General features: G+C 39.2%; 1 protein-coding gene across 3 annotated transcripts; it reads left to right on the forward strand.

Moving 5' to 3' along the window:
• The first annotated feature begins 7,679 nt into the window (after positions 1-7,679).
• NAALAD2 (N-acetylated alpha-linked acidic dipeptidase 2) lies at positions 7,680-57,601 on the forward strand. 3 transcript variants are annotated; one of them, XM_043452416.1, is made up of 20 exons: positions 7,701-7,803; positions 8,773-8,884; positions 17,667-17,853; positions 19,339-19,440; positions 20,134-20,259; positions 23,929-24,115; positions 28,748-28,841; positions 29,967-30,065; positions 34,869-34,954; positions 35,388-35,507; positions 35,612-35,694; positions 38,865-38,928; positions 40,444-40,511; positions 41,118-41,209; positions 42,881-42,971; positions 44,781-45,045; positions 48,009-48,090; positions 49,254-49,346; positions 55,976-56,176; positions 56,283-57,601. In XM_043452416.1, exons 1-19 carry the CDS (start codon positions 7,722-7,724, stop codon positions 56,163-56,165), a joined length of 2,223 nt encoding a protein of 740 aa, XP_043308351.1. In that variant the 5' UTR covers positions 7,701-7,721; the 3' UTR covers positions 56,166-56,176; positions 56,283-57,601. The 3 variants fall into 3 exon arrangements, with proteins under 3 accessions (XP_043308352.1, XP_043308350.1, XP_043308351.1); XM_043452417.1 differs by having other exon boundaries at positions 7,680-7,799; positions 55,976-57,601; XM_043452415.1 differs by having other exon boundaries at positions 7,681-7,803; positions 55,976-57,601.
• Positions 57,602-72,089: the final 14,488 nt, after the last annotated feature.

Consider the following 72,089-nt stretch of genomic DNA (forward strand, 5'->3'; position numbering starts at 1 on the left):
GAAGAGTATGCCAGAGGTATGCCAAGATTTTGGGCCAGAGGTATCCCAAAAATCTACAAGACAGCCGTTAAAACAACTGCAGAAAGCTGGGACAGCATTGTGGTGCTCACTTGGAGACAAGAATGTGAATAAAAAGCAAAGAATACAATCACAGGGCAGCAACATCAAAAGAGAGCTTGTGCTGAATAATGATGTCAGAGCAAAAGCCCATCCTTCCTCTCTGACGAGTACCAACGAGACCATTCCTACTTCCCCATGAAGTGAATTTTTTTCTGGTTTTAGGACAAGGGGTGTCATCAAGTAAAAACAGATATCTGGTAAAATGGAATAGAGAAAGTGCTGTTAGAAGGAAGATCAAAAGTCTAGAGAGATTTGTTCATAATCTAAAGATACTGAAGGTACACAGGGACTGAGCATGTAAATGAGGACAGAGGATGAGAGTGTTGGAAGAAAAAGCATGAGGGGTCCTCCGATCCTAGCACTATTATGTGAAAGCTGTCATGGAAAATAGGCTAAGGTGCATGTTAATGATAAGGAATGAGAAAAGGAAAACATAGCTTAAAGGCCAAATAACATAACTTTACCACTGTGAGGATTCCACCTGGAATTTTAGCCTCGTGGTACACACATTCTCTGTTGACAGGATGACGCGGGTGGTGGTCCTCTCTGTTTTACACTTTAACTTGGGTCTTTTCTAGCTTCTGCATTTACTGTTGAGTAGAGTAATTGTGACATCAGGAGGAAATCATCCAATCATGGTATTCTGCTTTTCTTTTAAAATTTCTTCTCACTTATTTACATTAATCTTTTATACTTTTCACACTATATTCCTGTCTCACTTCTCACCCATTCTACAGGTTATGGTATACTGTAAAATATATTAGCATAGCATTTTCAAATTTTACTTTAAGTTTTAAGCTACTTTAGGGCAGTTTTTGGACACAGGATCTTAGAAATGCTCAATAGGAATACATTTATCATGAATCTCAGCCATCATGACATCAACTTTTCACTTTTTTGGAAAGGGAATGTTGCTATCTGGATGACCAGATTATCATATCACTCTGTGACATCATCATATGGGCTCAATAAAGGACAGAAATAGTATGGACCTAACAAAAGCGGAAGATATTAAGAAGAGGTGCTAAGAATATACAGAAGAACTGTACAAAAAAAAAATCTTCATGATCCAGATAATCACGATGGTGTGATCACTCATCTAGAGCAAGACATCCTGGAATGTGAAGTCAAGTAGGTCTTAGGAAGCATCATTATTAAGCTAGTGGAGGTAATGGAATTCCAGAGAGCTATTTCAAATCCTAAAAGATGATACTGTGAAAGTGCTGAACTCAATATGCAAGCAAACTTGGAAAACTCAGCAGTGGCCACAGGGCTGGAAAAGGTCAGTTTTCATTCCAATCCCAAAGAAAGGCAATGCCAAAGAATGCTCAAACTACCACACAATTGCATTCATCTCACACGCTAGCAAAGTAATGATCAAAATTCTCCAAGCCAGGCTCCAATAATACATGAACCATGAACTTCCAGATGTTCAAGCTGGTTTTAGAAAAGGCAGAAGAACCAGAGATCAGATTGTCAACATCTGCTGGAACATCAAAAAAGCAGGAGAGTTCCAAAAATACATCTAGTTCTGCTTTATTGACTATGCCAAAGGCTTTGACTATGTGGATCACAACAAACTGTGGAAAATTCTGAAAGAGGTGGGAATACCAGACCACCTGACCTGCCTCTTGAGAAACCTGTATGCAGGTCAGGAAGCAAGTTAGAACTGGACATGGAACAGACTGGTTCCAAATAGGAAAAGGAGTGTGTCAAGGCTGTATATTGTCACCCTGCTTATTTAACTTATATGCAGAGTACATCATGAGAAATGCTGGGCTGGATGAAACACAAGCTGGAATCAAGATTGCTGGGAGAAATATTAATAACCTCAGATATGCAGATGATACCATCCTTAAGGCAGAAAGTGAAGAAAAACTAAAGAGCCTCTTGATGAAAGTGAAAGAGGAGAGTGAAAATGTCCCATCACTTTATGGCTAATAGATGGGGAAACAGTTGAAAGAGGAGCAGACTTTATTTTTCTGGGCTCCAAAATCACTGCAGATGGTGACTGCAGCCATGAAATTAAAAGACGCTTGCTCCTTGGAAGAAAAGTTATGACCAACCTAGACAGCATATTAAAAAGCAGAGACATTTCTTGGCCAACAAAGGTCCATCTAGTCAAGGCTATGGTTTTTCCAGTAGTCATGTATGGATGTGAGAGTTGGACTATAAAGAAAGCTGAGTGCCGAAGAATTGATGCCTTTGAACTGTGGTGTTGGAGAGGACTCTTGAGAGTCCCTTGGACTGCAAGGAGATCCAACCAGTCCATCCTAAAGGAGATCAGTCCTGGGTGTTCATTGGAAGGACTGATGTTGAAGCTGAAACTCCAACAATTTGGCCACCTGACACGGAGAGCTGACTCATTTGAAAAGACCCTGATGCTGGGAAAGATTGAAGGCAGGAGGAGAAGGGGATGACAGAGGGTGAGATGGTTGGATGGCCTCACCGACTCAATGGACATGAGTTTGAGTAAACTCCACAAGTTGGTGATAGACAGGGAGGCCTGGCGTGCTGCAGTCCATGGGGTCACAAAGAGTGGGACACGATTGAGTGACTGAACAGAGCTGATATTTACACAGTGAGCATCAAGTGATCCCTCTTTTATGAAAGATAAAGCAACATCTTCAGATGAAACATATAATTAGATGCTAAACATTATTTCTTTTCTATAGAATCCTAATTATTGGCATGTTTCTTAAGAAATTAACATATAGTGCTTTATTAGTACACAGGTCACACTTTTTCAAACCTTGCTGTGACCCATTTGATGGGATTTGGACTTTGAAGTTACAAGATTACCTCTTCTAGGATAGTAGAAGAGGGGGAAAAAGATTATGTAGGAACAATTTCCAGGTGGCTCAAGTGATAAAGAATCTACCTGCCAAAGTAAGAGACACAGGCAGGAGACACAAGTTCAATCCCTGGGTTGAGAAGATACCCTTAAGAAGGAAATTGCAACCCACTCCGGTATTCTTGCCTGGGAAATCTCACGGACAGAGGAGTCCGGCTGGCCACAGTCCATGGCCACAGTCCAGTTACAAAGAGCTGGACATGACTGAGCACACAAGAGTAATTAAACTTTAGGAATGAAAAAGATACTGAGTTTTGCCTTGTTAGAGTCCCTGAATACTGAGCAGAACAAATGTGATAATAGTTTTACTGAGAGATTGATTTTTCAATACTTAAACTTTCCTATACATTTTTTCCCCATTTTTTAGCTGAAGGAAAGATCAACAGTGTTGCTCTGTTCAGTGTGCTTTGTAAGATGCAAATATCATCTAAGATGCTAATAATCAGAAACGGTGATAGCAGCATTCTGTTATATGCTTAATTAAGAAGATGGAATAATGAATCTCTATCTATATTTTAGAAAAGGCCAAAGCTCTGCTGAACTAGCTAACTGGACTTTATACAATGAATTGCCAAGATAAAGAATGCAGATGCCACCATTTAAGGCATAGACAACCTTCATATTTAAGGTAACACTGCTCCTTCTTAGAACTGTTTATGTTTAATTATGTATTCAATATTTGGCTTCTCATTGTTGTAGGCTTTCTAAAGGCAAGGACCATATATTCAGAATTTTTCACAATATCTGGAATGCTGTAGCCTCATCGAATGAGTGAATAATCTAATTTTAATTTGGGAAGATTAATTAAATTGGGAAACTCTGTTAATTAACACACTGATCTCTTCTATTAGCCAACATTTAATTATCTATAAAGATTGAGATATGAGTATGAAAAAACAATTTTCACAAATAACCTAGTAATTTTCTTCCTTAAACATGAGAAAATCAAACAAAATTTAATAACACATATATACATGGGAGAGGGCTTCCCAGGGGGCTCAGTGGTAAAGAATCTGCCTGCCAATGCGGGAGATGCAGGAGACACATGACATTTTCGATCCCTGGGTTGCAAAGATTCCCCCCCTGGAAGAGGAAATGGCAACTCACTCCAGTATTCTTGCCTGGAGAATCCCAAGGACAGAGGATCCTGGTGGTCTACAGTCCACGGGGTTGCAAAGGGTCAGACACACCTAAGCAACCTAGCTCACATGCATAGATAAGAGTGACCCAGAGGAATTGAGTAACTCCCCCAAATGGTCAAAACCCTCACCTTAAATACCATCCTTAGCTAAAGCCATTGGGGGCAGTGGTTTGGGGACCTCAAAGTTAGGGAGGGGGGAAGGCAACTCATACGGAGATAGAAAGCAAAAGATTAGTAAAAAAAAAAAAATGTAGGGCAGAGACAATGGGATACAGAGAGGAATTTTTACAGCCTCTCCCTCTCTGTCTACCATACCAATGAGTTCATCCTATGGTTATCTATGGTGATGGCTGCATTCCTGGGTCAGCTCCTCTGTTTACAATCTTTTAGACAGTTAGGGGGAAGATCAAAGCTAATTCCTGAGCCTCTGGGGCCTTGATTTTCAGCTAGAAATCGTGTACGGACCAAAGGTGGCAAATTTTGCTCTCCTACAGTCCTACCTTCGAAATTTTTTTAAAGACATTTCATAGTCCAGAAGTCGACAGATTGCTTTATCTCACCAAGTCAGTTTCTTAGTTCTGACAATAAAGTCATGTCAGTTACTCATTTCAGGACGCACTGATGGAAGCAGGCTCTTAAGGTTAGGTCTACAGGACACAGGCAATCAAGTATTTAATAAGATGTATTTCTATGGAGACAAAAGAAAAACAAGGTTCAGTGATTGGTGGGAGGTGGTTTACTCACTCAGTCATGTTCGGCTCTCAAACCCCATGGACTGCAGCCTGCCAGGCTCCTCGGTCCATGGGATTCTCCAGACAAAAATACTGGAGTGGGTTGCCATTTTCTTCTCCAGGTCAATTCCCGACCAAGGAATCGAATCTGGGTCTCCTGCATTGCAGGTAGATTCTTTAACGACTGCACTGTTAGGGAATGATTGGAGCAAATTATAAACTCAATATCAAGTCCTGAGAGTTTCTACTTGAGAAGATTTGGACAGGGAAGACTGGCATGCTGCAGTCCATACAGTCGCACATACACAATTAAGTGACTCAACAACAAAAGCAAGGAGAACAGGCAGCTCATGCTCAAAAGCACCAAATTCCCCATTTATCTGGGGAAGTTTGTATGGGTATGTATGGGGTGGGGGCTACAGGTGTGTGGCTTTGTGCTGATCAGTTGGTAGTGAGGTAACAGGGTGGGCCGCAGAAATCTGGCCCTTGGCCAGAAGTAGCCATCCTTCACCTGGGTGGGGGCCTTCGGTCTCAGAAGAATGTAAAGGTATTGTTATGTATAATCCTGGGAGGAACCAGGAACCTGCCCCAAGGCGGCACTGTTGTTTCTAGACTGTCCTCCCTTGTTTCTGTATTCCCTCCCTTCCTTAGATTGCTAGTGTTCAGTCCTTGAGTTTCAGACTCTGCAACCCCCTGGGCTGCAGCACGCCAGGCCTCCCTGTCCTCCAGCATCTCCCGGAGCTTGCTCAAACTCATGTCCATCAAGTCGGTGATGCCATCCAACCACCTCATCCTCTGTCGTCCCCTTCTGCTCCTGCCCTCAATCTTTCCCAGCATCAGGGTCTTTTCCAATGAGTCTGCTCTTCACATCAGATGGCCAAAGTATTGGAGCCAACTGTTTGAACCTGCCCTTTGGAACTCAGGGAAGGTCATGGAGGCTGAATGAACCCGACTTCCTACAAATAAGAAATGGGGGCCACAGAAAGGATTTGTACCCCGAAGCCTCACAGCATCCTGCTCTATTTGATAACAGGAGATATACCGTCCTTTTAATGTTCTACTCAGTGGGCACCTTTGCTCTGGCAGCAAAACTGCTTTGAATAGGAGGCATCCAATCATGAATTGCTAAAGATTGCCTCCACAATAAAAAAGGGTGGATTCAGGCATTCTGATTACAAGGAGGGCTGCTTTGCAAACCTTGATACCACTTTTAAAGACATATGCTAGGGAAAACAGGACTGGGGGGAGAGGTTAGGGAGGATGACAAGAAACTACCATCAGTCAGGGTACAAGGCACTTTCAGTGCTGAATCTTATTAATTTGAACCTATAACATTCATGGCAACCCACACTGGTATTCTTGCCTGGGAAATCCCTTGGAAGGAGGAGCCTGGCAGGCTACAGCCCATGGGGTCGGGAAAGAGCTGGACAGGATGTAGCAACTAAACAGCAACATTCTAGTGAGAGGGGGGGAAACCCCCAGTTGCAGAAGAAGAAACTGACAGTTACAAATATTTGGAGACTTGTTCTGGTAAAGGAAAAGAAGAGAAAATCCCACCAGTTTCCATGTTGTATGTGGTTAAGAAACTGATGTGTTAAAATTACCTGAAAATTGCTGGTTTGTGCAGAATGTGAATATCAACCAAGGCCTCAACATAGATGAAAGTCAAAGTGAAAGTCACTCAGTCATGTCGGACTCTTTCAGACCCCATGGACTGTAGTCCATGGAATTCTCCAGGCCAGAATACTGGAGTGGGTATAGCCTTTTCCTGCTCCAGGGGATCTTCCCAACCCAGGGATCAAACCTAGGCCTCCCACATTACAGGTGGATTCTTTACCAGTTGAACCACCAGGGAAGCCCAAAAAGGCGTTCTGCATGAAAGCTTATAGGAGTGAGTGTGCCTAGCTGTGTCCGATTCCTTGTGACTCTTTGGACGGTAGCCTGCCAGGTTCCTCCGTCCATGGGATTTTTCAGGCAAGTATACTGGAGTGGATTGCCATTCCCTTCTCCAGGGACTGAACTTATATATCCTGTGTTTCCAACATTGTAGGCAGATTCTTTACCCACTGAGCCATCAGTAAGATAACAGATGTTATCAAAATGGAAAATACGAATCCCAAACAAAGCACATCATAGTCAATTAGCCTATAAGGAAATTAATAGTAGGACTTTTATCTGTGTTTAAATTTATCTCATCCTTTAAATTAAAATTAAAAAAGGTTTATTTTTCTGAATGTGTCACCATATACATATTAGTACAGTGGTGCCTATATACAATATTTGAATGAATAAACATAAAATATAAGCATTAAAAAAAAAAAGAAATTGATGCGTTATCACGGAGCAGGCAGAACCAGAGATGCTTCCCAAGCGTGGGCAGTTAGAAATTAGATTTCGGCAGGGGGTAATCAACAGAGAAGTCAGAGCTGTAGTTAAATATATTTGACTGCCGAAATTCGGAAATCCTGCAGTTCCTGGAAAGAGGTTGGTCAGTAGAGTTTCTTTAGGGGGCATTTTTCAGCGGCCTCCCCGCGAACGCAGACTTTGCCCGGGGTGGACAGAGCGGACGGAGCCTGCCACCAAGAAGGATGTCTCCACCCCCCGCAGGGTCGCCTCAGCCCCGTCGAGGCCCCCGGGCGACCACAGGGACCGCGAGCTCGGGGCCGGCGTCCCTACGCCTTCGGAGCCGCGCGGAGGCCGGCGGGCCCCTGAGGACCCGCCGCGGGGACCGCGCTGGGCGGCCGCCTGGTGGGCCCGCGCGCGCCCGGTCGCGCGCCCCCGGCTCGCCCGCGCCCCCGCGGCGCGCTCCCGGCTCGCCCGCGCCCCCGCGGCGCGCCCCTGCGGCCGGCGCCTCCCGCTGCTGCCCGAGGAAGCCATGGCCCGAGACGCGCGCGGGCGGTACCTGTGGATATGCCTGGCCGCAGCGCTGGCGTCCTTCCTGGCTGGATTTACGGTGGGTAAGTGTGCCGACCCCTGTCCCGGGCGCCAGGCGCCCCTCCCCCTGCGGCCTGCGTGGAGAGAAGCCCGACAGCCGCCGGGGACGGCCGCGGCGCCGCGTCCCAGCCCGACTGCAAGCCGAATGCGGTGCATTCCGTCCTTTCTAGTAAAGGGTGGTAGCAATTCAAGTCTTTAACATGCCGAGCTCCGGGCTTTCCTGGTGGCTCAGCTGGTAAAGAATCCGCCTGCAGTGCAGGAGACCCCATTCGATTCCTGGGTCGGGAAGATCCGCTGGAGGAGGGATAAGCTACCCACTCCTGTATTCTTGGGCTTCTCTGTTGTCTCAGGCGGTAAGGAATCCACTTGCAATGTGGGAGACGTTAGTTCGATCCCTGGGTTGGGAAGATCCCTTGGAGAAGGGAACGGCTACCCACTCCAGGATTCTGGCCTGGAGAATGCCATGCCTATACAGTCTACGGGGTCGCAAAGAGTCGGACACGACTGAGCGCCTTTCACTCAGTCAGGGTACTGTTAAGAGCCGTTGTAAAGAAACTTTAGAGTTGCCATTATTCGCAGGGGTCAAGGAGTTTATTTCGTTTCCAAGAGTCGAAACTTACAACTGCCCTTCTGTGATCATTTATTGCAAAAATCTCTGGGAAATCCTCCCCGTGTGTCAGCCGCTGCGCTGTGAAGCAGACCTCGGTGGGCGAACAAGAAACAGAGGCCCGTGCTCTAATACGTAACACGGGGGAATGACAAGATTCTCTCATCTAAAACTCCTTTAACCAACTCAGAATTACAAAGCGGAATTTGAAGGTTTTCTGCATTTAAGTTTGAATTTTTTGTAATGCTCCCCGTGATCTGTTTCCCTGCTGAGGGCTCTTTGTGTTGGGTGGGGGGACCCTTAGTTTTTATAAAAGTCAAAAGCACTTATTGTGTATGTAATATGCATGTGTCTATGTATCTGCTCCCCCCTCCCCCCGCCACAGGTTGGCTTAGTAAGCCCCTCAAAGATCTGGGCACTTCAGCAGACAGTCACCAGAATCTAAGGTGGAAACTGATATCTGAGATGAAAGCTGATAATATAAAATCATTTCTTCGGTAAGTTTGTTTTAAATAATTGATCTTAAAAATAAGAATTTTGAAACAATGCAGAGTGAGAACTGTTTGAAAACTGATTATATTCATGTGGGTAACCTTCTTTGTGTGAAATGATATAATATCATATTAATTCCTGATAGTTTAAATGTCCGTTTATACAACTCTTAAGAGTAAAATCTACTTGAATGTTGCAAAGTCTTTCTTCCCTAACTTCATGTGCAGAAAAAGCCTTTGGTTTCTTTATTAAGAGATGTTCCAACTTCATGTACTTTGGACGGCAGCTGAAGGTTACTCTCTGTTCCCCAGGCCTGAGTTTAATCAGGGAATTTATTTAAATGTCACATTCTATCAGGAAGACTCAGATGGTGGTAAACTTTGATTTAGAGAGAAAGAGATTAAAGTTTCAGATTCTGTTCACCACAAATTAAACCTTTGTCCCATCTACAAACTTAAGGAACATAAAGAGGACAGAATGAAAGCAAAAGGATCAGTGCAAACCCCCCAGTGTCTTAGCAAGAGAAAGAATGACATTCAGGAGAGTGATTATGAAGTGCTTGAAGGCAGCTATTGTGACATTTATTTCACTAAAAACAAACAAACAAACAAACAAAAACAGTTTTATTGAGGTATAAGAAAATTAGAGATACCAAGGGAACATTTCATGCAAAGATGGGCTCAATAAAGGACAGAAATGGTATGAACCTAACAGAAGCAGAAGATATTAAGAAGAGATGGCAAGAATACACAGAAGAACTATACAGTAAAGATCTTCACGACCCAGATAATCACGATGGTGTGATCACTCACCTAGAGCCAGACATCCTGGAATGTGAAGTCAGGTGGGCCTTAGGAAGCATCACTATGAACAAAGCTAGTGGAGGTGATGGAATTCCAGTTGAGCTATTTCACCTACTAAAAGATGATGCTCTGAAAGTGCTGTACTATTTGGAAAACTCAGCAGTGGCCACAGGACTGGAAAAGGTCAGTTTTCAACCCAATCCCAAAGAAAAGCATTGCCAAAGAATGCTCAAACTACCAGACAATTGTACTCATCTCACACACTAGTAAAGGAATGCTCAAAATTCTCCAAGCCAAGCTTCAGCAATACATGAACCGTGAACTTCCAGATGTTCAAGCTAGCTTTAGAAAAGGCAGAGAAATCAGAGATCAAATTGCCAACATCTGCTGGATCATCGAAAAAGCAAGGGAGTTCCAGAAAAACATCTATTTCTGCTTTATTGACTATGCCAAAGCCTTTGACTGTGTGGATCACAATAAACTGTGGAAAATTCTTCAAGAGACTGGAATACCAGACCACCTGACCTGCCTCTTGAGAAACCTGTATTCAGGTTAGGAAGCAACAGTTAGAACTGGACATGAAACAACAAACTGGTTCCAAATAGGAAAAGGAGTACGTCAAGGCTGTATATTGTCACCCTGCTTTTTGTTTGTTTCACACATACATACAAATTTTTCTTTAAATTTCAGGGACTTCACAGAATCCCCCACCACAGATCCATAGTCCCCACATTCATTCAACTCCCTCAGGTTGCAGATGAGGAAGCTGAGACCCAGAGAGGGAAAGGTACTGGGCCAAGGTCACACAGTGTATATTGGCAGAACCAAGGGGCATATTTCTCCCCATGCCTCTTATAGCTGTATTCAGAGACTTGTCATCCTGGCCAAAAGGTGGGGTCACCTGCATACAGCCTCACCTTTGCCTCCTACACCTGGGGAAATACTAATAGCTGAGCATCTCTCCAACTGCTACAGCCATTTTCACCACTAGGTGGCGCCTGCACCATGTGTTAGGCTGACGTTAACAAACATCCTGGAAAATTAAAGGTGCTCCAAAGACCTACCCCTCTTGATCTGTATCTGAAGCTGGTGAGCCTAGAGACTGCGCTTTGCAACAAGAGAAAGCCCACGCGCAGCAACGAAGACCCAGAGCAATCAAAAATAAATAAATAATATATAAAAAAAGAATCTGTGCAGCATCAGACCTTTCATAGTTTCCAAACTGGCGAAAGCACACTAGTCCTTTGATAACCTGGAGAAATTCTGGGGAGGCCCCCAGCCAGCAGGGCCAGAACTGGAACTCAAACCAGACGGGTGTCCTGACCTCAGGCCAGTGCTGTCACCCTGCTTATTTAACTTACATGCAGAGCACATCATGAGAAATGCTGGGCTGGAGGAAGCACAAGCTGGAGTCAAGGTTGCCTGGAGAAATATCAATAACCTCAGATGTGCAGATAACATCACTCTTATGGCAGAAAGTGAAGAAGCCTCTTGATGAAAGAGGAGAGTGAAAAAGCTGGCTTAAAGCCCAACATTCAGAAAACTCAGATCTGGCATCCGGTCCCATCTCTTCAAGGCAAATCAATGGGGAAACAGTGGCTGACTTTATTTTGGGGGGGGCTCCAAAATCTCTGCAGGTGGTGATTGCAGCCATGAAATTAAAAGATGCTTACTCCTTAGAAGGAAAGTTATGACCAACCTAGACAGAGTATTAAAAAGCAGAGACATTACTTGGCCAACAAAGGTCCATCTAGTCAAGGCTATGGTTTTTCCAGTAGTCATGTATGGATGTGAGAGTTGGACTATAAAGAAAGCTGAGCGCCGAAGAATTGATGCCTTTGAACTGTGGTGTTGGAGAGGACTCTTTTTTTTTTTTTTTTTGTAATGAAAAAAAAAAAAGCTTTTATTCTGTAGCCTACTTTTTTTTATATGACAGTTCTATAAAGAGGCTTTGGCTTAATGTATTTGTCTTTCCAATGGTTTCCTTTTTGCTTTCGGGTTCTATTTATTTCTCCTTTCCACTTTTTTTTTTTTTTAGTTGGAGGCTAATTACTTCACAACATTTCAGTGGGTTTTGTCATACATTGATATGAATCAGCCATAGATTTACACGTATGGAGAGGACTCTTGAGAGTCCCTTGGACTGCAAGGAGATCCAACCAGTCCATCCTAAAGGAGATCAGTCCTGAGTGTTCATTGGAGGGACTGATGTTGACGCTGAAACTCCAATACTTTGGCCACCTGATGCAAAGAGCTGACTCACTTGAAAAGACCCTGATGTTGGAAAAGATTGAGGGCAGGAGGAGAAGGGGACGACAGGATGAGATGGTTGGATGGCATCACCCACTCAGTGGACATGAGGTTGGCTAAACTCTGGGAATTGGTGATGGACAGGGAGGCCTGGCGTGCTGTGGTCCATGGGGTCGTAAAGAGTCAGACATGACTGAGCGACTGAACTGAGCTGAACTGAATTTTCATAAAATATACTGCATCCATATAAAGTTTACAATTTGAGAGTAATGACATATGCATAATACACTCAGCCAACCTCCTCAATCAAGAGACAGAAAAAATATATCAAGGCTTTGCGGTTATTCCTCCTTCACTCTCTTACTATGGATTCCTTTTTATCTTCTAATATTTTATATAAATAGAATCATACAGTATGTGCTTTTTTGTGTCTTTCACTCAGCATCATGTATGATTTTGGAATTCAGCCAGGTTGTTGATTATATCTGTGGAGTACATTGCTTTTTATTGCTGAGTATTATTCTGTTGTATGGATCAGTTCAGTTCAGTCACTCAGTCTTGTCCGACTCTTTCCATCCCGTGGACTGCAGCACGCCAGGCCTCCCTGTCCATTTCCAATTCCCGGAGCTTGCTCAAACTCATGTCTGTCGAGTTGGAAATGCCATTCAACCATCTCATCCTCTGTCATCCCCTTCTCCTCCTGCCTTCAATCTTTCCCAGCATCAGGGTCTTTCCCAATGAGTTAATTCTTTGCATCAGGTGACCAAAATATTGGAGTGTCAGCATCAGCCCTTCCAATGAATAGATTTTATAGATAGACCCCAATATGTAGTTGATGGGTATTGGGTTGTTTCTGGTTTTTGATCATGGTGAACAAAGTTGGAATGAACATGTGTTTATGTATGTTTTCATTTCTCTTGGAATGGCTGTGTTGGGTGATAAGCATATGTTTAACTTTTTAAGAAAATGACAAATTTCAAAAGTGGTATACCATTTTATATTCCTACCTTAGTAATATTGGTTGTTTCATTTTAACCATTTTAGTAGGTGTGTATTAGTGTTGGGCTTCTCAGATGGCACTAGTAAAGGACTCGCCTGAATGTGTGTGAGACATGAGAGATATAGGTTCTATCCCTGGATCTGGAAGATCCTTGCAGGAGGGCATAGCAACCCACTCCAGAATTCTTGCCTGGAAAATCCCATGGACAAAGGAGCCTGGCAGGCTACAGTCCATGGGGTTGCAAAGAGTCAGACATGACTGAAGCGACTTGGCATGCATGCATGTAGCAGTATCTCATTGTGGTTTTAATTTATATTTCCTTGATGGTTGGTGATATTAAGCATCTCCTTGTGTGCTTATTGGACATTTGCATATCTTTTATATGGTCCCTGTTCAATTTTTTTTTTTTTTTCATTTAAAAATTATTTTGTTTTGTTATTGAGTGTAAAAGTTCTTTATACATTCTTTTGTCAGTCATGTGAGTATTTTCTGTTCTATGGTTGGCCTTTTTTATTTTCTCAGTGGAGTTTATATGGGGCAGGGATTTTAAATTTTGATAAAGTCCAGTTGAACAATTTTTGTCTTATAGTTCATACTTTTGTGTTCTATCTAATTTAGCCTATGAGAAGTTGTGAAGATTATTTTTGAAGTTTTATGATTGTAGCTTGCACATTTAGGTCAGTGGTCCACTTCAAGGTAATTTTTATGTGCAGTATGATATGAGTTGATGATTTTCTAAATACAAATATGTAATTATTTCTATAAGATTTGTTTAAAAAACTTCCCTTTCCCATTTGAATAGCTTTGATATCTTTGACTAAAATCACTTGACCTTAATGGCCTGTTTTTGGATATCATATTTTCTTCTGTCATTGTGTCGCTCAGTCATGTCCGACTCTTTGCAACCCCATGTACTGCAGCCCACCATGCTTCCCTGTCCTTCACTATCTCCTGGAGTTTGCTCAGACTTGTGTCCATTGAGTCAGTGATGCCATCCAACCATCTTATCCTCTGTCACTGACTTCTCCTCCTGCCTTCAATCTTTTCCAGCATCAGGGTCTTTTCCAATGAGTTGGCTCTTTGCATTAGGTGACCAGAATATTGGAGCTTCAGCTTCAGCATCAGTCCTTCCAGTGGATATTCAGGGTTGATTTCCTTTAGGATTTTGTTTTGGTCTTGCTGTCCAAGGGGCTCTCGAGAGTCTTCTCTAGCACCATGGTCCGAAAGCATCAATTCTTCACTGCTCAGCCTTCTTTATGGTCCAACTCTCACATGACTGCAAAAACCACAGCTTGGACTTATATGGACCTTTGTCAGCAAAATATTTTCTTCTGTTGATCTATTAATCTCAGTACCATGTTGTCTTGTTTGGTATAGCTTAATAGTAAGTTGAAAATGAGATAGGGTTGATCCTACATATTTTGCTTTTTAAAAATTGCTTTGACTATTTTATTTGCATTTCCAAATAAATTTTAAAATCAACTTCTTAATTCCTACCAAAGAAAAAAAATGCCTGCTGGAACTTTGATTAAAATTGCATTGAATTTGTGAGCAAATTAGAAAGAGTCTTTTAATCTCTTCATTCATTGTAGGGATATACTGTGTGTGTTAGTTGCTCAGTCGTGTCCAGCTCTTTGTGACCTCATGGACTGTGGTTCAGTCCCTGCCAGGCTCCTTTGTCCATTAAATTCGCCAAGCAAGAATACTGGAGTGGGTTGCCATTTCCTTCCCCTGGGGAACTTCCCAACCCAGGGATCGAACCCAGGTCTCCTGCGTTGTGGGTGGATTCTTTACTGTCTGAGCAAACAGGAAAGCCCTAGGGATGTACTACAGTTTCCTGAGGAGATCCACCTGCCAATGCAGGAGACACAAGAGAAGCGATTCAATCTCTGGGTCAGGAAGATCCTCTGGAGGAGGAAATGGCAACCCACTCCAGTATTCTTGCCTGGAAAACTCCACGGTCAGAGGAACCTGCTGGGCTGCAGCCCACTGGCTCATAAAGAGTAGGACACGACTGAGCGAGCACATACACGCATGCACATGACCGTATTATGTCTGATGAAACAGGAGAAAAATTTAGTTGAGATCCACTACAAAGTTTTCCTCTGTTGAAAGGAACACAAAAGAGGAAATAACTTCTCCTGAACATTGTAGCATGAATATATGATGTGTGGAGCTGCAGTGCCCGTCTTGGGACCATAAGGAGAAATTCAGTAAAGTTGTTCCCTGCTGCTTTTTTTTTTTTGCACTTCTTTCATTTCAGTGGGTTGCTGAAAAGGTGAGAGGCAAACCTTAATGATTAATCCTTCACCTTAAATGAAGGGAATATACTTACCTTACCCCCCTCCCCAGCTGTAAGAATATTATTTATTCACTAAAGGAAATAAAATAATAATGAATTATATGTAGTAGAATTTTAAATATCCCCAGCCCCAGTGGTTTTCTTATGCAAAAGCTTCTGTCTGCAAACACATTAATACTTTTTAAAAAAAATTAGTTTATTTTGCTTGATTGCATCGGGTCTCAGTTACAGCCCACAGGCTCTTTTCGCAGCACGGGGTCGTCTCTAGTTGTGGCGTGTAGGCTTAGTTGCCCTGTGAAACATGGGCTCTTAGTTCCCTGACCAGGGATCAAACCGGCATTCCCTGCATTGCAAGGCGGATTCTTTTTTTTTTTTCTTGGCTTTCCCTTCATGGGTCTCTGTATTCAAGACCTTTGTTTTGGATTGTCAGCAACTGGCTTGGCCCTTTGAGGCTTCCTGTCAGGAATGCTTTAAGTCAAAGTGCATGTGTGGGAAGGTGGATTCTTAATCACTGGACCATAAGGGAAGTCCTGATACTTTTTCTTCCCCCCACAAATATTGTATGGTATTAAATATCAGTAACTTGCAGCTTTAATTAAATGATAATAGACGTGGAAAGCTTCACAGAAAAGAAAATGATCGAAGTATCATAATGAATGGTTAATAGCTTACAGGCGGGGAAGGTAAATGACTAGGAGAGGTGTACAGCGATATTTACATAAGTAGGATGATACTTTTGTCTAAGAGAAGACCTTGTGCAAAGGCTAAAAAGGGTGATGATTTTAGGAGACCAATTAGCATATTAAAGGATAAGAGTAAAGAAGTTTATAAGGTGAGTGGTGAGAAGTGAAGCTGGAAAGTGGATCAATGAAAAAAAGGGTCCAAATGCTATGTCCAATGTGAACTTTATAATGCAGAATATAAGGAGCCATAGAAGGATTTTAAGCAGTTGATCAGTATGATCAGATGAATGATTTAATTCCTCAATTAAATCAAATCCAGGAATCAAACCCAGGTCTCCTGCATTGCAGGCAGATTCTTTACCGACTGAGCTACGAGGGAAGCCCTACTAAATTATAAGCAACTTATTTAACTGCTCTCCATTTCCTCATTTGCAAAATGGGGACAATGGAAGAAGGGTGATCAGGATTAAATCAGAAAGCCCATGTGAAATACCTCATCGGGTTACTGGCATATAGTAAGTTTTCAGTAAGTACTGATTTTGCTCTACTCTGTCTTTTTTGGTTGTTCTATGATTGACTAAAACACCAGTGTGTAGAAGTATAATTGCCCTACTTACAGAGGGAGGGGGTTTGGGAAACTTTTAAAATATTTACCTCAAGCAAAGCGAATTTCATTTGAAACTGTATGTGAAGTTACTTAACTGTTGCGAATCATTTAGACTCAGAACAAAGAGATCATTCCCCAAACTCAGTTCAGTAAATCTGTATTATGTGATTCCTGGATAACAGGCAAGTACTGAGCCTTTGGAAATACAAACATAAAGCTGCATGGACTTGAACTTCAATGGGATAAATAAACAACTGTATACAGTCGGGTGAAAACAGCGCCACAAGTGCATGCTAGCACGGCTGCCCGACTGTGTCTGGCAAACATGATCTTTGTTTGAGAACATCTTCACTTCCTGATAAGCAGCAAGAAGTTAGCACCGGTGGCGTAGGGATGTGCCGTCCTTGCATCGTGTTTTCTTGTCCCCGAGTCCCTGCTGACTGTTCACCACGGGATGTGTTCTTTTCTGAGGAGCACTGTCAGGACCAGCCCAACAGTGAACCGACTGAGGGAGCGGAGCCATAGAAGAATAAAGGAAAAAGAAGACTCAGAAATGAAGTGGGGGACCAGGGGACTGATGCCATTCACAGGCAAAAGCCCAGATCCTAATCCTTGCATGCCTTTTATTATTAACTTCTCCTTCCTTGTTTGGGCCCTAGAGATAATTCTTTACAATCTCAGATGTCAAACCTTCAGGCCTTTCATGCTTCTGTTTAGCCCTTCGGCTAGTGACGCCCTTTCTCAGAAACCCGCTCAAGGCTCTGGTCACTGCTGGTTCCCCATTAGTCACATCAGTACTTCAGCATCTTGTTTTCAAGATGTCTTTCCATGATGTACTTTTTACTGCTCCCAGCCCTTCACCTGGGGGTGATGAGAAAGTCATTCTTATTTTTCAAAGAAGCCCAGTAAATTATAGTACAGGCCTGTGCATAGCATGTTTCCTGCAAGCACAATGTAAAAACTGTAGTTACACACAAATATTTAAAAACTGGCATATCTAGAAATCCCTAGCTGTGTCTTTTATATCTTGATTATAGAAATGATACTTAAGTGTAAAATATGAGTTATGCATCTAGAAGAGTTCCTAGCACATTTTCTGAATATAGTCTTTGAATCCCACTTTAATTTTATTTTCATTTCAGTTCGTTTACAAAGTTACCTCATCTGGCAGGAACGGAACAAAATTTATTGCTTGCCAAGAAAATCCAGAGCCAGTGGAAGAAATTTGGACTGGATTCAGCCGAGTTGGTGCACTATGACGTTCTCCTGTCTTACCCTAATGAGACAGATGCCAGCTATATATCAGTCACGGATGAACATGGAATTGAGGTGACTGATTTATAATATTGTATTAGTTTAGGTGTACAGCAAAGTGATTCCATTTTATGTAAATTTTTTTCAGATTATTTCCCATTATAGATTATTATAAGTTATTGAATATTGTTCCCTGTGTTACACAGTAAACCTTCGTTGCTTCCCTACTTAATGTATCTGTTAATATCTGTTAGTGTATCTGTTAGTGTATCTGTAAATCCTATAGTGCGTGCTAAGTTGGTTCAGCTGTGTCTGACTCTTTTTGACCCCATGGGTCATACCCTGGCAGGATACTCTGGCCATGGGATTCTCCAGGCAAGAGTACTGGAGTGGGTTGCCATTTCCTCCTTCAGGGGATGTTCCTGACCCAGGGATCGAACCCGAGTCTCTTATGTCTCCTGCCTTGGCAGCAGGTTCTTCACCACTAGCACCACCTGGGAAGCCCCAGAATACGGGAGTAGGTCGCCATTTCATTCTAAGGGGATCTTCCCAACCCAGGGATCAAACCTGTGTCTCCTGCCCGTGTCTCTTGCATTGGCAAGTAGGTTCTTTACCCCTTGAGCCACCTGGGAATTGTGAATCCTTTACTCCTATTTTATTCCTTCCCCCAGGGCTTCCCTGGTGGCTCAGATGGTAAAGAATCTGCTTGCAACGTGGGAGACCTGGGTTTGATCCCCGGGTTGGGAAGATTCCCTGGAGCAGGGCATGGCAACCCACTTGAGTGTTCTTATCTGGAGAATCCCATGGACAGAGGAGCTTGGCGGGCTACAGTCCATGGGGTTACAAAGAGTTGGACACGACTGAGCAGAGCACATCCCTTTCTTCTTTAGTAATCATAAGTTGTTTTCTGTGTCTGTAAACCTTTCTCTTTGTGTATAGATGGATCTGTGTTATTTTTTATATTCCAAATAAAAGTGATGTATTTGTGTCTCTGACATACTTCATTTAGTATGATATTCTCTAGGTCTACCCCTCTTGCTTGCAAATGGCAGTATTCAATACTCTTTTATGGCTGAGTAATATTCCATTGTATATGTAAACCAAATCTTATTAAACCAGTTGTCTGTTAGTGGGCATGTGGCTTGTTTCCATGTCTCAGCTATTGTAAATAGTGCTGTTTCAAATCTTTGGGTGCATATACCTTTTCAAATTAAAGTTTTTGTCTTTTCTGTATATATGCCCACGAGTAGAATTGCTAGATCATACAGTAGCTCTGTTTTTAGTTTTTTAAGGCGCCGTCACACTGTTCTGTATGGTGGCTGTACCAATTTACACCCCCACTAATGGTGTAGGAGGGTTCCTTTTTCTCTGCACCTTTTCTAGCATTTGTCCTGCATTCCTCTGATGGTTAGCAATGTTGAGCATCTTTTCATGTGCCTGTTCACCATCTGTATGTCTTCTTTAAAGAAATATCTATTTAGGCCTTTTGCACACAAAATGTATTATTCTTTAATAGCAGTCTGAAATGTTTCTAACTTTATGTGTTTCAATTCTTGCTAGATTTTCAATACATCATACGTTGAGCCACCACCAGACGGATATGAGAATGTTAAGAATATTGTACCACCCTACAATGCCTTTTCACCCCCGGGTGTGCCAGAGGTAAAATAAAAGACACTCAGTTCTTTAAGCCTTTACGTAAAAATACCTATGTAAAGGACTAAAACCAAGGAAATTAGGTGGATCATACATGTTAATTCATACTTTGGGATTCCATCCTCTACATAACCTCCCTAAAAACAATTTTTAGAAAAGAAAAAAAAAAAAAATACTTGAAAACCAGACCCTGATAAGCACGTGCCACTCTTTGAAATAACTAAGAAACTGCTGAACATGTCTGATTCAGTAAGGGCAGTAGATAGTTTTCAAACGTTTTTCCTTTGTTCATTGTCTGACTTTGTTATAGATTTGTAGATCTGAATTGATAAATCATACCACAGAAGTTCTTAATACTATGGTTGGAAATAAATACCGTGGTTGGAAATAACGTGGCTACTTTTATTTATGCTATTTCCCATAGTTCAGTGTACAGTAGTAATTTCTTCAAACATTTAAGCACTGTTTAAATATCTTACATATTGTCTCTCTTTTTTTTTTTTGGTAACTTTCAGGATATTGAAATATTTTAAAAGACTTCTCCAGAATTAGCATGGGTCTGTTTATTAAGCCCAAGACAAGAAAGATAACTTTTTATTATGATGCAGTATTTTGGAGCACACTTCTACATTGGTTTTCTCTTTAGCAGTGTTTTGTATTTTTGTTGTTGTTGTTTGTTTTTATTTTTATTTCCAACAGGGGGAGCTTGTATATGTGAACTATGCTCGTACTGAAGACTTTTTCAAACTAGAAAGAGAGATGAACATTAACTGCACTGGAAAGATTGTTATTGCAAGATATGGGAAAATCTTCAGAGGAAACAAAGTACTTTGTTATTTGCTTTTCTAAGGGAAAAATAGTATATAACCAGTAAATATAAATTGTTTACATTATTTGCATTATGGTTTCCAAAAATTGCCATTGGTTGGTGGAGTCACTAAGTAGTGTCTGATTCTCATGACCCCATGGCCTGGAGCCTGCCAGGCTCCTCTGTCCATGGGATTCTCCAGGCAAGAATGCTGGAGTGGGTTGCCATTTCCTTCTCCAACATTGCCATGTATATATTTATAAATTTGTTATTTTCATGGTTGCACAGAAGAATCCTGGGCGTTTATTTCTTTGCTTGTCTTTTGTCATTGTTGTTGTTTTTGCTACCTCGCCTATCTGGAAAGGGAAATTATTCTTCTTAGTTTTATTACCAAAGCTATGTTTTTTTTTTTTATTAAAATGAAGAAATTTTATATAAACTAAAAAATGAAAATCCATATTTTACTCAATTCATTCATTGCCCAGACATAATCAATTCTTAATAGATCTTTTCAGGCCTAATTTTGTGAAATATGAATGTATGTCTTCATATACTCATTTTATGTAATTTCTTTTTTTTTTTTAACAAAGAGGGCATCAGATACTACATACTGTATACATTTATTTTTTCACTCAATAATAACTCAGAGGTCAGCACATTGAGAGTTATATAATAAAATGGTTAAGAGTATAGGCTGCTAGATCTGTGTAACCTGGCTTCTTGTTTGGTGTGGGTTCCGGTGCTCTAGATCTTTTACTGTGAGCCAGTTACTTAACCTCTCGGTGCCAGTGTTTCTTCTTACGTGAAATAGGAATGCTAATAATAACATTAATCTCTTAGAATCCACAGTAGGATTTATCAACCTTACATTTGAAAGCACTTAGGATAGTTACTGGTACTGAGTAGTTTCTTGTAACTGCTTATTAAGTAAATACCTCATTTTTAAAAAATCTTTATTTGTTTGGCTGTACCGAGTTTTCGTTGCAGCACACGGGATCTCTAGTCACGGCGCTTGAGCTCTTATGAGCAGCATGTGACATCTAGTTCCCTGACCAGGGATCACGCCTGGGCTCCCTGCATGGGAGCTCCAAGTCTTGGCTGCTGGACCATCAGGGAAGTTCCTCCCTCGTCATTTTAGATGGCTATGCAATATTTCACAGAATTATTAAGCAATTTATTTAACCATTCCGCTTGTCTTGTCTTAAATTTGTTACCATTACAAATATTTGTATTGTGAGCATCTTCGTCCATATGTACTTAAACATTTGTGTGAGGATTTTTGTAATATAGATTCACTCCTATAAGCTGAATGGCTAAATCATAGTGTACAGTTGGCTCAAATCTATGGCAACATAGATTTGAACTATGTGAGTCCACTTGTACATGGATATTTTCAATAGTTAATAATAGTATTATTACTATTACTACACGTCAGACCAATTACTACATGGCTTCCCAGGTGGCACAGCGGCCTGCTAATGCAGGAGACACACAGGAGGTATGGGTTCAGTCTCTGGGTCAAGATCTCCTGGAGTAGAAAAGGGCAACCAACTCCAGTATTCTTGCCTAAAAAGTCCCATGGACAAAGGAGCTTGGCAGGCTACAGTCCATAGGGTCACAAAGAGTTGAACAGGAATGGGCAACTATGCATGCATTCACACAGTTTCTACAAGGTCAGAGGTTGGTTGAAACCACAGATGCAGACAAATGGAGAATACAGAGGGCCAAGCCTAAGTTATTCTTGGATTAACCCTGCATTGTTCAAGGATCAATTGTACATTATTTCAAAAGTTTGATGGGCATCATCGATTTGTACTTCAAAAAAGTTGTATCAGATTTTGCTTTTTCTAATCTTTGTCTGAATACTGGGAAGTGTTTTAGCTGATTAATGGTTATCTATCTTTCATTATACTGCTTCTGGTAATCAAGAACTCAGTATCTTACAGGATACATTTTCCTATTTGTGGTCAGTTTGAATTGTTAGAAACATTTACAAAACACTGGGCGATGTTTCAGACACTAAGTTCTGGGTAGATTTTCTTCTCTTCTTTCTCTTCTCCTCTTCTGCCCCAGGCTCTCTGCAGTGAGATTATGGAGTGTTAACCATTGGACCACCAAGGACTTCACCTGTGTAGAATTTTAAATTAACTTTCTTAGTTCCACAGATGTTTGCATCATCTTAAGTCTATGGTCTGGAGGAAGCACAAGCTGGAGATTGCCGGGAGAAATAGCAATAACCTCAGATATGCAGATGACACAACCCTTATGGCAGAAAATGAAGAGGAATTAAAGAGCCTCTTGATGAAAGTGAAAGAGGAGAGTGAAAAAGTTGGCTTAAAGCTCAACATTCAAAAAACTCAGATCATGGCATCTGGTCCCATCACTTCAAGGCAAATCGATGGGGAAACAGTGGAAACTGGCTGACTTTATTTTTCTGGGCTCCAAAATCACTGCAGATGGTGACTGCAGCCATGAAATTAAAAGACGCTTACTCCTTGGGAGGAAAGTTATGACCAACCTAGACAGCATATTCAAAAGCAGAGGCATTACTTTGTCAACAAAGGTCTGTCTAGTCAAGGCTATGGTTTTTCCAGTGGTCATGTATGGATGTGAGATTTGAACTATAAAGAAAGCTGAGTGCTTGAAGAATTGATGCTTTTGAACTGTGGTGTTGGAGAAGACTCTTGAGAGTCCCTTGGACAGCAAGGAGATCCAACCAGTCCATCCTGAGGGAGATCAGTCCTGGGTGTTCATTGGAAGGACTGATGCTGAAGCTGAAACTCCAATACTTTGGCCACCTGATGTGAAGAGCTGACTCATTTGAAAAGACCCTGATGTTGGGAAAGATTGAGGGCAGGAGGAGAAGGGGACGACAGGATGAGATGGTTGGATGGCATCACTGACTCAATAGACATGGGTTTGGGTGGACTCTGGGAGTTGGTGATGGACAGGGAGGCCTGGCGTGCTGTGGTTCATGAGGTCACAGAGTTGAACACAACTGAGTGACTGAACTGAACTGAAGTCTGTGGTGTTCTGAACATTGGAGAGTGTGCATGCTCAGTCACCTCGGTCATGTCCAACTCTTTGGGATCCAATGGACTGTAGCCCAGCAAGCTTCTCTGTCCATGGGAGTGTCCAGGCAAGAATAGTGGAGTGGGTTGCCGTGCTCTCCTCCAGGGGATCTTCCTGACCCAGGAATAGAACCCATATCTCCTGCGTTGCCTCCATTGCAGGCAGATTCTTTATCACTGAGCCACCTGGGAAACCCCAAACACTAAGGGGTAGATAGTTAAAGTGAGTTAGACAAGGTCCTTGTTCTCAAAAATAGTAGTAGAGAAAAAAGATGTTTAAAAGTTATTTTACAATGCTTTGCTCCATCTTGTAATATAATCATACACAAAATACAGAAGATGTATAGAAAAGAAAGACATTAATTTTGCAGTTTTAGGAATAATAGGAATGCTTCACAGAAAAGGTAATAACGTGTTTGGAGTTATGTTGAATAAATGCGAGTTGTTAAGACTACCTAGGCAGAAATCGAATTCAGGCCAAAAAGAACTGATTGTTACCAGTGTGATAATAAAACAGTGTGTAAGTTTCCATATGTTATTAAATTGGCTTTATCTTACATGGGTAAGTCAGCCTTTCGCCATTTCTACATTATGGATTGCTTATTGCCCCTGAAGGTTAAAAATGCCATGTCGGCAGGAGCCAAGGGAATCATCTTGTACTCAGATCCAGCTGACTACTCTGCTCCTGGGGTACAGCCATATCCCAAAGGGTGGAACCTTCCTGGAACTGCAGCCCAGAGAGGGAATGTGTTAAATCTGAATGGTGCTGGTGACCCCCTCACTCCAGGCTATCCAGCTAAAGGTAACAGATGAGCCTGTTATGGCCCACTCCTTTTTGCAAAAATATTACTTGTCCTTACAGAAGGCATGAAAGTAAGCATCTATAGAATAACATTAAAATTGTGCACAATTGTATTTTGGATTGCCACTGCTAGGAATTTAAAAAGAATTTCGCTTTTATTATTTCAGCTTTAAGTTTCCATGAGGTGTGGACGTGAAGAGGGGGAGTAGACAGTTCAGTTCTCTTCTGCCTTTAGTAGAGGTTGAAGAACACATGTCCAGAGTAATACTATTCTTAGCAAACTAGAACTTAGGGTTTCTGAACTGTGTAATGATTTTATTTTTCTATAGATCGCATATTTCTATTTTTGAAAATACCAATGAGATTTTTGTGTGATTTAATATGTGAAGTGGAAAAGATTTTCACATTTGTGTAACCATATCCACAATCAAGATAATGAATGTGTCCATTACCCCAAAAAGTTTTATCTCATCTTTTTGTGATGCCTTCCTCTCAACCCCTCTCCCTCCCTGCCAATCCCTAGGAATCTTTGTTTTGCCTTCTGTCTAGTATAATTATTTTGAGCTTCAGCTGTGTTGATGTCTGTGTCAATATTTCAGTTCTTTTTGTCCTGGTTGTTGAATGGTATTCCATTGAATATTCTACAGTTTGTTTATTTGTTCACTTATTCTTGGGAATTTAGATTGCTTTGAGTTTTGGAGATATTACACATAAAACTGCTATGAACAGTTGTATGCAAGTCTTTATATGTATATATACTTTTGTCTCTCTTGAGTAAATGAATAGAAATGGCATGGCTGCATAACATGATATATGATTTTCAAATTGTTTTCCAAAGTGGTTGTACCATTTTGCATTCTAGCAGCAGTATGTGAGTGTTCCATTTGTTGCATCCTTGTCAGTGCTTAGTATGGTTGATCTTTTTAACTTTACATTCTAATTGATATGAAAGTCAAGTTACAATTCTTTTTCAAAGTTTTGGTAGCTATTCTGGTTCCTTCCCATGTGAATTTTAGAACTGGCTTATCAGTTTCTACCAAAAGTCTCCTGGGAGGTTGATTGAGGTTGAATTAAACCTATAGCTCAGTTTTGGGAAAATTGATACTTTAAAATACGGGATCTTCTGACCCATAAACATGGAACAGCTCTCGATTTACTCAGGTATCCGTAACTCTCTCAGCGCGTTTGTTGTTTCACTGTACAGACCATGTGTCTTTTTCACATTTATCCATAATAATTTCATAGTGTTATTCTTTTTTAAATTACATTTTAAATTTCGGTTTCCAGTTGGCCATTGTTAATAAATGGAAATGTTGTTTCTAGAGGAAACATACTGATCTTGTGTATTGATCTTGTATTCTGTAAACTCATCAGTAATTAGTTCTGCTAGGTTTTTGTGGATTCCATCAGCTTTTGCATAGGTGATCATGTCATATGCACATAAAGAGTTTTATTTCTTTGTTTCTATTCTGGATGCCTTTTCTTTTTCTTTTCTTATTGTAGTATCTGGTACTTCTAGGACATTGCTGTAAAACGTTGTTAGAGCAGATACCCTTGCCATGTTTCTGCCCGTGTCTTTCTCTGTTAAGTAGGATCTTAGCTATAGGTTTTTTTTTTTTTTTTCAGATTTTTATAGATTCTTTTTTTATCAGATTGAGGAAGTTCACTTCTATCTTAAAGTGCTATAAATTTTTATCTTAGCATATTTATCTCATTTGACTCGCAATGTGTACTGAATTTTGTCAGATTCTTTTACTGTACCTAATGAAATGATCTTAAATTGTTCTTATCTATGTTTTTTTTTCAATTATATATATTGATTGGAGTGGGGGGATGCACCCCATGCAGCTTATTGGATGTTCTCGAATAAGGTATTGAAGGCAGGCCATGGTTATAAAGACAGAATCCTAATCACTAGGCTACCAGGAAATTCCCCAGATTGATTTTTGAGTGTCAAACCGAAACAGTGTTCTAATGGAACATTCTTTTTTTTTTCTTTTAATTATTTATGACTACGCTGAGTCTTCATGGCTGTGTGCAGGCTTTCTCTAGTTGCAGTGAGCAGGGGCTACTCTCAGGTTGCAGTGCACATGCTTCACGTTGCCGTGCCTTCTCGTCGCGGAGCGCAGACTCTGGGTACACGAGCTTTAGCAGCCTCGGCATCCAGGCTCAGTAGCTGTGGCTCAGGGGTGTAGCTGCAGCGTGTGCGACCTTCCTGGACCAGGGACCGAACCCATGTGCTGCACGGGCAGGCGGATTCTTAACCCCTGGACCACCAGGGAGTCCTCATTGTAGTATTCCTCTATGCAGTATTGGTGTATTACTGAATTTGTGCTAAAAATTTTGCTAAGAATCTGTCTTTAATGCTAACGGATATTGTCCTATCAATTTACTTTCTTGCAGTATCTCTGTCTCATTTTAGTAGCAGTAACATTGACTTCATGGAATGAATTAAAAATCACTTCATCTTCTTCATTTTTCTGCAAGTGTTTGTGTAGAATGGGTTTGATTTTTTTCTGTAAATGTGGCTCAGTGGTAAAGAGTCCACCTACCAATGCGGGAGACTCCAGAGATGCAGGTTTGATTCCTGGGTCAGGAAGATCCCCTGGAGGAGGAGATGGCAACCCACTCCAGTATTCTTGCCTGGAGAGTCCCATGGAGAGAGAAGCCTGGTGGGCTACAGTCCATGAGGTCGCAAAGAGTCAGATGTGACTGAGTGACTGAGCATGACATGGCATGATGTAGAATCCTTCAGTGAATTGATACGGGCCTGGTATTTTGTTGGTAGGAATGTTTTTAACTGCAAATTAAATTTCTTCAGTAGATATATAGCTGTTTAGGTTATGTATTTAATCTTGAGTGAGATTTGCTAGTTTAAAATTTTGTCCATTTCATCTAAGTTGTTAAATTCATGGGCACATAGTTGTTTGTAATGTTCTTCCTTTCTTCTCTCTCTTTCTTTTCTGCAGGTACTGGAGTGCTATTCTCTTCTTTATTTCTGATATTGATGGCTTATATCTCTCTTTCTTGATTTGTCTTGCAAGGGATTTATCAGTTTTGTTAATCCACTCAGGGAACCAGCTTTGGATTTCATTGATAATTTCTATCATTTGTCTGTTTTCTATTTCTAATATTTCTGTTCTGGTCTCTAGTAGGATATATCCTTTCTCCTGCTGATTTTTGCTTCATTTGCTCTTATTTTTTCAGTTTCTTAAAGTGGAATTTGATGTAACTTGTTTGAAACCTCTCTTTTTTATAAGATAGTTGTTTTAATGCTCTAGAAAACTCTGTTTTGGGTGAAACCACAAGTCCCAATTAGAATTTAAGCCTGACAATACTTTTCATCTTCCTTTAAGGAGTATATTGTTATTATTTGAGTAAGAAATTTTCACTTATTCCCAACACCACTTAGTTCAGTCACTCAGTCATGTCTAACTCTTTGTGGCCCCGTAGACTGTAGCACACCAGGTTTCCCTGTTCATCATCAATCCCGGAGTTTACTCAAACTCATATCCGTCAAGTTGGTGATGCCATCCAACCATCTCATCCTCTGTCGTCCCCTTCTTCTGCCTTCAGTCTTTCCCAGCATTAGGGTCTTTTTCAGTGAGTCAGTTCTTCTCATCAGGTGGTAAAAGTAATTGGAGATCCAGCTTCAGCATCAGTCCTTCCAATGAATATTCAGGACTGATTTCCTTTAGGATGGACTGGTTGCTCCAAGGGACTCTCAAGACTCTTCTCCAACACCACAGTTCAAAAGCATCAGTTCTTCAGTGCTCAGCTTTCTTTATAATCCAACTCTCACATCCATACATGACTACCAGAAAAACCATAGCTTTAACTAGATGGACCTTTGTTGACAAAGTAATGTCTCTGCTTTTTAATATGCTGTCTAGGTTGGTCATAGTTTTTCTTCCAAGGAGCAAGCGTCTTTTAATTTCATAGCTGCAGTCATCATCTGCAGTGATTTTGGAGCCCCCTAAAATAAAGTCTGTCACTGTTTCCACTGTTTCCCCATCTGTTTGCCATGAAGTGATGGGACCAAATGCCATGATCTTAGTTTTCTGAATGTTGAGCTTTAAGCCAATTTTTTCACTCTCCTCTTTCACTTTCATCAAGAGGCTCTTTAGTTCCCCTTCATTTCTGCCATAAGGGTGGTATCATCTGCATATCTGAGGTTATTGATATTTCTCCTGGCAATCTTGATTCCAATCTTTATCCAGCCCAGCATTTTGCATTCCCTTCAGTTCTTTTTTTACAGTTCTTTCTAGTTTCAGAATCTGGGACACATTTTCCAGGTATTTAGTTAACTGAAGCTTCTCTAAAAAGGATTCAGGATATCTAAGGAAATAAAGTATTCTTGGAAAATTCAAGAGAATTACATGAAATGTCAAAGCAAATATGAGAATCTGTAATTCCTGTAATTTATTTTACATTAAAATGTAAATGATTTAATTTTTTACTGTCAAATTAAATAGACCCCATATTGGATAAAACAGTCACTTTGGGGGAACTTTAAATTTTGGGTATAATATCAAACATATAGCAAATGTGCATTAGTAATAGCAAGAATTCCTTTATACTCTTTGCTCAGATTCCTCAGCTGTTTTCCTCTTATGCAATTGGTTTCTGCAGAGTATGCCTTCAGACTTGATGTTGAAGATGGAGTGGGAATTCCCCAAATCCCCGTACATCCCATTGGATATAATGATGCAGAAATACTATTACGGTATAGTTTTCTAGTTGTATTTGAGAATAAGATATATTAAACTAAACATCTATTTTCTCTTCTAAAACCTATGTTAAAAGTGAAGTCTTGTATCAGAATTGACTCCTGAAGTAGGAAATACAGAACACATCTTTTTTTCCATAAGGAAAGAGCAGTTTAATAACTAAGAAATAATAAGAAAACATTCCTGTATTTGCTACAAGTGAAAGTCTCAAAAGGAAAAACTATGTCCAAAGATAAAAATATTGACTTGAGATTTTTCAAGCAGTGAGGTTATCTTAGGTATTTGTATTTGACCTTCATTTCAAAAATGTGGTGATGCCCACAACTCACTAGATGTGTAAAGTTACACCAGTTATTCAGTCTTTCTCTGATTCAGGTTCTTTCTCTGAAATGAAGACAGAACTAGTTTCTGCCTGATAGAGTTTTTATGAGTAGATGAAATCATTATATAAATATCATATGAAAAACAGTCAGTGTTTGCTATTACTGTATTTTATAACTTGTTGGTTCCTTTTCAGATTTCCTAATGTCTGTTTTTTGTTTAATGTATGTACAAATGCAATTCAGTAATTGCTTTTTGAGTGGCTACTGTGTAACCAGCAGCTTTTCTAGAAATTAATTTCTTCTTCTCCTTAATTTCATATGTTTAGGATTTCTTGAACCTAATGCTTCCCTATGTAAATAATTAAAGTCAGAAGCAGAAAGGCTGATGCACTGATGTTTCCCATTTCCCCTCACTATTTTGGTTGTTTTCTCCTTAGCTCTTTTTTTTGGTGAGAGGATGTGCTATGAAGCACATGAGATCTTAGTTCCTCGACCAGGGCTTGAACTCAGGCCCAGGCAGTGAAAGGCCGACTCCTAACCTCTGGACAGCTACAGAATTCCGCTCCTTAGCTCTTAACCACTAGCGTATGAACATTTTACTTACGTATCTCTGTTATGATTCTCTCGCTAGGATGTAAGCTCTGCAAAGGAAGGAAATTTTAGTTCCCAGCACTTAGTAAATCCTCAATATATATTTGTTAAATGTCTGAATAAAACCTCATCAGCTTACTTTGTGATTTCTTTTAGAAATTGTGCTGCTCAGCCTTTTTTTCTGTCATTTTCATTTTCTCTTGACAGCTATTTGGGAGGAATTGCTTCACCAGATGAGAGCTGGAAGGGAGGTCTTAACGTGAGTTACAACATTGGTCCTGGCTTTATAGGACATGATTCTTTCAGGTAATTTTATGTTACTTTAGTATCCCAGAAAAAGTTTACATATTTAATGGAAAAATGTCAAGATAAGTGTTCTGCCAGTTTTGTTTTGCTTATCTTATTTTTCTCATTTTTCATAGTGAGTATTTATCATTTAGAAGTACTTAGAGCTTCCCTTGTGGCTCAGATGGCAATGCAGGAGACCTGGTTTCAATCCCTGGGTCGGGAAGATCCCCTGGAGAAGGAAATGGCAACCCACTCCAGTATTCTTGCCTGGGAAACCCCATGGACACAGGAGGCTGGCAGCCTCCAATCCAAGAGACCTGCAAAGAGTTGGACACGACTGGGTGACTAAGCAGAACTACTTATGGAATGATGTATTAAATTCTTCCAACAGGGCTATCACAACATTTGTTTATTACATCTCAAAAATTGCTACATATGAGTTACAGGTTTAACATTTTAACTCTCCTCTTTTTTTTTCTAAAGTATTTGTTTGGCTCTGCCAGGTCTTGGCTGGGGCAGGTGGTACCGTCCCTGATGGGGGGCTGAGCTGGGGCTGCCTGCACTGGGAGATGGAGTCTCAGCCACTCGACCACCAGGGGAGTCCCTTCACTTCCCTCTTTACCTAATGTTTCTAAATAGCTCTTCAGATAGTTGTCAAAATGCTATGCATATGAAGCACTAGCTTAACTTAAGGGAAGGAGTAAAAGAGAAAGGTTCCAGCCTTTTACTGATCACTTCCTGTGTGTGGGGGTTAAATAAGTTAAAATGGGTATGCACGTGACTGTTATAAGGCTCTATATACTTTTTTTAGTTATTACTGTTATCAACCGTTGTAGCACTTTTGAGGAGGTGTGATCGCAGAATATGTTTCATTGAGCTTAATTTTACAGAAAGAATAAATTTTCCAGTAGGTCAAATTAGGCAGGAAATGCCGGTAGCAGAGAACAGCTCGTCCAGAGTTGTAGAACATCATGGCATGATCAGAACTTTATAAGTACTCTGATTTGCTTGAAAGGTAGAGAGGAAGGGAAACTTAAAAACTGATGAATTGGAGAAAATATAGCTGTTTTAAGACAAAATTATTAAGTCAGTCTTGTTTGCTAGAAATTTACTTAACAATATGAAATTGTATTCTGAGAATGTATTTTAATTTCTGTTAAGAGTTTTATTTCAGAACTTTTAAATTACTGCTGCTGACAAGTGTTCAGCCATGTCCGACTCTTTGCAACCCTGTGGACTGTACCCCGCCAGGCTCCTCTGTCCATGGGATTTTTCCAGGCAAGAATACTGGAGTGAGTTGCCATTTCCTTCTCCAGGGGATCTTCCCAACACAAGGATCGAACCTGGGTCTCTTGCATCTGCTACATTGGCAGACAGATTCTTTACCACTAGCACCACATGGGAAGCCCTTTAAAGTTCAGTTTTATTTTATAAACTATTTTATTTTATTTTATTTTTATTTTATTTATTTTATTTTATTTTATAAACTATTTTTATTTTATTTATTTATAAACTATTTTTATTTTATTTATTTTATTTTATAAACTAAAGAGTTCAGTTTTATTTTATAGAAATGTTAGAAATATTTTTATGTACGTGCTTATTTATCTCTGTCTCTCAATTAGAATGGACATCTTTTAATATAAGAGACTTTATTATCTAATTATTAATATGCTCTCGAGGTACACAATGAAAGATATAAGCCTTTCTGATTTATAAACAGAAACATACAAACACAGATAAATCAATAAACACATAGCTACAGTCACAGTTCAAGAGTAAGCTCAGAAACAGAACATCTCCCTGGTGAAGATATCAAAAAGCTTTGCACCATGAGCAAAAAACTCTATTTGATTTGAACTCAAAATGGGCAAATACACAATTTTTTAAAAAATAATTGCTAAAAACAAGACTCTGTGTCATTTCTCATCTAAGAGATCTTAATAATAATGTATTGATCAACTTAAGATTGCCAATGATAAGACCTGAAACCAAATTCTTTACCATTGCCACCACAAATGGGGTGTAACTTACCTGCTGTAAGCAAACTAGAAACATAAACAGAACACAGAATCAGTAGAAAAAAATAAGTTGGAGATACAGAGATTCAGCCAAGTTAAAATTTTATTGCTGCTTGGAATTTACATCTGGGAATCAAGGAAAATATGTCTGGGTTTAAGCTGCCCATTCTTGGCTCTCCAAGAAGAATCCATTGTACATCTCAGTGGGACTTCCAGAAATGATAAAGGATGATTTTTTTTTAAGTAAAACCATAATTCTCATACAAATATAAAATGAATTTGTGTAAAAATTTTATTTAATGCAATAAGGGAACCCGAAAGGAGTTAAAAGCTGGTTCAAAGGATAATTCAAAGGTGATACAAAAAATGAGCTCCTTAGGAATGCTGAAGTGAGTATGCTTAATAGCTGAAAAACTGATTTCTTCCACATTAGGAAAGGAAAGTTTATGAGAGAAATTGTGCATTTCAGTGGACATGAATTATTTGTATTATCAGATTTCCACAAGTTAAATTCTGTTTCTGTAGAGTTTTAAAATAGTCTTAAACAAAGACTTTGATAGGCAGAAGTAACTCTGACATGTGAGCTGAATTTTTTTCTCAGATTTCTCCTGTATTTCCCTATATAGGAGGATATTCATTCCTTTCACAATTATTTCTTGAGCATTTACTGTACCCTGGCACCACCTGGGCACTGGGGATTCAGCAGTGTACAAAACAGGCAAAAACCCCTGCCCTCTGGAGTCTATTCTTGAGTTCAGTTTATTTGGAACGTAATGAGTTTGAAGTGATAGCAGGACATTCATTATGGGTCATTGCGTATCATTTAATCTTATAGGCAACATCCCTTTAGTGATTAACTTGTAATAAAATAGGACATATTCTTCCCTGTTACAAGTCAGGGAAGGAAAAGGCCCATCTGAGTCAAATTGCCCCCAGGGCAGGTCTTGTGGCAGTCCCAGATTGGGGGCTCAGGTTTTGGAAAGTTCAGATGCAGCACAGGGGTTCCTTGTGTCTGTATGGCTGCACCCCTGGCTGATGTCACTTTTACTCAGATTCCTGGCCAGCCAAATTCCCTCAGCATAGAGTCCCAAATTGAAGATCAAATTCCTCTGGAAATCATTTCTGTCGATGGTGAAGTAGGAGATGCTCCAAAGTCAATCTCCCAAGTTGTCCAGAATTTCAGGAACTTCATTTGCAGAGCCCACAACGTTCTCACTGACCCCCTGGAAACCATAGCAATACCTCTCTAGGTAATTCAGGTACTTCTGGAGTCAGTGATACTAAAAACTAGGAAAATATAGAGATGAAAAATGTAGATGAGCTTCTTTGAGAATCTGAGCAGATAGCTAGTTTATTTTCGTTTAGATTAAAATAGCTTGTCTTCTCTCATTCCTCATTGTTACAGTATTCTTTTATTTTCTTCATTTAATTACATATGTCAGTGAAGTTGGGTTTCTTACTAATATATCTTAGGCTTATATATTTACAAACATGCTAAAGAATACTTTTGCTTTTTGCTTTTAATTTTTATCATTCAGAAGCAAAAATAAAATCTTTTACCAAATGTCTTAAAATGCAGACCAACACCCATTGATTAGTTTTCCCCTAAAGGCACTTTTTAGTTGAATACTATTCATGAATTATATACACATTCAGAATCACAATGTACTTTTAGGGGGAGAATAACCAGAATCTACACTTTACAATATATGGGATTTGACTTGATAGTTCTTGCATTCAAAAATGAACTAAAAAGTAGAAAGTTCTGGGGTTCCCTATGCACTTCCTATGAGCCTACCATAGATTAAAAATTTGTGTTCCCCTCTGATAAAGAGGGTCAGCATTTTCCCACGTCAGTTTGGCTTTATAAAATGTGAGTGGCTTTTTTTTATGATTTTTTTATCTTGATTATACTTTCCTGTGAATTCTGATTTGGTTAGTTACAATTGATGAATGAATATTTAAAAGGCAGGCCCAGATCAGAATCAACAGTGATGGCCTGGAAGAGTTTCCTCATATAGCTGTCTTGTACATTTTAGCAGGTGTTTCTCAAACTGCCATTTAACAGCGGAGTTTATCATGTTCCTTGTAGGCAGCACTCAGACAGCTCTTTAACAGTATCCTGATGGACCATTTTGATAATCTTGGAAAATGTTAACTGAATATCAGGAATTGATATTACTATAAAACAAATTAAAAATAAGCTTCTCTGGAGACTTCCCTGGTGGTCAGTGGCTAAGACTCTGAGCTCATAATGCAGGGGGCCCGGGTCCAGCCCCTGATCAGATCTCACATGCCACCACTAAGATCCGGTGCCTCCAAATTAATAAATATATATAAAAAAAATTAGGCTTCTTTGACCTTTAATAGATAATAGGCTCTCTCCCTTATTTTTGTAATTGTGTAGCATGTATTTAAAAATTTTAGAATTAACGCACAAGCTAATATTAGAATATTTTGAATAATAATAGAATAGAATAATAGAATATTTTGAACTTTAAATATTGACAATAGAGCTATGAGGGAGGAAAAATATAAAATATTGATGTTTGGTTTTTAAAATTTGAATTTAATGTGGATGCTTCAGTACACAGGAGTAAGATGTCATGATATCTGCAACTTACTTGCAAATGGCTCAACAATATTACAATTATTTGAGTTTATGTGGTGGGTATTTGGGAAGTTATTGCCCTGTCATACAATTTTCTGTACTTTTGAGATTTCTTATAATAAAACAGTGGAAGAAAGCTGTTAGACATAATGCTCCATGTGAAGTAATTTGTCCCCTTTGAAATTCTAGGAAGGTTAGAATGCATGTTTATAATATCAATAAAATCACAAGGATTTACAATGTAATCGGAACTATCAGAGGATCTGTGGAACCTGGTAAGTTGATGGATTATTGTAGATGTTTGGCTTTACAAGATTGCAAGAAGAATTTAGTCCACAGCTAATTTTTTCTGGCTGATGTGAAATGACTAACTTTGGAAGAAAAAAGTATAATTCTAAAAGAAGACTCTACCTTATGGTGTTCATTTCTGTGGGGAAACTCGAGGGAGTTTTTTTTTTTCCCCCCCTCGGATTAGAACATAACATTTTTAATATGCTTTATTTTTAGTGCAGTTTTAGGTTCAGAATGAAATTGAGTACTAGGTACAGAGAGCTCACATATAACCCCTGCTCCCCTCAAACCCCACATGTAACATCTTGTACCGTGGTGGTACATTTATTAGAGGAAGAAGTTTAATTTAAAAACATAAATTGTACTCTTTATAAATGTATTCAAAGTTGAAGTTCTTTTGAACACATTTTTTCCCAGACAGGTATGTTATTCTGGGAGGTCATCGGGACTCCTGGGTATTTGGAGGCATTGACCCAACCAGTGGGGCTGCTACTTTGCAAGAAGTTGCCCAGAGTTTTGGGAAACTGCTGAGTAGTGGTAAGTAGTGTTTCTGTGGTAGGTGGTGACAAAAAGTGACCAACTGAAATTTCCTTTGCTTTTAGGCAGATAAACCTAGTTATGTGTGTTAACAATGATTACAGGCTGGAGACCAAGAAGAACAATCATTTTTGCCAGCTGGGATGCAGAAGAATTTGGACTTCTGGGTTCTACAGAATGGGCTGAGGTAAATAAGACAGAAAAGTTCTTGTTTTCTTGGTCAACAGGCAACAAATATTTATATCTCACGACAAGCAACTTAGCATGCATGCATGCATCGGAGAAGGAAATGGCAACCCACTCCAGTATTCTTGCCTGGAGAATCCCAGGGACGGGGGAGCCTGGTGGGCTGACGTCTGTGGGGTCACACAGAGTCGGACACAACTGAAGCGACTTAGCAGCAGCAGCAGGATAATCACAAATAGGTTCCATTACCTAATATGGTTTTAATTTTGATAAATACTCAAGAGAATTTAGGAATTAGAGTTTGTTCTTACTTTCATAGCAGATTGGCAAAACAGAATATCCTCTTAATTACTGGACTGAACAAATTTATTATTGTCAAAATATTTTAGTTTGTTTTGTGAAAAATCTATATGTTCAGAAAGCAGTTAAAACTAGCAGGCTGTTTCTGACAAATGAATTAACTTATCTAAAAACTGATATAGATTCTTGGAGTTAATTTTCAAGTTTCTGATGTTTCTTTGGGTTTCTTCTATCTAAGAAAACATAAGATGTTCTATTATGGTGACTATACTCTATTATAATTTCACGTTTATAGATTTGATACATAATTGTAAACATGGGTTTATTTTACCATTCATGAAAGTGCCTGATTGTGGAGTATAAGATGATAATTTTGTGAATTGACTTATTTTTTGCTTCAGCTATGATTAACTCTGTCACTGACTCTTGATGCTTTAAGCGTCTCTCCTAGGCTCCCCTCTGTCGTCCTCTTCCCTTAGCTTCCCTCTCCAGTTTCTCTAAGTTCTTAAATGTGCAAGGTAAGCTCAGAAGGCAAGTGTGCCAAAAAGTTTCCCTCACCCGTCCTTTATTTTATAAGTCCAGATTTTATAGAACTGCTTTAAAGCATGTCATGTATTTCTTGCCATCTGTTGTTTCCTTCTGACTCCTTTCCTCTTACTTTACTTTAAAATAATATGAATTAAATAAATACGGAAGTAAAATCACACACACACAGTTACTTGGATCACTTATGCTTTGTTCCATTTATATTGTGAAGTTTTATTATTACGCTGGTATTGTGAATATGTATTTTGGAATAGGCTTAACTTTAGATGAATAATTTCTTAGGAATACATGCATGTATAAATATATATATAATATGCCTTGCATTAATTTAAATACATGTTTGTTAAAAGACAGTTTCAATACTGTTTCTAGTTTTCTGCCAAATTCTTGATCACATTCAACAGCATCCTTGCCTTCTTAAATATAGTTTAGGAATCTTCTTTATTTCTACTGTGAATCTGTTATAATGGGGACTCTGACTCTATTTATCTATAGCAGCTGTCACCTGACCTATGTGGGCAGCTACAGAGACAAGAATCCTCATTTGTGTAATAACCACTCACAGCTTTAAATGTTTTTATTGTGACGTGTTCTTATATGGTAGCAAGCTAGAGAGAGAAGTAGAGAGGTCTCTCAGCATACTCTCATATGTGTGTGACACCAGTCTTTCTCTGCTTTATCTTGCAGGGTGAGTGTGTGAAAGAGAGAGAGAAAGAATATCTTGTTAGTCCTGTTGTCCATCCTCTCTCCCTCTAGTTTTTTCTCTATTCTCTGCTTTTTTTGTTCTTTTTCTTCATCATACCTTAAAAAAAGTTTTAGATAAACGGAAATTTTCAACTACTCACTTTAAATGATAAATTTACATGGATATATCCAGTTTCAGTGGATCTCACACTTCTATGTATGTAATGATTGCTAGAGATTCAGGTCAGGCTGGATGAGTCAGCTCTTCGCATCAGGTGACCAAAGTATTGGAGTTTCAGCTTCAGCATCAGTCCTTCCAATGAACACCCAGGACTGATCTCCTTTAGGATGGACTGGTTGGATCTCCTTGCAGTCCAAGGGACTCTCCAGAGTCTTCTCCAACACCACAGTTCAAAAGCATCAATTCTTCGGCGCTCAACTTTATTTATAGTCCAACTCTCACATCCATACATGACCACTGGAAAAACCATAGGTTTTGACTAGACGGACCTTTGTTGGCAAAGTAATGTCTCTGCTTTTTAATATGCTGTCTAAGTTGGTCATAACTTTCCTTCCAAGAAGTAAGCGTCTTTTAATTTCATGGCTGCAGTCACCATCTGCAGTGATTTTGGAACCCAAAAAAAATAAAGTCAGCCACTGTTTCCACTGTTTCCCCATCTATTTGCCATGAAGTGATGGGACCAAATGCCATGATCTTAGTTTTCTGAATGTTGAGCTTTAAGCCAACTTTTTCACTCTCCTCTTTCACTTTCATCAAGAGGCTCTTTAGTTCTTCACTTTCTGCCATAAGGATGGTGTCATCTGCGTATCTGAGGTTATTGATATTTCTCCCAGCAATCTTGATTCCAGCTTGTGCTTCCTCCAGCCCAGCATTTCTCGTGATGTACTCTGCATATAAGTTAAATAAGCAGGGTGACAATATACAGCCTTGACGTACTCCTTTTCCTATTTGGAACCAGTCTGTTGTTCCATGTCCAGTTCTAACTGTTTCTTCCTGACCTGCATATAGGTTTCTCGAGAGGTGGGTCAGGTGGTCTGGTATTCCCATCTCTTTCAGAATTTTCCACAGTTTATTGTGATCCACACAGTCAAAGGCTTTGGCATAGTCAATAAAGCAGAACTAATGTTTTTCTGGATCTCTCTTGCTTTTTTGATGATCCAGCATATGTTGGCAATCTGATCTCTGGTTCCTCTGCCTTTTCTAAAACCAGCTCGAACGTCTGGAAGTTCACGGTTCACATATTGTTGAAGCCTGGCTTGGAGAATTTTAAGGATTACTAGCGTGTGAGAAGAGTGCAGTTGTGCATTAGTTTGAGCATTCTTTGGCATTGCCTTTCTTTTATTCACTCACAGGGCATCAAGGAACTGTACTCTGAAAATGCTTTTGCCTCAGGGCTCGCTGCTATTGCTATAAACAGTAACTAAGCATCATAATGTTTTTCTTGTTTTAAATGCATTAGTGTTGTCAACCAACCAGTTAACAACATTTTCTCAGAAATTATTGTCAAATTCATGGGTTTTATAAAGGTGTTTTAGACTACTCTTATACTCAATTAATCTATTTTGTTTATATTCCCACAAAATACTGTGAGTTAAGTAACAACTTTGCTTCAACTATAGGAGAATGTAAAAACACTCCAGGAGCGAAGCGTTGCTTATATCAACTCAGATTCATCTATAGAAGGTAAATTTTATTTTTGATTGTTATTAAATAGTATACTATCATTTAAGTCTGTACATTCCGTTTGTAAAACAAGTTTATTCTCTTCCTATGAGATACCTCAATACCTTCATTTTCCATTTTACTAGAGAGAAAATCATTATAATTCAAATGAATCAATGTGATTCATAACTAAACTATTAATCCTAATTTCTTTATATTTACTGTTTGCCTATTTTGAATTACTAGTATTTAGCAGACTTGATGGGAGGTGGAGAATGGATACATGTATATGTATGGTTGACAATCTTTGCTGTCCACCTGAAACTATCACGACATTGTTACTTGGCTTTAATATGTTTTTTTTTTAAAGAATATTTTTATTAAAATCACTATGTGTTATGAATATGTCAAACCTAAGCCTTCATGTTTGTACTTTTAAGAAAATAATGAAGAACTTCTTTGGAGAGGAGTTAAAATATTGACAATAAATTATTTTTGCTTTCAAAAAAAAAATCACCATGTGTTATGAAGATATGAGATAGTTTAGAGGGTGGTTAACCTTTGTATTGAATAACATTGAATTACTGAGGCGCCAAAAAATGGAAAAGAAAATCTCTAGTATGTCATTACATTCTTCATGTGGAGATAGTAAAAGGACTGGACTAAAATATTTGTGAAGAAATATGTAACAGAATATTTTATACAGAAATACTTCCTGAATGTAATGAAACAGATTGGAAGGGAACAAAATCTGCACACTTCCTTTTGACCCTAATATGTGACATTTGTATCTCTAGGCTTTTGTTGTTATTTCTAGATAGATGTCAGGGCACACTTCCCAGCTGCTGACACGCTCTGGTCTACCGTCTGCCGTATACTTTTGTGTTAATGAATGAAGGAATTCCCAGGTGGTCCAGTGGTTCGGATGCCATGCTTACACTGCTGTGGGCCTGGGTTTGATCCCTCGCTGGGGAACTGTAAATGAAGAGAATGAATACTGCGCCTTACCCCTTCCTTGGCCAAAGCCCCCCTAAGTGATGCTGCCTTAGTGAAGAACGGCTCTGACTGTTACTGTCGGAGCTGCCGCCTTAGCAAACTCCAGTATCCTGAGTGTGTCCTGCAGCCTCTCTGGCCACTGAAGAATTATTTCCATCCTATTTTTGTTGTTGTCTTAAATAATAGTCTTTATTTTTACACAAAGCACTGCAAAACGAGGCAGTTCCCCAGGGGTGACTTGGAGCTGGAAATACCTTCCCGAGTGTGAAAGGGTTAGTCGTTCAGTCATTTCTGACTCTTTGCAACCCTGTGACTGTAGCCCACCAGTCACCTCTCCATGGAGTTCTCCAGGCGAGAACACTGGAGTGGGTGGCCATTTCCTTCTCCGTTTCCACCCTATTTTTAATTCTCTGGGAATGATGTGTTCAATTTGAAGTTTATAGTGCCTTGTTTGCATCTGGAAAATAAAGTTAGAATTAAATATAGATTGGAGTTTCATTTGGAAGTATTAAAATACATTGTGTCTTGTGTATTTTTCAGGCAATTATACTCTCAGAGTTGACTGTACACCCCTTCTTCATCAATTGGTGTATAAACTGACAAAAGAGGTATGTAGTAGATCTGTCTTAATTTTTTCTGAGGAACAGTAAATAGCTCTTCTTTTCTAAATTGGTGATGCTTAGAGTGGAGAAAGGAACGAGAGTATACGTTTGTACGTGTGTGTGTAGTAAGGATAATAAAAAACGTTTATGTGTGTATCCCTCCGTAAGTTCTTACAGTCCCCAGCTAGAAACCTGAGGTCATATAGCTTATTAAAACCCATTGAGTTCCAACATTGTTTAAACATAGACTTTCTGAAATTAACTGCTCCTTTTCACCCCACCTGCCCTGCAAAACCAGGACTCGTTGACAGCTTCAAGCTCAGCTGTTTAATGTCTGTCTGCCGTTCTAAGGCCTCACTGTACATTGTCTTGGACAGTCTCCTAAGTGCATGGCCAGATTATTAACAAGTACAAATTATAAATGAATAGGAATTTGGGCTGGGATATTTTTTCCCTGCCATTTGCAAAAGCGTATTTTTCTATAAAGAGTATATAACACACAAATGTTCATGTAAATAAAGGTAGAAGTTGATGTGAAATAACATGTGGTTTAATATTGGCAAAAATTTAATTGTTCTGCCTCTTTTCTTAATATTTGACTTATCTTTTCAGATCTCCAGCCCTGATGATGGTTTTGAGAGTAAATCTCTTTATGAAAGCTGGTTAGCAAAGGACCCTTCGTCAAAAAGTAAAACTTTGCCTAGGTAAATCACTTGTATGCACGTTTTCTACCACAGGGTCAGTTGAGTTCCCCTTTGCTCCTTGTTCCTCCAGACATGCAATTCTCAGATGTCCCAGGTTGCCAAATTTGAGAATATTTTTGCAAATATTAAAATTATAAATAAAATTTAAAAAATAGTAAAAGATTATTAGGTATTACTTTGCGTTCTTGTATAAAATTACATTCAGATATGTATTAAATAAGGCCTTCCCAGGTAGTGCACCCTGCCAATGCAGGAGACGCAAGAGATGCAAGTTTGATCTCTGAGTTGGGAAGATCCCCTAGAGGAGGAAACAGCAACCCACTCCAGTATTCTTGATTGGAAAATTCTGTGGACAGAGGAGTCTGGCGAGCTACAGTTCATGGGGTCACAAAGAGTCAGATATGGCTGAGCACATGAGTTATATGTATTAAATATATTAATAAATATAACTTCAAATGGTAATGATGAAGTAAAAAAAAATGATGGATCATTTCTCTCTAAATTTATTAGGGTGTATTATCAGCAACCACCAAGTTATGTCTTTACCTGTAGTTAGTTTAGAATTTATGTAAGGATTAATTTTTATTTCTCATTTATACAACAGCTGTCTTGCACTTATTTTGTATTTATATTTGTTTTCAACTGCTATGCTATTTCTAAAACTAGCTGTTGGTAACAATTTATAGCAAGTAAGGCTTGTGAGAGTGTAAATGTATCTTCATTATGTTTTATTTGCTTATTCAAAAAAAAAAAACACTAGAGTAAAAGATTAAAAAACATCCCAAAGTCTCAGTCTCAAAAGCCCGTCTAATAGTTTGGAAGTATATAGTTAGTTTCTTGATGTATACATAATTTTATATTCTGTTTTACTGACATCATTTTGAGTGAAAATCTTCTATGTCATTACATTATATATAAATATATATGCATGTATGTAGTGGCTTCTTAATTGTATGCAAAGAGATATAATTAGATTTATTTCTGAAATATACTAGGGCACATTTAGAGTCTTCATGATCTTAAATGTAGACTTTCTCATGGCAGTTTTCATACTAGACCACAGTTCTCTAAGGGGAGAGATCATATCTTATTATTTGTTTTTCCCTCAAAAAATGCCTAAGTGCTGAAGCCATAGTTACCAGGTTGCCAAATTTGGTGTCACTGCCCAACTCTGCTTGTAATCAGTGCAGAGTTATAGGTTTATCATAGGTATAAATGTGTGTAATAGGAAAGTTCCTTTTTTTTCACATTTTAATCAACTTTATTTTCTAAAATTGAAAAATAAATTTTAAAATAAATTAAAGTTTATTATTATTTTAAATAATAAATAAAAAAAGTTCATTGTTTAAAATCAGCGTATCGTTGGGGTATTGTTGTTGTTTAGTTGCTCAGTCTTGTCCGACTCTTTGCAGCCCCATCGACTGTAGCCTGCCAGGATCCTCTGTCCATGAGATTTTCCAGGCAAGAGTACTGGTTGTGGGTTGCCATTTCCTTCTCCAGGGGATCTTCACAGGAAAGTTTTCTTGAGAGTGGTATACCTTTTGTAATTTTTATAAATGTGCCATACACTTCCTTGCAGTTGTTGGGACAGGATTCACTGTCCCATCTATTTATATTATCTATTTTTGCATTTACTTCTTTGTGTGTGTGTGTGTTATATTATACATTTAGAATCAGCAAGCTGGGATCTGGAAGTGATTTTGAAGCCTATTTTCAGAGACTTGGGATTGCTTCAGGAAGAGTCCGTTACACTAAGAATAGGGTGAGCCATTTTCTTTATTTTGGATACAGAGCACTTAATCCACATTATTTTGTTAGGAATTCTGTCATTTAATGGTTGGGCACCGGGCACTGAATGGACATGTGCCCTGGGAAGGATGCCAGGGATAGAGCTAGACTGCAGGTCCCACTGTAGATAGGCTGAGAAATAATTTGTGTTATTTTGTGAATGTTCACTGCCAGGGTTGTTCAGTGAAGTGGTAGTTGACAGAGTAATGCCAGGTGCTTAGCTGGCTGTCACTGCCAAGAGGTTTGCATCCTTCTTCTGATGCAGATGTTGTTGGAAAATTTAATTCTTTTCTGATCTGCCCCATTGCTTCTCCAGCACACTGATGGTATGCAAGTATATGGGTTATGCAAACCTATATGCAAACCTATACAAACCTATACCTATATTTTTGTCTATGTTATAAGTTATGTCATAAATCATACTGAAGATTATATCAGTACACTTAGCTTTGTCAAAGAGTTTACTAATTTTCTGATAAGTGCAATATACCAACATCATGCTTGTCTAGAATACATATCCCTTGCAAATTTGACTATCCAGAATACAGCTAAGAACAGGGAAGTAAGCAAAAACAGCTGTAGAATAACCCAAAATAAGTGTGTAAATCAGTATACTGATACTCATTATACTTCATTCATAAGAGATGTACTTTTGGGAATTCCCGTCAGTCAGACTCCATGCTTCCCCTACAGAGGGCACAGGTTAGATCCTTGGTTGGGGAATAAAGATCCCACATGCCATGTGGCCCAGCCAAGAATTTTCTTTTAAAAATTAAAAGACAAAAACAAAAACTCACCACAGTGTACACTTAATGCTGATGAATGTTATTAAATTATACTTCATTAAAGCTGCCTTTAAAAAAAGAAAAGAGATACACTTTACCCTCTTTCAAAGCCTGTTCACTTTTATACTCTGTCTCATTCTGAACAAAGTGATCTAGTTTCTAAGACAACACAGATTAAGAGCAGAATGTTAGATAAATGGAAGGAGATAGATACAGGGAGAATTAAAAACAATAAGAATGATAGGTTTATATCAAAGAAGCAGATAGGTAAACTAACATTAAGAAAAGCAGATTTAAGTACTCAAAAATATTTACATGGAGTACCACCCTGTAACAGTTTATGTTTATAATGATAATCCTTAATTTTGTAACAAAGATTAGGTGGCATGTGGATATACACTGCTAGGGAATGCAGGCAAAGGGCTTAAATGTACAGCTGACCTTTAAACAACTCAGGAGACAGGGGTGTTAACCCCTGGAGAAGTTGAAAATCATGTGTAACTTTACATTTGGGATCCGGTAGTACTGTAGTACGTATTTATTGAAAAAAAAAAATCTGTGTATAAGTGAACCCCTGCGGTTCAAACCCATGTTGTTAAAGCTTGACTGAATTACCCTCCGGTTATTATCAATACTGAGCTGCACAGAACCTTTCACTGTCAATCAGTTGATAGATAATTTCTAACTGTGCTGATATTCAATTTGAGTATCTACTCCTTAACTGTCATGAAAACAATGAGGAAAATTTTCAAGACGCAGCATTTTGAATGAAGATTATATGAATTATTAAGTGAATAATGGTAAAATTTTAAGTTGGTGAACATTTCATGGTGAAGTCTTAGTGAATTAGTCTTAACTTTTTCCTTCATTGTGATGAAACTCAGGGTACCATATGTTTTTTAATGGAAGCATTTTATAATTCCATAAAATATTATAATTTGAATATTTAATATTTTTCTATACTTGATCCCTCCCCACCCTTTTTTTTTTTTTTCCAGAAAACAGATACTTACAGCAGCTATCCAGTATACCATACAATTTATGAGACATTTGAATTGGTAGAGAAGTTTTATGACCCCACGTTTAAAAAACAGCTTGCTGTGGCTCAGCTACGAGGAGCATTGGTTTATGAGCTTGCAGACTCTAACGTCATTCCTTTCAATATTCAAGACTATGCAAAAACTTTGGAAAACTATGCAAGAAGTATCTATAACTTATCCAGGAAACATGAGCAAGCATGTAGACACCATGGAGTTTCATTTGGTAAGAAGTGGTTGGGCAGGTATTTTACAGTCATCAAGTTAGAGCTTTAAGATATCATCTCCTGTCATCATCAGTGCATAAAGCTTCATCCTAGAATTTATCCCCACTTCACTTCACCATCCTGACTTCTAGACAAAGAACTTTAAACACCTATTAAACAGTGCCATTTAGTTTGATATGTGTAGGATGAATCCATTGTGCTAAGTTTGTGCTGCAAACATTGGGCTGATAAATATTTTCCCTATATTGCTGCCTTTAAAAATGTTTTTATTTTCATAAGAACAATACTATTGTAGTGTAACAATATTACAGAAAGATTGGGAAGTAGAGAAAGCCACAAATTCCACCACATATATGTATTATAGTTATTATCATTATTATTACAGCATTTACCTGTTAGTGTTTTCCTACATGGAGGATTTTTTTACATAGTTTTCAGCATTCTTTCCTTTTCTATCTTGCCTTTTGGTGGTTGCTGTTTCACACCAAGTCTCTTCTGCAAAGCAGGGATGAAATTTATTATAGCATAGTGTAGTATAGGAGCATTAAGCATTGTATCTTGAAGCAGTTTTCTGGCTCAGATCCTGACTCTAATATTCAGTTACTGTCAGACCTTGCAAAAGTTACTTAACATCTCTACTGTCTTATTATGAATAAAATAGGAAAATATGTTTCCAAGATTGTTGTGGAGGTTCAGTTGGTTGGTACATAGAAACAATGGTGACTGACACTCAGTGCTCATAATGTTAGCTGTTATTACTGTTTTATTGTAACCATTCTCTTTTATTATTCTGGGAGTACTTATTCTTTGTACATATCAAAGTTAACAAATATGTACTGAGTGTCTACTATGTACCAAGTACTCTGTTATTTCCTGGATGATAGAAAGAAGTTTAAGAAATAGTCGTTGTCCTCACAGAGCTTACATTCTCGTGGAGAAGGAGAAGACCAAACGCAGAAGATAAGCTATTAGAGGGGTGCACGGAGGGTACTGTAAGGGCCCTGAAAATGCGTACTGGATGGTCAGTAATGGCTTCTGAATATAATCACACAGCAATTAGTAATCTTCAGAAAGAGGATTAGCAGCAATACTAAGATCTAGAAATTGAAGCCAAGAAAAATATAGAAAACCATGCTTATCATCATTATGATTGTACAGTCACTGCAGTGATGGGGAAAAGGAAGAGAGACGAAATGAAGAAATAAGCAGATCTTGCAGCAGGATGGGTGTTTGGAGTCCTGTGGCCGTCCAGCATCTATGTCTCTTCGTAAATGTCCCTATTTCTTTCTGGTGAATTAGCCTTTACTAATTTTTATTAGGTAGGGTCCAACTGAGAGACAGATTAAACAGTTGCAGCAGCAGGACTGTGCACACAGTTGATGGATCCATCCTTTCTCTGTCCGAGGGCCCTAGGCTGATCTATAAATGCTTTTCTCCCCCTTATTTTCAAGCTCTGTATCTCCACTGGTGCTTCTCCATCAACACTGAATATTCTCATATCTTTTCTATCTTAAAAACATTCTTCTGTGCGATTTGCCCTCCTTCCTTCACAGTTAAAATCCTTCATTTAAGGTCAGGCAATAGTCCCTCAGAAACGTTTTAATGAAGGAATGATGAATGTAACGATGGATAGATGGATATACAGTTCTCTGCTGCTGCTGCTGCTAAATCGCTTCAGTCGTGTCCGACTCTGTGTGACCCCAGACGGCAGCCCACCAGGCTCCGCCGTCCCTGGGATTCTCCAGGCAAGAACACTGGAGTGAGTTGCCATTTCCTTCTCCAATGCATGAAAGTGAAAAGTGAAAGTGAAGTCGCTCATTCGTGTCTGACTCTTCGCTACCCCATAGACAGCAGTCTACCAGGCTCCACTGTCCCTGGGATTCTCCAGGCAAGAGTACTGGAGTGGGTTGCCATTGCCTTCTCCAATACAGTTCTCTACATTCTGCTTATCAACTCATTGCATTCTTAATGTTCCTAAGACTCTACTAAAACTGCTCTTTCCAAAGGTTTCATTTACTTGTGCCACTAAATCCTAGGGACACATTTTTATTTTTCTCTATTAATATTTTGACTTTTGTGTTTCATTTGAAATTTAAAGTTTCTTCAACACTCTTTTCCCTTAGCTTTCATAATATCTTCTATTAGATTGTTTGATTTGTACATGATATTAAAAGCAGCAACAATAATTCAAGGCCAAAAAAAGACCTTATTTCTTCTACTGAATGTACTGATACTGAATACATTACTCACTAGCTTTGTAGTCTCACAGAGATCCCCTGTTTGGAGCTGTAATGCTTTATCTATAAAATGAATATTGAATCCCCTGCATTATAGGATTAATGGAAGAAGCAAATCAATAATGTATGGTAGTGTCCAGTTTAGAAAAGATGGAAAATGATGAACAGGTTGTTATTAAAAATATGATACACTTTCCTAATCCCTTTTCTTAGAAATTTTGTGAACTAAAGATTGACCAGACCAAACTGGATCCCAGTTCTCAGAGTTTAAATATATCAGCTTGTCTGTCACAGGTTGCCTTAAATAAGATCTTAAATGTACTACTTAAAAACTAAAAATGACATTGTTTTATTCTGTAATAATTATAGGAATGAAGCTCATTTATAGCATCTGGCATACAGTTGTCCCAATAAATAAGTATTGAAAGAATAGTTAAATGAATGCTGAGTTTCTGATAAATAAAGAGGAGTTTTTATGTCCTAGACTCTTGAAATTTGTTATTTCCTTAAGAACAAGTTTTGCCATTTTCAATTTTATACATTATTTCTTTGTTACAAGATTTCCTAATACATTCCAAGGATCTGCAAAAAGACTCAGTAGAAAAATAGTCTCAACTCCTATTTAGTCATAGCAAGCTAGCATGGGGACGGCAGGAAAGTGAAACTTTGAAATATGAAGCATTGTACTTAATAATTTCGCCTCTCTTCTTCTATTTTTTAAAAAGAGTCCTTATTTTCTGCTGTGAAAAACTTCTCAGAAGCTGCTTCAGATTTCCACAGAAGACTTTCACAAGTTGATCTGAATAAGTAAGTTTCAAATGTAAAGCTATCTACTGTTTTTAAAAGCAATGTGGTTAGTGGAATGAAGCATTCGGTTCAGAATCATTGCTACTTAAATTATGGTATTCCAACCAGCAGCATCAGCCTCACCCGGGAGCTTGTTAGAAAGGCAGAATATCAGAGCTCGTGCCAGACCCGCTGAGTTAGAATTCTGCAGTAGACTCTCCAGGTAGTTTGTATTCACATTAAAGTTTGAGGCGTGTTGCTATTGAAAGATAAAAAACCCATCCCATGGCAGGGGCTAAGGAGACATGTCTTTTGAAGTTTGCATGGTAAGAATTCTGACTGCTGCTGGTAATTCATAATTCTGTGGGTTTAAGTGCATTTGTAACCCATTTTACTACAGGCCCAAATGGTCCTGTGAACAGTGTAGAAATTCTCTCTTATACTTTTTTTTTTGCATGTCCTTTAACCTCTTGCCACTTGAACGTTGAAAAATAATTTAAGTTACACTCAAAGCATTATTTAACAAGCATAAACTGTACCACCTCACAGTTCATATCACTTTTCTTAATATTTTTTAAATTCATTCAAACAAGTTTTGCCACCTCCCATCCAGGCAGAAAGCTGTGTCAGTCATTGTGAGGGGCCTTTCGCTCTCCCTGGGGTTGTAGGATAACCTAGGGAACTTGTGCGGCACCCCAAAAGATTAAGTTGGCAGCTTCCAAGTGTGGAAAGGACTGCCTGCCCACGAGGTACGGCTGTCTCTCTCCCTGCTTGGAGACCCTTGCAGACTCGCTTCATTCTGTGTTTTTTGTTCTGCTACTTTCCTCCAGGGTGGAGCTGAATGACTTACCAAGAACAGCTTGGCAGTCCACCCTGTCTATCTTTGCAGGGGTCTGGCTCTCCTACAAAAAATTAATAATGTCTTTCACTTCTTTCTGGAAAGTCTGTGGTCTTGAAAAGGAAATCAAACCATTTCCCGATCAGTCTCCTTGCCTATTATAAATAATAGAAAGATGCACCTGCTGTTTTATGCAGCTTACCATATGAGCCTGGGTATTTAATATTCATTTTCTTAAAAGTCTGTGATTTAGAAGTTTATTTTCCCCATGCCTTATCCTTATTTAATAGTTTAAAATGCAGCTTCATGGTAAGGGTTTTAATTATCTATTTTTTTATTCTCAAAGCCCCATGGCAGTGAGAAGCCTGAATGACCAGCTGATGTTTCTTGAAAGAGCATTCATTGATCCTCTTGGTTTACCAGGGAGGCCGTTCTATAGGTAAGGAGGCGACAGGTGTTGTACTAAAGGACACCAAGCATGTCACTCTGACCCAAAGCAGCTTCCCCTAGGTCTGCTTTAAACTACTGTCGGATGGGTGGAAAGTGGATGTGTATACTGAAGGAAACACGGGCGAGATTATGCCGGTGGTGCTAGTGGTACGGAACCCGCCTGCCGATGCAGGTAGACGTAGGAGATGGGGATTCGATCCCCGGGTTGGGAAGATCCCCTGGAGGAGGGCATGGCAGCCCACTCCAGTGTTCTTGCCTGGAGAATCCCATGGACAGAGGAGCCTGGCGGGCTACAGTCTCTAGCATCGCAGAGAGTTGGACACATCTGAAGCGACTGAGTATGCATGCATGACAGTGTAATTTTCATTTATTCGGCTGTGCCGGGTCTCAGCCCCGTCCCGTGGGCCCTCTCTCTGTGGCACGCAGGCCCTCCAGTTGTGCCACGCAGGCTCAGGAGTGTGTGCGCGCTGTAGTTGGGGTGCGGAGGCCTCCTTGCTCCACAACACGTGGGATCTTCACTCCCCCACCAGGGATTGAACTCCTGTCCCCTTCATTGCAAGGCTAACTCTTAACCACTGCACCACCAGGGAAGTCCCATAACAGTGTAATCTGTAATATCAGAAAAATTAATTTCATATCTTGTATTGCTTTGCTACAGATATAAATGGCAGATGATAGTTGAAAAAGACTCTTTGTGGCAAAATCTAAAAGACAGAATCTTAAAGGGGATCTTAGAGCTCATGTGGTTCAACTTTCTACATGAATCGTTTCTGTAGGATTTCAGGAAAGTGGTTATCCAGCTGCTGTTTGAATCTTCCAATGATGGGAGACTTGCTACCACATGAGGAAGTTCATTCAATTATAAGAAAGATCTACTTAATAGGAAGTTTTCATCATAAAGATATATTTCCCCATAGTCTTCTCCCTCTGACCCTGTAGTGCTCTCCAAGTCAAGTAGAATAGTCTCAATCTATTTCCATATAGCGTTTAGGGTTTCAGAAGATGGTGCCATAGTTTCTTGTAAAGAATTGTACTTTTTTCTCAGTGTTGGCTGCTTGCGGATAGTCTCCAGTTTTTCAAAGTGCCTTTTAAGCTGTGGTTCCTTGGTAAAAATTAGAAAGGCCCTAGAGTCAGAAATCTATGTTCTAGTTCACTTGGCACATGTCTGATTTACAGCAAGTCATATCTAGGGCTTGCTTATCTGAATTAAGAGGGTGATAACAAGCTATTTTACAAGGCTGTTTATAGTCAAAGTGACACAAACAAAAGATAGCTCTACATATATTACATTTCTTATAAATATTAGTAATTAGTGTTAACATTTAACTGATTGTAATCCTAGGCATTTAGAACCCATCTCTGCCAAATACCAAGTGTCATCTGGGCAAATTACTTCTCCAAGACTCAGATTCCTCAGCGGTAGATGGAGATTACTGTGCTTATACCCCATAGGTTTATAGATTTAAGGCTTGCAGGAGATTTAGCTCAGAGAGGGATGCACTGAGTAAATAGTTGCTGTTTTTAGTATGTGTGTTGTCGAAGTGAGCGCAATAGTTGCTATTTTTATAAAATCTTAACATCTTGTGAAGATAAATGTTTGTTGGTACAAATAAAATAGCAGCCATCAGTTAAAGTTTTTATATAAACCAAAGATTGAAAGCCAGTTTATAGATTAATCTTTTTTTGCCTATTGAGTCCATCTTTATATATATATTCAATTTATATGATTTATAAGCAGAGTATCTCATTTTCAAATTCAGGCTCTATGGAGTTACATAAAATAAAAAAGGGCAGTGCTAATACCTAGATGTTTCTGTTATTTCCTTCAGAGAAAATCAGAGATGAGAGTTTGGTGTTAAATTTTGAATGCAGTTATGTACATGTTTGGTTGGTTATTTTATTTGTGTTTACATAAATGGGACCATATATCACCTTGCAACTGCCTTTTTGGGTAACAACTAATCTTAGAGGTTTTTCTGTGTCAGTATAATATCTTTTAGCTATTCTCATCTGTTTCATTGTTTTCCATTATATGCCTTGCATGTGTAAATTTTTAGTCCTTATTGAGTCTTTAATTAATTTGTTTTTCCCCCAATTACTTACTATTAGAAAAGTACTGCTATAAAATGTCCCCAAGACCTACTTGAACATTTAATATCTCTATATCAGTACCTGGATTTCAGTGTCAAAAGGTTAAATACATTTTAAATTTGATTAAGTAGATGACAAACTGTCCTCCAATTTAAAAAACGTATTGGGAACTGTTCATTGAACACAAAGGCTATATTCTAAAGTGAGGGAGAGGCAGTTCAAGACGGTGGGGTAAGGAGATGCAGACCTCACCGCTCCCAGACACAGAGTCGACGGCTACAGATGGAATGGTTTCCTCTGGGGAGAAAAACCAAAACCCCTGAAAACTAACTGAGCACCTCTTTCACCTCAGGCGAAGGAGAAGAAGGCTGTGTGGGTGTGAAAGGGGTAGAGGAGGCTACTGCCCAGTCTCCCCGCAAATCCCACTGCATGGTGTGGCTGCGGTAGCCGACCGTCAGGAGGGAGTTCACAGACCCGGAGCTTCTCTCTGGGGAGCAAAGGGTTCGTCCCCAAATGGGCCACCTCACCTCACCTGTGCCTGAGGGTACACCTCCCTGATATCTGGCTTTGAGAACCAATGAGGCTGCGTCCATGAAATCAAAGGGATGCACAGAAGCTAGAAATGCCTCAGGTCGAAAGGACTCCACTAGAGTTACCTGCCACCAGCCCCAGCACAGAAGCAGCCCTTGAGTATCCCCCAGATTTTATGTGAAGGAGGTTCATTTGTTGATCTTAAAGCACTGGCTTGAGGGGCAGGGACCGGTTAGGACCCTCTCTGGGGTGGAGGCTGGTGGGTACTCTGCTCTTCCTCTGCCTTGCTGAGGCTGGTGGGCACCATCTTTCCCCTCTTCTTCCCCGAAGGCGATGGTCTTCAGGCAGTCCCTCTGCTGAGCTCCAGAGCACCAGTATCTCCAGAGGGAAGCTCTTATCTGCATGTAGTTCGCTGGCTTCTGCATCTGGTGGCCTGGTTTTTCCAGCTGTCGCTGGCAGACACTCCTTGATTGCTTGGCTCAAGGTTGGGAGGGTGAGGGGGGCTTGCATCCCTGAATCCCTTGGGGCTGTAACAATTGGAGAGACAGTTCTTGCCAGACCACCACCCCCAAGGCACTGTGCAGACAGCAGACTGAAACACACCCCGGGTCTTTCTGAGGAAGAGCCTCCTTTGTCTGGCCAAGAGCTTCGGCCTGAATGGCAGGGTTTTGCTCCAGCATGCTTCTAGAAGTCTGCAGGGCTGCCCTCGGGTAGTGAAGGCTGATGGAAGCGCTCTCTGCTCCTCCTCTGCCTCTCTCCAGCTTGACCCTCTCTCAGAAGGAAGCTTATACCCTTTTCTGGCCCTCCGATTTTTGAAGCTGCTACTGGGGACGTCTCTACATTTTCTGACTCTGTGTGACCAGAGGGAAGTATGCTTGCAGCTCTTAAGGGGGTAGATAGGAAAAGAGAGGCAACAGACCCAGGGGCTGTCTTCTGGGGAGGGAGACCCATAATCCTGTAAGCACAGCTCCAGGCTGGGGGGCAGGATTCTGATTCCATCGAGGTAAGTGCCGGCTGTAAGGCAGAGACCCAGGAGGGTGGTGCTGTCTTTACGCTCTCTCTCTGCCATGGTCCAGGAAGCCAGCATCTCTCGGGGGAGCTCTTAGAGATGTCTGGTGCCTCAGCTTCTGTGGCTGCTGCCCACGGGGTGCCCTGATCCCCTGGCTCTGGTGGCCAGACAGGATTGCTTCCCTTGGTCCCACAGGGTTACGACGATGATCTGAGGGTCAGTTCGTGGGAGGCTACCACCGGCAGTCACTGCACAGATGAAACACAGCCCATCTTTCTGTAAAAGAGGCCTGTTGGCTTGTCCTAGAGCTTCATCCCAAGGCACGGGTTTTAGGCTTCCCAGGTGGCGCTAGTGGTAAAGAACCTGCCTGCCAGTGCAGGAGATGCAAGAGATGTGGGTTCAGTCTCTGGGTCAGGAAGATTCCATGGAGGAAGGCACGGTAACCCAGTCCAGGATTCTTGCCAGGAGAATTCCATGGACAGAGGGGCCTGGCAGGCTACAGTCCATGGCGTCGCGAAGAGTTGGACACAACTAAAGTGAGTTGGCACACATACACCAAAGAGAAGGCATGGAGTTGAAAGAAAGAGTACGTTAATGGAATTGAGAAATGCACTGGCGGGCTCACTAGCAGACTGGACAACGCAGAAGAGTCAGTGGCTTGGAACACAGGCAGTGGAACTCACGGAGCAACAAAAAGTAAGAAGGGTTTTCTAGAAGTGGTGACAGTTGAAGGGACCTGTGGGACAACATCAGGTGAAACAACGTGTGTCTTATAGAGGTTCCAGAAGGAAGGAGAGAAGGGGCTGAAAACGTCCCTAACCTGGGGAAGGAGACAGACATCCAGATCAGGAAACCCAGAGAGTGCGAATAAGATGAGCTCAGAAGATACCCATCCTAAGACAAACTGTAATTAAAATGTCAGAAAAGGTGTTAACAGGAACAGTGGAACTCCCCTGGTGGGCCAGTGGTTAAAACTTCATGCTCCCTCTACACGAGGCATGTGTTCTATCTCTCATAAGGGAACTTAGATTTCGCGTGCCACAGCAAAGCTGATTTAAAAAAAAAGTCTCAACAAACTGGATACAGAGGCAGTGTATGTCAATATAACATAGCCCGTATATGACAGAACCACAGCTGCATAAGCTCAATAGTGAGAACCCCAAAGCATTTCCTTTAAGATCAGGAACAAGGCAAGTATGCCCACTCTCACCATTTTTATTCAACGTGGTATTGGAAGTCCTGGCCGTAACAGTTTGGAAAAATAAACAAAGACATCCAAATCAGGAAGAAGTAACTGTCATTATTGCAGAAGAAAATCCTAATGATTCCACAAATAAACTGTTGGGTTGGCCAAAAAGTTCATTCAGGTTTTTCTGGAAGGTCTGTGGAAAAACTCAAATGTACCTTTTGGCCAAGCCAATATTAGAATAAATGAAATCTGTAAAGTTATAGGACACAAGATCCATGTACAGGAACCTTTGGTGTTTCTATACACTGATGATCAGAAGAAAAATTAAGGAAACACCTTGTTTACAATTTTATCAGGTTTTCTTGATTCCTGAATCAATAATATTGTACAATACTCTCCCTCTACAGTTCTCCAAAAGATGTCATATGTATTAAGGAATACCTGTGACCTGTATCTCTAGTATCTCAGCTTATATATAGGTCAGACTATTAATGTTTACAAACAGTTCAGCATGTATACTTGTTTCATTAAGGACGATCCACTCAAGGCCATACTGAAATTCAAAAGACAAAGCAATAAATCCTCATATACTCTGGGAAGTCTAAATGATGACATTATAAATGTCTTTGGTCATTAGTACTTACAGAGAGTTCTATATTTTGTCATACAGTAGCTTTACATTCTGAAGCAGCTCTAGGGTTTGACTGTTAGGCCTAATTCCTTGGTTTTTTTTTTTGAAGAAGGGATCTGAAGCACTGCCCCCAGCCGCCCGCAGCTGCCTTTAATTTACTTTGTCTGCATGGGCGGTCACTGCTGCGAGCAGTGTTTCTCTGGTTGTGGCGAGGGGGCCCCCTCTCTGGTCGCGGTGCCTGGCCTTCTCACTGCGGCGGCCTCTATCTCGTGGAGCATGGCCTCTGGGCTGTGCAAGCTCAGGGGTGAGTGTGGGCCCAGCAGTTGTGGCACACGGGCGTGGTTGTCCCGCAGCGTGTGGAGTCTTCCTGGACCAGGGCTTGAACCCACGTCCCCAGCGTTGACAGGTGGATTTCCTTAATTACCGGACCACCAGGGAAGTCCAGGCCTAATTCTTGATTAGAGTGATTAATCCAATATGTCCCTTTCTGCAAGGTAGAATTCCACACAGTGGGGAGAGAAGTGGCTTGATCTCCTGAGCTACTTATGAGATGAAGTAGGAAATCAGGTGCAGACTTTCCTTCTAGAACGGAATAAGTGTGTCTTTGTGGGCAATCCATATAGAGCTGCTTTACCTTTGTGGAATGGGCTTCGTTATCCTTACTAATTATGATATTTTTGAAATACAAGCTACTTTGCTTGTTGCTTTTTAATTCTGAAGAGTATTGGGAATAAATCATTCTTGTGGAATCTTAAAAAAGGCAACACAAATGTAATTATTTTTTAATCTCTTATTAAAAACTATCCATAAATTGTCCATGCTTTATGGATGTCTGTGGATGTCTAGGCAGTTAGATAACTAATGCCTGTAACTTACAGGAAAATATCTGCTTATTTCCAGCTGCTTGGGTTGATAACATGATATGATTCGCTAGACACATCTTATCAACTCCTTTCTTTGCTTGAAATTATACCATTGCCTAAGTGCCTCAAACCGACAACATAAGGTTTTACTTTGGAATAACAAAAGTGGATATCAGGAGGAGACACAGTATTTCATTATGAGTGTAATCTAACAAAGACACCACAGAAGAGAAAGGAAGAGCATGTGAAATGTAATGTTTGAGTACTCTTTAGCTCAGCCTGTTCTCTGTGTTTTTTCTGCTAGGCACATCATCTTTGCTCCAAGCAGCCACAACAAATATGCTGGTGAATCATTTCCTGGCATCTTTGATGCTATGTTTGATATTGAAAATAAAGCAGATCCTCGTTCAGCCTGGAAAGAAGTGAAGAAACACATTTCTATTGCAGCCTTTACAATTCAAGCAGCGGCAGGGACTCTGAAAGAATCCTTATAGTAAAGTCTCAGGTAACTGGCTGTCATTAAAGGTCTGAGGATAAAGTCCATCTTTCTGATAACACGTGAAGCCAGAGTATGCTAAAATTTTGCTTTTCATGTCATATTTTGACTTTAGACTTCCAGCTTCTTCATCTGTAAAGAGATTTTTGGCTCTGAAAATTTAAAACTTCATCGTCAAAGTGCTAATCTAATAAAACAAACCAAAGAACTTCGTCAGTTGTAGTAGAATGGAGTAAGAAATGGCAACCCACTCCAGTGTTCCTGCCTAGAAAGTACCACGGACAGGGAAGCCTGGCTGGCTACAGTCCAAGGACATGACTGAGCACAGATATGCATATGGAGAAAGAGATAAAGTAAATGAAAATTCCCCAAAATAAAATATGGCAAGGAACTTAAACTCTTCAGACATTGTTGTCTAGAATGTAAAACAGTACAACCACTTCAGAAAACAGTCTGAACTGTTTTTATAAAGTTTTTATAAAACTTTTTTATAAAGTTAAATATATACTTATAGCTCAAATTCTACTTCTAGGTATTTACTAAGGAAAAGTAAAAACATGATCACCAAGACTCTTGGCATGTTCATTGCAACTTAATGTGCAAATAATTGTAAGGAAAGATTGAAGGCAGGACGAGGAGGGGATGACAGAGGATGAGATGGCTGGATGGCATCACCGACTCAATGGACGTGAGTTTGAGTAAACTCTGGGAGCTGGTGACGGACAGGGAGGCCTGGCATGCTGCAGTTCATGGGGCTGCAGGGTCGGGCATGACTGAGCAACTGAACTGAACTGAATATAAACGTCCATCAATAGATGAATGAATAAACTGTTGAATGGACTATGACTCAGCAATAAAATGGAAGAATTGCCAGTCCATGTAACATTATTGGCAGACATTGTCGAGGGCAAGAAGCCAGACGCAAAAGAATGCTTAGTATGAGATTCTACTTAATACACGAAGAAGCAAAACTAATCTATGGTATTAGAAATTAGATCAGTGATTGCATGGGTCAAGTAAGGGTCAGGGAGGTTTGCAGCACAGAGGGAAGTTTCTGGCATTATGGGACTTTTCTCTATCATGATCTGGATGATGTTTACACAGGTATACACATTTGTCAAACCTCATCAAATTGTACACTTAAAATGTATAACAATGATACCTTAATAAATGTTATTACCAAGAAAAAAAATCTGGCAAGGAAATTGGAATAGCTTAGTTTTCCATCTATTCTCATAATTTTTAGTTTAGAAAAAAGTCAGTTATTGAAGAAAATATTGGAATTTTACCTTTCTCTCTGCATTACCAGATCTAATAAATATCTTAAAATTTAGCAGAATACATCATTTTTTTCCTAAAAGCAAAGTAACTGTATTGTCTTCTAGCTTGCTTTCTCTGTATCTTAACATTTAAAAATAAAATTATATAAATATACATGTAATACTGATATATAGGTATATACACATATATAAATATATACATTTTTAAGCTTTAAAAATCCTTCTGTAAGAGTTTGTGGCTAAATTTATACCCTCCCTGCCTTCCTCCCACTCCCTTACCTTCTCCTGTGAAACCATTATGGAGTACAAATGGTAAAGAAAAGTGTAATAGCTATGCTTTTGATAGCTTCAGCCCTACTGAATAATATGTCTGATGGGTGAAAATAGTTGACCCTTGAAGAACATGAGGGTTAGGGGTGCTGACTCTGTGCCCCTGGAAACCCATGCCAGTTGGTCACCCCATATCCTTGCTTCTGCATGCATGCATGCAACCAACTTCATGCATTCATGAAGTACTGTAGTATGTATTTAGTGAAAAAATCAGGCAAACAGAGCTATGCAGTTGAAACCTGTGTTGTCCACAGGTCCACTGTAGTTGCCACAAATCTTCATACTCAGTCCTGTTGAATAGAATCATACCAGCTTGTACAAACTTTCATGAAGAACCTAATGACTCAGAATTGTGGGTAACTAAGATGAAAGCTTCCTAAAGCTTGCTTATTCAATTATTTTGCCAAAAAGAGAATCAAAATTAGATGAGCCCTCATAGGCAGGCAGGCACACTGACTACAATCAGAAGCTTTAAAGGGCAATTAAAGGTAGTACTTATGAAATATAAATTTATAAAGCATATTAGACCTTTGTAAAAATTATTTTAGCAAATCTAAGGATTTAATTTTCTATGTTACCTTATAACAAAACTCATATTAGGCCACAGGAGTAATTGTATTTTAATTTTCTACTTAAAGCACTGTATTGTAGAGAGAATACTTGGTTATGATCCACAAATCACTTTTCTACTGTCACAGGTGAGTAAATCACTATGTAGAAGACATGTATTACCGAAACATCACATGTGGTTAGTACTGTGAGTTTAGAGGAAAATAGTAACCTTTGCAACTTACTATTTACTTAAGTGGTAAGTTATTTTGTTTCTATCATCTTTAATCAACAATTGATTATTCCACTAAAAAAAAAAAATTGATTATTCCAACAGAACAATGCTTATTTTCATGCAATGTAATAAATTAAGGACATTAGATAGTGAATGTGTATGACCACATGTTCCATTCACAAAGTGTTTGTTTGAACTACTTTTTTTTTAAAAGTCTGTTTTTCCTGTAGGTTATTTTATCTATGAGATGTTCATACTTTCAAAACTATATAGAAAAAAATTTATAGTAGTCACAAAACATGAAAAACGGGGTAGACTGATCAAATCACCATGGAAAATCATCTTACAAAGGTAGACAGAGTGAAAAAAAGATGGCAGTAAGAAGTACTTACGTAGCAATAATCACTCTGAATAGAATAATTCAGTTCTCTAGTGAAAGGCACAGAGTGGCTGGATGGATTAAAAAGACCTAACTTTTTCAGTTCTAGAGTTACACATAGGCTCAGGGTGAAGAGTTGAGTATAAGAGGATATTCCATGCAATTGGAAACAAAAAGAAAGCAGGTATAGCCAGACAAAATATACTTGATGCCAAAAATGATAAAAGACAAAATGTCCCTGTATAATGATAAAAAGGTCAAAACATCCAGAAAATACAGCAGTCATAAATATAAACCCCACATTGGCACAATGAAATATGTTAAGCAAATTCCAACAGATCAAAAGGGAGAGAAAGATAATGCAATAGTACTAGAGGCTTTCAATATCCCACTGATAAGCGACCACTGATAATCCACATAAAATCAGTAACATATACCGAAATTTAACCATACCTATAACAAATGACCTTAATAGACATATATAACATTTGAAACAAGAGCAGCAGAATATACATCTCAAGTGCACACAGAACATTATCTAGGATAGATCATATGATATGAAAAGAAAGGAAAGCAAAAACACATCTCAACAAATACTGAAATCATGACAACTGTCTTTTTGGATAGCAATGGTGTGAAACTAGAAATCAACAGTAAGAGGAAAGCTGGAAAATCTATACATACATGGAAAATAAACAAGACACTCCTACTAAACAACCAATGAGTCAGAGGGGAAAAAAAATTATCTCACAATAAATGAAAATGGAAATATAACGTATCAAATCTTATGGAATGCAGGAAAAGCTGTTCTAAGAGGACAGACTATAGCAAATAATTTCATATATTAATTAAATCTCAAAAAAAAAAAAAAAGAAAACACCCTAACTTTACACCTCAAGGGTCTAGAAAAAGTTAACAGGAGGAAGGAAGGAAATAAGATCAAAGTGGAAATACATGAAATAGAGACCAGAGGGGGGAAAAATAGAATTAACAAAATTAGAGCTGACTCCTCGAAAGATAAATGAAACCAACAAAACCTTTAACCAGATTAGAAAAGAAAAGGAAGACACTACAGAAATATTAAAGACCATATGAGACTATTATGAGCACTTATATGCCCACAAGATAGCCTAGAAGAAATGGATAAACTTCTATAAACACAAACTACCAAGACTGCATCAGGACAAAGTAGAAAATGTGAACAGGCCAGTAACAAGCAAAGAGGTTAAATCAGTAATCAAAAACCTCCCAACACAACCCCAGGACTGGATGGCTTCATTAGCAAATTCTACCAAACATTCAGAAGAAAATTAATATCAGTCGTTCTCAAAGTCTTTCAAACAGTGAAGAGAAGGAAATATTTCCAAATTCATTTTTTGAGGCCTCTATTACCCTGATTCTAAAGCTAGATAAGAACACTTAAAACAATAGAGCAACATCTCTAAGGAGTTTAGCTACAAAAACATTCAACAAAATCTTAGCAAACAATTCAAAAAGACACAAAGGGGTTACATGTCATGATCAAATGGGATTTATTCCTTGTATGCAAAGATGGTTCAACATGTAAATCAATAAATGTAATACATAACATTAATAAAAGATAAAAACTACATTATTATTTCAGTAAATGCAGAAAAGCATTTGATAAAATATAACATCCTTTAATGATTAAAACTCCCTAGGCAGACTGGGTATAGAGGTACATACCTCAACATAATAAAGGCAATAGATAACAAACCCACAATTAACAAATACTCAGTGAAGAAAAACTGAAAGCTATTCCTCTAAGGTCATGGAAACAAGTCAAGGAGGCCCACTTTCGCTATCCTTTTTCTATAAGGGGTCTCCTGCCCTGGCTAGAACAGATCATTAAGAACCTGAATAGTCAAAACAATCTGAGAAAGAAGAACAGAGCAGGAAGAACCACACTCCCTGACTCCAGCCTATCTTTGTGACCCCATGGACTGTAGCCCACGAGGCTCCTCCCTCCATGGGATTCTCCAGGCAAGAATACTGGAGTGGGTTGCCATTTCCTTCTCCAGGGAATCTTCCCAACCTAGGGATCGAACCTGGGTCTCCCACATTCCGGGCAGACACTTTAACCTCTGAGCCACCAGGGAAGCCCCATATTACAAAGCTACAGTAACCAAAATAGTATGGTACTATCAGAAAAACAGACAAAACACATAGGTCACTGGAACAGCATAGAAAACCCAGAAATAAACCCATGTACTTATGGTCAATTAATCTATGACAAGGGAGGCAAGTGTATACAATGGAGAAAAGATAGTCTCTTCAATAAGTGGTGCTGGGAAAACTGGCCAGCTACATGTAAAAGAATGCAATTAGAACACTCTAATGTCATACACAAAAATAAACTCAAAGTTACTCAAAAAATAAATTCAAACTCTGCATTAAAGACCCAAATGTAAGGCTGGATACCATAAAATTCTTAGGAAAATATAGGCAGAACACTGACATAAATCACAGCAAGATCTTTATCAGTCCATGACCTAGAGTAATGAAAATATAAACTAAAATAAAGAAATGGATTAAACTTAAAAGCTATTGCACAGCAAAGGAAACCATAAAATGAAAAGATGATGAGAATGAACCATTATCTTATGCCACTTGTAACTTGAAATATGTCAAAGATTTAAACATAAGGTCTGATAGTTTAAAATTCTTAGAAGAAAACAGAGAGAGGAAACTCCTCAACACTGGTGTTAGCAATGATTTTTCTGGATGTGACAATACAAGCAACAATCAACAAATAGGACTCCATCAAATTTAAAAGATTTTACACAGGAAAAAAAAAAACCCAATAAAAACAACCAAATGAAAAGGCAGCCTACAGAATGACGGAAACTTTTTGCAAATCAATTATGATAAGGGGTTAATATCCAAAACAGAGAACTCACATAACTAAGGAGCAAAAATGCAAACAATCTGACTTAATAATGGGCAGAAGCCCATGAGAAAGCAGCACTGACATACACTATCACTTATAAAACAGATAATGGGAACTTGCTAAATAACATGGGAGCCCAACTTAGTACTCTGTGATGACCCAGAGGGGTGGGATGGGGGGAGGGAAGAGAGGTTCAGGAGAGAAGGGATATGTGTGTGTGTGTGTGTATATTAATATTTATATAATTATGACTGATTTGTGTTATTGTAGAGCAGAAGCCAACACAAATTTATAAAGTGACTATCCACCAATTAAAAATTAATAACTTTTAAAAAATTAATAAAAGTGGGCTGAAGACCTACACAGACATTTTCCCAGACATACAGATGGCCAACAGGTACATAAAAAGATGCTCAGTGTCATCAGGGAAATGCAAATTAAACGACAATGAGGAGTCATATCTGTTAAAATGGCTATTATTGAAAAAACAAGAGATAACAAGTGCTGGTGAGAATGTGGAGAAAGGGAATCCTTGGTATACAGTATGGAGGTTCCCCCAGAAATTAAAGGAAGGACTAACATGACCCAGCAGTTCCACTTCTGGGAAGAAAATGAAACCAATAACTTAAAAACATACATGTACTCCAATAGTTATGGTCAGATCATTTATAATAGCCAAGATATGAAAAAACCTTAGTGTCCATCAATGGATGAATAAAGCAAACTCTGCCATTTAATACATACATAATGGGATATTATTCAGCCACAAGGCAGGGCATACTGCCATTTGTGAAAACATGGATGGCCTTGGCACATTATGCTGAGATGTCAGACAGAAAAATACAAGTACTATATGTTATCACTTATGTTTGGAAGTTTTAAAAGTCAAACATGCAGAAACACAATAAAATAGTGATTAACTCAACAAGGTAAGCAGTGGACAAAACTGTTGCTTAGGGTACAAATTTACAATAAATAGTAAAAAAAAAAAATCTCGAGATATAATGCATGCTACAGTATATTGCAATATGATCATCAAAATTGTAATGATGACAATAAACTGTGGAAAATTCTGAAAGAGATGGGAATAACAGACCACCTGACCTGCCTCTTGAGAAACCTGTATGCAGGTCAGGAAGCAACAGTTAGAACTGGACATGGAACAACAGACTGGTTTCAAATCGGAAAAAGAGTATAGGCTGTATATTGTCACCACGCTTATTTAACTTATATGCAGAGTATATCATGTGAAATGCTGGGCTGGAAAAGCACAAGCTGGAACCAAGATTGCCAGTAGAAATATCAGTAATTTCAGATAAGCAGATGACACCATGCTTATGGCAGAAAATGAAGAAGAACTAAGGAATCTCTTGATGAAACTAAAAGACGAGAATGAAAAATTTGGCTTAAAGCTCAACATTCAGAAAACTAAGATCATGGCATCTGGTCCCATCACTTCATGACAAATAGATGGGGAAACAGTGGAAACAGTGACAGACTTTATTTTTTGGGGCTCCAAAATCACTGCAGATGGTGACTGCAGCCATGAAATTAAAAGATACTCCTTCGAAGGAAAGTTATGACCAACCTAGACGGTATATTAAAAAGCAGAGACATTACTTTGCCAACAAAGGTCTGTCTAGTCAAGGTTTTTCCAGTAGTCATGTATGGATGTGAGAGTTGGAATATAACGAAAACTGAGTGCCAAAGGATTGATGCTTTTGAACTGTGGTGTTGGAGAAGACTCTGGAGAGTCCCTTGGACTGCAAGGAGATCCAACCAGTCCATCCTAAAGGAGATCAGTCCTGAATATTCACTGGAAGGACTGATGCTGAAACTGAAACTCCAATACTTTGGCCACCTGATGAGAAGAACTGACTCATTTGAAAAGACCCTGATGCTGGGAAAGATTGAAGGCAGGAGGAAAAGGGGATGACAGAGGATGAGATGGTTGGATGGCATCACCGACTCGATGGACATGAGTGAGTAAACTCTACGAGTTAGTGATGGACAGGGAGGCCTGGCTTGCTGCAGTCCATGGGTCATAAAGAGTCGGACACGACTGAGCAATTCAACTGAACTGACAGTATATTATAATACAATCATCAAAATTGTTGGAGAATTTATTCCAACTTTCAAAAAAAGGATACTAAGGAGACAGAGGTGTTAACTATCATTACAATGGCAATTATGTTACAATGTCAATATGCATCAAATTAACATTTTACGCTTTAAATTTACATGTTACATATCAGATATGTTTTGCAAAAGCTAAACAACAACAACAAAACACTCTGGAAGAGGATGGTGCCTGATTTGAGTACTTTACACCCAGAACAGCACTTCCTTAAGTCAGATTTACACCGTCATAAAGAACATACAATAAACTTCCATTTATCTATCTCCCAGCTCAAAGAATCATCCCCCTGCAAAAAGAAAAAAAAAAGGTTTTTTTTTCCCTTAGCATATCCTATTCAATGGTCCACATCCTTAGTAAGAGATTCTCATAAGGATACTTGTGAAATAGCAAGCAAATAATTTGCTATTGACAAATGTTTTGCCTGTTTTATTCAGTTCAGTTCAGTCGCTCAGTCATGTCTGACTCATTGCGACCCATGGACTGCAGCACACCAGGCCTCCCTGTCCGTCACCAACTCCTGGAGCTTACTCACACTCATGTCCATTGAGTTGGTGATGCCATCCAACCATCTCATCTTCCATTCTCCCCTTCTGCCTTCACTCTTTCCCAGCATTAGGGTCTTTTCAAATGAGTCAACTCTTCACATCAGGTGGCCAAAGTATTGGAGTTTCAGCTTCAGCATCAGTCCTTCCAATGAACATTCAGGACTGATTTCCTTTAGGTTGGACTGGTTGGGTCTCCTTACAGTCCAAGGCACTCTCAAGAGTCTTCTCCAACACCACAGTTCAAAATCATCAATTCTTCAGCACTCAGCTTTCTTTATATTCCAACTCTCACATCCATACATGTCTCCTGAAAAAACCGTAGCTTTGACTAGATGGACGTGTGTTGGCAAAGTAACGTCTCAGCTTTTTAATGTGCTGTCTAGGTTGGTCATAACTTTTCTTCCAAGGAGCAAGCGTCTTTTAATTTCATGGCTGCCATCACCATCTGCAGGGATTTTGCCTGTTTTTTAATTATTATATATATTTTTAAGGCCATGCTGTGGGGCTAGTGGGATCTAAGTTCCCCCAACCAGGACCAGGGATCGAACCTGAGCCCTGACAGTGAAAGTGCTGAATCCTAACCATTGAATGGCCAGGGAATCTCCTATTACTGACTTATAAAATTTTTTTATTATTTTTTTCAACACCAAAAGCATTTTCTATTGGCATATAGCCAATTAACGATATTGTGATAGTTTCAGGTGCACACTGAAGTGAGTCAGCCACACATACAATGTATCCATCCTCCCCCAAATCCCACTCCCATCCAGGCCGGCACATAACACTGAGCAAGTTCCATGTGCTATCCAGTATGTTTCTCTTGGTTATCCATTTTAAATATAGCAGTGTGTACATGACCTTCCCAGAGTCCTTAACTGTCCCTTCCCCCCAGCATCCATGAATTCATTTTCTAAGTCTGTGAGTCTCTTTCTGTTTTTTAAGTTCATTTGTATTTCTTTCTAGATTCCACAGCTAAGGGATGTCACAGGCTATTTCTCTTCTGACTTCACTCAGTTTGACACTGTATAGGTCCATCCATGTTGCTGCAAATGGCCTTATTTCTTTCTTTTTTTTTTGATGGCTGAGTAACATTCCAGTGTGTGTGTGTGTCTGTGTGTATACACCACATCTTAAATCATTACTCTGTCGATGAACATGTAGGTTGTTTCCATGTCTTGGCTATTGTAAACAGTGCTGCAATGAACATTGGGGTGTAGTATCTTTGGGGGCCATGTTTTTCTCTGGATACATGCCCAGGCATGGGATTACAGGGCCAAAGGGTAGCTCTATTTTTAGCTTTTTATGGAACTTCCATGCTGTTCTCCCACAGTGGCTGTACCAATTTACATTCCCACGAACAGTGCAGGAAGGTTCCCTGCTCTCCACACCCTCTCCAGCATCTGTCGTTTGTGAATTTTTTAATGATAGTCATTCTGACCAGTGTGAGGTCACTATCTCATTTGATTTCTGTTTCTCATAGCTAGCAATTTTGAATATCTTTTCATGTGCTTTTTCACATCTCTTCTTTAGAGAAATGTCTATTCAGGTGTTCTGCCCATTTTTTGAGAATGTTGTTTGTTTTTGATGCTAATAAGTGACATAAGCTGCTCATAAATTGTGGAGACTAATCCCTTATCAGTCGCATCATTTGCAAACCCTATTATTGACTTTTAAATTCAAATTTAGAAAAGCCACGAATTTCTATTACAATAATCTCATCATTTAAACATGTTTTTATGTGGAATGACATAGAAGTAAGCCAATAAAAAGCATGTGAAAGGTAGGCATATAGTTTTTTGTTTTTTTTTTCTCTTTTTTCCATTTATTTTTATTAGTTGGAGGCTAATTACTTTACAACATTGTAGTGGGTTTTGCCATACACTGACATGAATCAGCCATGGATTTCCATGTGTTCCCCATCCCAATCCCCCCTCCCGCCTCCCTCCCCATCCCATCCTTCTGGGCCTTCCCAGTGCACCAGCCCTGAGCACTTGTCTCATGCATCCAACCTGGGCTGGTGGTCTGTTTCACCCTTGATAGTATACTTGTTTCAATGCTATTCTCTCAGAACATCCCACCCTCGCCTTCTCCCACAGAGTCCAAAAGTCTGTTCTATACATCTGTGTCTCTTTCTCTGTTTTTGCTATAGGTTATTGTTACCATCTTTTTAAATTCCATAATATGTGTTAGTATATTGTATTGACCTTTACTTTCTGCTTACTTCACTCTTATAATGGGCTCTAGGTTTCATCCATCATTAGAACTGATTTCAAATGAATTCTTTTTAATGGTTGAAATATTCCATGCTGTATATGTACCACAGCTTCCTTATCCATTCATCTGCTGATGGGCATCTAGGTTGTTTCCATGTCCTGCTATTATAAACAGTGCTGCGATGACATTGGGGTGCACGTGTCTCTTTCAGATCTGGTTTCCTCAGTGTGTATGCCCAGAAGTGGGATTGCTGGGTCATATGGCAGTTCTATTTCCAGTTTTTTAAGGAATCTCCACACTGTTTCTCCATAGCGGCTGTACTAGTTTGCATTCCCACCAACAGTGTAAGAGGGTTCCCTTTTCTCCACACCCTCTCCAGCATTTATTGCTTGTAGACTTTTGGATAGCAGCCATCCTGACTGGTGTGTAATGGTACCTCATTGTGGTTTGATTTGCATTTCTCTGATAATGAGTGATGTTGAGCATCTTTTCATGTGTTTGTTAGCCATCTGTATGTCTTCTTTGGAGAAATTTCTGTTTAGTTCTTTGGCCCATTTTTTGATTGGGTCATTTATTTTTCTGGAATTGAGCTGCAGGAGTTGCTTGTATATTTTTGAGATTAATCCTTTGTTTCTTCATTTGCTATTATTTTCTCCCATTCTGAAGGCTGTCTTTTTACCTTGCTTATAGTTTCCTTTGTTGTGCAAAATCTTTTAAGTTTCATTAGGTCCCATTTGTTTATTTTTGCTTTTATTTCCAATATTCTGGGATGTGGGTCATAGAGGATCTTGCTGTGACTTATGTCGGAGAGTGCTTTGCCTATGTTCTCCTCTAGGAGTTTTATAGTTTCTGGTCTTACATTTAGATCTTTAATCCATTTTGAGTTTATTTTTGTGTATGGTGTTAGAAAGTGTTCTAGTTTCATTCTTTTACAAGTGGTTGACCAGTTTTCCCAGCACCACTTGTTAGAGAGGTTGTCTTTTTTCCATTGTATCTTCTTACCTCCTTTGTTGAAGATAAGTTGTCCGTAGGTATGTGGATTTATCTCTGGGCTTTCTATTTTGTTCCATTGACCTATATTTCTGTCTTTGTGCCAGTACCATACTGTCTTGATGACTGTGGCTTTGTAGTAGAGACTGAAGTCAGGCAGGTTGATTTCTCCAGTTCCATTCTTCTTTCTCAAGATTGCTTTGGCTATTCGAGGTTTTTTGTATTTCCATACAAATTGTGAAATTATTTGTTGTAGTTCTGTGAAAAATACCATTTGGTAGCTTGATAGGGATTGCATTGAATCTATAGATTGCTTTTGGTAGTATAGTCATTTTCACAATATTGATTCTTCCAATCTATGAACACGGTATGTTTCTCCATCTATTTGTGTCCTCTGTGATTTCTTTCATCAGTGTTTTATAGTTTCCTATATATAGGTATTTTGTTTCTTTAGGTGGATATACTCCTAAGTATTTTATTCTTTTTATTGCAATGGTGAATGGTATTGTTTCCTTAATTGCTCTTTCTGTTTTCTCATTGTTAGTGTATAGGAATGCAAGGGATTTCTGTGTGTTAATTTTATATCCTGCAACATTACTGTATTCATTGATTACCTCTAGCTGGTAGAGTCTTTAGGGTTTTCTATGTAGAGGATCATGTCGTCTGCAAACAGTGAGAGTTTTACTTCTTGTTTTCCTATCTGGATTCCTTTTATTTCTTTTTCTGCTCTGATTGCTGTGGCCAACACTTCCAAAACTATGTTGAATAGCAGTGTTGAGAGTGGGCACCCTTGTCTTGTTCCTGACTTGAAGGGAAATGCTTTCAATTTTTCACCATTGAGGATGATGTTTGCTGTGGGTTTGTCATATATAGCTTTTATTATGTTGAGGTATGTTCCTTCTATTCCTGCTTTCTGGAGAGTTTTTATCATAAATGAATGTTGAATTTTGTCAAAGGCTGTTTCTGCATCTATTGAGACAATCATATGGTTTTTATCTTTCAATTTGTTAATGAAGTGTATTACATTGATTGATTTGCAGATATTAAAGAATCCTTGCATTCCTGAGATAAAGTCCACTTGGTCATGATGTATGATCTTTTTAATATGTTGTTGGATTTTGTTTGCTAGAATTTCATTAAGGATTTTTGCATCTATGTTCATCAGTGACATTGGCCTGTAGTTTTCTTTTTTTGTGGCATCCTTGTCTGGTTTTGGAATTAGGGTGATGGTGGCCTCATAGAATGAGTTTGGAAGTTTGCCTTCTGCAATTTTCTGGAAAAGTTAGGATAGGTGTTAGCTCTTCTCTAAATTTTTGGTAGAATTCAGCTATGAAGCCATCTGGTCCGGGGCTTTTGTTTCCTGGAAGATTTCTGATTACAGTTTTGATTTCTGTGCTTGTGATGGGTCTGTTTAGATCTTCTATTTCTTCCTGGTTCAGTTTTGGAAAGTTATGCTTTCCTAAGAATTTGTCCATTTCTTCCAAGTTGTCCATTTTATTGGCATAGAGCTGCTGGTAGTAGTCTCTTATGATCCTTTGTATTTCAGTGTTGTCTGTTGTGATTTCTCCATTTTCATTTCTGATTTTGTTGATCTGGTTCTTCTCCCTTTGTTTCTTGATGAGTCTGGCTAACAGTTTGTCAATTTTATTTACCTTTTCAAAAAACCAGCTTTTAGCTTTGTTGATTTTTTCTGTGGTCTTTTTTGTTTCTTTTGCATTTATTTCTGCCCTAATTTTTAAGATTTCTTTCCTTCTACTAACCCTGGGGTTCTTCATTTATTCCTTCTCTAGTTGCTTTAGGTGTAGAGTTGGGTTATTTATTTGACTTTTTTCTTGTTTCTTGAGGTAAGCCTGTAATGCTATGAACCTTCCCCTTAGCACTGCTTTTACAGTGTCCCATAGGTTTTGGGTTGTTGTGTTTTCATTTTCATTCGTTTCTATGCATATTTTGATTTCTTTTTTTATTTCTTCTATGATTTGTTGGTTATTCAGAAGCGTGTTATTTAGCCTCCATACGTTTGAATTTTTAATAGTTTTTTTCCTGTAATTGAGATCTAATCTTACTGCATTGTGGTCAGAAAAGATGACTGGAATGATTTTAATTTATTTGAATTTACCAAGGCTAGATTTATGGCCCAGGATGTGATCCATTCTGGAGAAGGTTCTTTGTGCACTTGAGAAAAAGGTGAAATTGATTGTTTTGGGGTGAAATATCCTATAGATATCAATTAGGTCTAGCTGGACCATTGTGTCATTTAAAGTTTGTGTTTCCTTGTTAATTTTCTGTTTAGTTGATCTATCCATAGGTGTGAGTGGGGTATTAAAGTCTCCCACTGTTATTGTTAATTTCCCCTTTCATACTTGTTAGCATTTGCCTTACATATTGCTTCCTGGTGGCTCAGACAGTAAAGCGTCCATCTGCAATGCTGGAGACCCGGGTTCGATCCCTGGGTCGGGAAGATCCCCTGGAGAAGGAAATGGTAACCCACTCCAGTATTCTTACCTGGAAAATCCCATGGACAGAGGAGCCTGGTAGGCTATAGTCCATGGGTTCTCAAAGAGTTGGACACGACTGAGCAACTTTACCTTACTTACATATTGCGGTGCTCCTTTGTTGGGTGCATATATATTTATAATTGTTATATCTTCTTCTTGGGTTGATCCTTTGATCATTATGTAGTGTCCTTCTTTGTCTCTTTTCACAGCCTTTATTTGAAAGTCTGTTTTATCTGATATGAGTATTGCGACTCCTGCTTTCTTTTGGTCTCTGTTTGCGTGAATTTTTTTCCAGCCCTTCAATTTCAGTCTGTATGTGTCCCTTGCTTTGAGGTGGGTCTCTTGTAAACAGCATATATAGGGGTCTTGCTTTTGTATCCATTCAGCCAGTCTTTGTCTTTTGGTTGGGGTAAGGTAATTATTGATAAGAATGGTCCATTACCATTTGCTTTGTTGTTTTGGGTTCGTGTTCATACAGCCTTTCTGTGTTTCCTGTCTAGAGAAGATCCTTTAGTATTTGTTGAAGAGCTGGTTTGGTGGTGCTGAATTCTCTCAACTTTTGCTTGTCGGTAAAGCTTTTGAATTCTCTTTCATATCTGAATGAGATCCTTGCTGGGTACAGTAATCTGGGTTGTAGGTTATTCTCTTTCATTACTTTAAGTATGTCTTGCCATTCCCTTCTGGCCTCAAGAGTTTCTATTGAAAGATCAGCTGTTACCCTTATGGGAATCCCCTTTTTGTTATTTGTTGTTTCTCCCTTGCTGCTTTTAATATTTGTTCTTTGTGTTTGATCTTTGTTAATTTGATTAATATGCGTCTTGGTGTGTTTCGCCTTGGGTTTATCCTGTTTGGGACTCTGGGTTTCCTGGACTTGTATCACTATTTCCTTCCCCATTTTGGGAAAGTTTTCAGCTATTATCTCCTCGAGTATTTTCTCATGGCCTTTCTTTTTGTCTTCTTCTTCTGGGACTCCTATGATTCAAATGTTGGGGCATTTCATATTGTCCCAGAGGTCCCTGAGGTTGTCCTCATTTCTTTTGATCCTTTTTTCTTTTTTCCTCTCTGCTTCATTTATTTCCACCATTTTATCTTCTACCTCACTTATCCTATCTTCTGCCTCTGTTATTCTACTGTTGGTTCCCTCCAGAGTGTTTTTGATCTCATTTATTGCATTATTCATTTTTAATTGACTCTTTTTTATTTCTTCTAGGTCCTTGTTAAACATTTCTTGCATCTTCTCAATCCTTGTCTCCAGGCTGTTTATCTGTCACTCTATTTTGTTTTCAAGATTTTGGATCATTTTTATTATCATTATTCTAAATTCCATTTCAGGTAGATTCCCTATCTCCTCCTCTTTTGTTTGGCTTGGTGGGCATTTTTCATGTTCCTTTACCTGCTGGGTATTTCTCTGCCTTTTCATCTTATTTAGATTGGTGTGTTTGGGGTGGCCTTTCTGTATTCTGGTAGTCTGTGGTTCCTTTTTATTGTGGAGGTTTCTCCCAGTGAGTGGGGCTGGACATTTGGCTTATCGAGCTTTGCTGGTTAGGGAAGCTTGCATTGGTGTTCTGGTGGGTGGAGCCGGATTTCTTCTCTCTGGAGTGCCAGTAGTGAGTGTCCAGTAGTGAGTTTTGAGATGGGTCTATGGGTTTGGTGTGACTTTGGGCAGCCTGTATATTGACAGTCAGGGCTATGTTCCTGCATTGCTGGAGAATTTGAGTGGTATGTCTTGCTCTGGAACTTATTGGCTCTTGAGTGGTGGTTGGTTTCAGTGCAGGTATGGAGGCTTTTGGGTGATCTCTTATTAATTAATGTTCCCTGTAGTCAGGAGTTCTCTGGTGTTCTAGGTTTTGGGCT

Source organism: Cervus canadensis, chromosome 29 (assembly GCF_019320065.1).
Source record: "Cervus canadensis isolate Bull #8, Minnesota chromosome 29, ASM1932006v1, whole genome shotgun sequence".
Lineage (NCBI taxonomy): Eukaryota > Metazoa > Chordata > Mammalia > Artiodactyla > Cervidae > Cervus > Cervus canadensis.

Bases quoted from the DNA above. Each gene is read 5' to 3' on its own strand.
- NAALAD2 (XM_043452415.1), top strand. From the start codon at position 7,722: ATGGCCCGAGACGCGCGCGGGCGGTACCTGTGGATATGCCTGGCCGCA. The intron at 8,885-17,666 runs GTAAGTTTGTTT...TTTTCATTTCAG, and splicing joins AATATAAAATCATTTCTTCG to TTCGTTTACAAAGTTACCTC. The intron at 35,508-35,611 runs GTAAGTAGTGTT...CAATGATTACAG, and splicing joins TGGGAAACTGCTGAGTAGTG to GCTGGAGACCAAGAAGAACA.